The sequence below is a fragment of the Aedes aegypti genome, chromosome 2 (assembly GCF_002204515.2).
Source record: "Aedes aegypti strain LVP_AGWG chromosome 2, AaegL5.0 Primary Assembly, whole genome shotgun sequence".
NCBI lineage: Eukaryota > Metazoa > Arthropoda > Insecta > Diptera > Culicidae > Aedes > Aedes aegypti.
Window position 1 is genome coordinate 471834124 of NC_035108.1, and position 72089 is coordinate 471906212.

At 38.5% G+C, this 72089-nt stretch overlaps 1 protein-coding gene across 1 annotated transcript; it reads right to left on the reverse strand.

The window, feature by feature from the left end:
• Window positions 1-7580: 7580 nt before the first annotated feature.
• Window positions 7581-55051, reverse strand: LOC5567333. The gene is made up of 2 exons (XM_001651707.2): window positions 54343-55051; window positions 7581-13873 (listed from the first exon to the last, which is right to left on the reverse strand). Exon 2 carries the CDS (start codon window positions 13783-13785, stop codon window positions 8794-8796), a length of 4992 nt encoding a protein of 1663 aa, XP_001651757.2. The 5' UTR covers window positions 13786-13873; window positions 54343-55051; the 3' UTR covers window positions 7581-8793.
• Between the last annotated feature and the right edge of the window lie 17038 nt (window positions 55052-72089).

A 72089-nucleotide genomic window follows, 5' to 3' on the forward strand; every position in this document is an offset into this window, starting at 1 on the left:
TTACAACAGTATGCATTTTTTTCGTAATAAATTAATCGACTGAGTAGATAAAATTCAATTTTATTGAACCTTAGTTCATCAAGTCACAACATCTTATTTATTTAAACATGAATATTCTGACTTGATTTGCTCGTATTATTGTTCTTCATCATCTTCTTTACGTTACGTCTCAACTGAGATAGATCATGCTGCTCAGCTGGAAAGTCGAGAAAATTTCCATTACGAAAAGCTCCTGCACGTCAAAAGAAATCGAAATATCCACACTAAATCGAGTAAGCTATGCTTTTCGATGTAAAGCTATAGAGCTTTTCGATGAACAACTTGATGTGCATCTAAACTTTTATCAGCTTGGCTTGCAAGCAAGTTGAAACTTGTTTGTACGAAAACACGCCATGCGAAGCTTACGTGAGAGTATATGAAGTTGGTTTGTAAAAGCAGGGACACCGGCTTGAAAACAGTCGAACGTCGACCATTGGTGAGCATAGTAATGGTCGTATTCGTGTTCAGACTAAGGAAGGATGCAAGATACTCTCCGGCAATTCCGGGTTTCTTGTGGATCCAATTAAGGGTTCTAGCGTACAAAATACTGCGAACCTTTGCGTTTACTTGGCGAAATATCGACCATAGAGTCTGATTTTCTTGGTGTGTTTTCGGTCTTCGGGTTTCTTATCGAAACAATTGGTTTGATTCAATCCAACGTTTTGAGCATCTGCTCATCTTCAGGGAAAACTACAAATCTACAAAGTTATGGCATTGGTAAAGTCAACATGAACAAACATAAAACGAACGGCTACCAACATTACACTGTAGGACAAAACTACATTAAACATAGAATGATAGTGTTCTACTGTCCATTCAAAACGCTCAAACTACTTGTATCGACCACATTGACATTTGAAGAATATGTAACGCATGTAATCGGTTATCTTTATTAAGGATTTTTCTTTTGGACAGATCGAATCGATGATGATTATCAATCGCACGTTCCATTAGATCCGTTATTTTGAATTCGTCAATCCTCTCAATCGCTCTTGCATGATCGGCTTGTCTTAACTCGATCCACCGATCTCATGAAAAACAATCGATTTCTGGACCGATAGAGGTAATTTGAGCGTTGTGTATTCAGGTTTTCTGCTCTCAATCACAAAAGCAATAAACGATATAGGTAATTTCAATTAATAATTGGACTAAACTGTACCGATGTCATAACTTTGTAAAATGGTTTGCCCTGGCGATGAGCAAATTTATGCTCCAAATGTCATCTTAAATTAAATCAATTGTTTACTAAGAAACCCGAGTGCCGAATAAACACCAACAAATATTTACGTGTGCTTGTAATTAATCAAAAGTTCCTAATGGTAGTCTTCTGTTCTTATTTGTGATCCGAATAGCCAATATAGCGAACACAATCTAGGTATGTTACCATAACTTCCACCTAAAAAGCGTAATGGGGCAGATGCCGACATAGCCACCTTGGAAACTTGTTCCTACCGGCAGTGATTTCTTCGGATAAGTCTACTATAGAAATAAAATCCAGATTCTACTTGAATTTCCACTAGGATTTCATGTGAAATCGGAACCTTTAATGATTCCTTTATGAATTTTACGAAGGATTCTTCCGTGTATTTCGTGAATGTTTTTTCACAAGCATTTTTTCAGGGGTTCCTAGGAAAAAGTGTTCAAGTATTTTTTTTCCAGAGACTTCTACAGGAAGTCTCAAATTTCACGTAGGACTCTTTCTCGAATTCCATCAACAATTTGTCTAGAAACATATGTAAGAAAATCCTTCACAGAATGTTTCGAGATTTTTTCATAAATTTCTTTCGTAATTTATACGTGAATTTTCCTAAAAATATCTCTGAGCATACCTCTGAGGATTTGTTAAATTTATTCACAAATTCTTTGAAAGAATGTCACAAGACATCGCAGCAAGCCATGCGCGCAAACAGTCGTGTTTCTAACCAACTGTCACTGTGTTATTTCAATTCGGCTACTGGTGCAAGAACAAATGTTCAATGGATTTTACAATTAGAGGTCGCACTCGATTATCCGGCGACTCGATTATCCGGGATTCAATTATCCGGAATTTTAGACTCGATTATCCGGAAAATATTTTGTGATATTCTTGTTTTTCAGTTATGCATTATTTTGAGATAATTTAATATTGTATGTAGAATACAATACAAATTGTTCAGCAAGTACGTAGGTAAGAAAAGGGGGGATTGAAAAAAGTTTATTTTTGTGTATGCCGGTCAAAAATTTGTTTTTCTTCCCAAAACCCCTAATGTTCCAAGAAACAATTTCACCACTCCATCATATAAATAAAACAACTAAAAAAGATATGATTAATTTATCTTTTATCGCAAATTTCATTTTTTCTTTTAGTGATTTGATTATCCGGAGGATTCGATTATCCGGAGGATTCGATTATCTGGAGTGAAATGAAAATAGATCGGTTATGCACATCGCTGTGCCAGTTTTATAACTGATCGATTAGTGTTTCGTGAAAAAAAAAACTGCGCGTCAAAATATTGTTTCGGCAGGTGGAAGTGAAAATTCAAATTAGCACTTATTTCTATATGAGAAAAAAATATACAGTGCTGCACAGAAAAAGTTCAAATCATAATTTGTTAAAAAATAACATCAGTCAAATAATAATTCTAGAAGAAGCAAAGAAAGGTTATATTATATTTCTATTCCTAATTGTTATTCAAATGGTGCCACTGGTGATGGGAACTGTAAGTCACCCCTTTGGATAGCAAAATCGATTTGGATTATTTGGTGAGTTTTTTCCGATATACACCCGATTCTGTTTTTGCACGGATTTTTTTTTACACGGCCGTGCAAAAAAAGTTTCCATAAATTTTTTCCCGCCAAAACCTTATTTTTGCTTGAAACGTCGAGAAATGGTGTTACTTTTTTGCACGGTTTTTGAAATTTTGAACTGAAAACTTTTTTTGCACGGTACGCATCCCCCGTGCAAAAACAGAATCGGGTGTACTCTTTATGTGTTGTTTTTTAAGGTGAAGATGAATCGAAGCCAAAGTTCTAATTTTCAAGAGCACGGATCTAGAGAACCAAAACCCGTTTGAGTTGGAAACCTAATCGATTGGTCACCACCAGCTAGTGACCAATCGATTAAGTTTTCAGCTAAAACGGCTGTTTGGTTCTCCAGATCCGTGCTCTTGAAAATTTGAACTTTGGCTTCGATTCACCTTGTCCATAATCGAGAGCCGTTAACTTTTTCGTTATATATTTAAAAGTATCGTAATTTCGGGTGAAATTGATCATTTTTCACGGTTGAAGTTGTTGACAATGCCAAACAACTGAATGCAGAAAATCAAGTACAAAGGTGAGCTTTATTGGCTACCGAAATGTTTTAACAAATGTAATTTTAATGCTAAAAAATATCTCTAAAATAAAAAATCGGGCTATCTCATTTGGAAGTGCAAATGATCACCTATCAATGCGATTATTGTTAGTTTTCAAAACCACTCTACAAATCAAACTTGAGCTCCCTGAATCCGAATATGCTTGCAGTACACAGTATTTATACAAATTATGAATAGTTAAATTTCAAGAATAACGCAGAAAACGCCTAAATGTATGCACTTTTTTAAGGAATTTTCCGATATTTAACAAATATTCAATCATTTCAACCAAATTAGCGAATTAATACGAGTTTTAGCTATGAAAACCGGGTTGGGGATAAATCTTATGTATCCTCACAAAATTTCAGGATTAAACCATGCTCAAAACCTTGTATAGAACTTGAAGTTTATTGATGTTTGTCAATTTTTTTTTTTTTTTTTTTTTTTTTGTTGGGTTGGTAGAGCCACTACGTCCATTAGATTGAACTTTGTTGTTTGTCAATACTTCACCGTACATGATTAGGAAGAAATAAAATCGAGTGACACGGTGATCAATTTCATCCGAATTTACGGTATTGCGTTATGCGTTAACGATTCTATCTATCTCCTTGAAATGCAACGGTCGGTACGGTTGTCCCCATTTCTTCAAGTAAAAATTCAAATATTTGCGTTTATCACGTTATTCATACTTGTATAATTTGATAGCCGTATTGTATTTAAATTATCTTCAAACCAAAGTCTGCACAGTCTGTAGGCCTGGCCATTATGTTATTTGTACCATCCCGAGCAACACACATGTTATAATAGAGTATTTTTAAACTATATATGACCATATCTAGTCATATATTAGTTGAAAATGCCAAATTATAACATATGTGCTGCTCGGGATATCACAGATATGCTGAAAATATTAATGCTGACAAGAAAATACTTGGAGAAATTTCGGTATTTCCAGGATGCTTTTCAATATTGGCTGTGCAAGCGTTTAGAATACAATAGAATAGAAATTCTTTGAAAGAATGTCACGAGATTGTTTTCAATAATTTAACTTTGAATGCTTGTAGCAATTCCCCCTTAAGAACCAGCAGGATAGATTTCAGCATTCGTCAAGTATTATTTAAGCAATGCAATCACTTTGTTAATGCATTAAAAAATATCACCTTTGCTAACCCTTGTTGACTTGAAATGACACAACACAACAGTAGGTCCCAGTGGTTAACTCCACATTATTAATTATTGCAAAAATGCTTAAAATAAGTTTTCAGAACAATTTAAAAAGCTTTACCACATATTTCGGCTTTTAGTCACGAATTTAGCGTTGATTAAGAAGATTAAGATAATTAAGAAGTAAGCAGATCCCAACAACTGGATCGAAACGTTGGCAATGATTTAAAATAATCAACGCTTAATTCGTGACTGAAAGCCGAAATCCAATTATCATCATCAAAGTCCAGTCAATCTTTGTTAACTTTACCACATTTTTGTCCAAGGAACGCTTTTCTTCAGAAATCTTCCAATGATCCCTCCTGGATTTTCTCCAGATATTCGTTCAAAACCACTCTGAAGATTTCTTAAGTAATTCTCACAAGTATTTTTCCAGTGATATTTAATACATTTTTTCAGGGATTCTTCTTATTTCATGCTATACGTCTCTATAGGGACACAGCCTGCTTCCCTGCTAAGTGTTCTTATGAGTACTTCCAGAGTTATTTACTTATAGCTGTCTTTGCCAATTGATAATTTTTGCATTCGTACATCGTGTGGCAGGTACGACGTTATTCTATGCCCAGTAGACCTGTTCATATTTTAAAAAATGTCTGAAAATCTACCGGTCAAGCAGTATTCGGAATTCTCATGCTAAGAACAATGTCTGGTCAAATTTTCAGCTCATTTGATAAAGATTTCAGTATGCTTCAAGTTGAAAATGTGTTTTTGGGCTTATTTCAAGGTTTGAAAAATCATAACTAGCATGTGGAAAATCAAAACCACTTGCTATTACCACTATTTGAAAGCTAATTCTATTCTGTTAAAGTTTGTCGAACACGCTAACAAGATTAAAGTGAGTTTTATCATTGTTTGATCCAAATTTGTACTCCGCTGTACCCAGAAATCACAGTTTTCTCAATATACATGGTATATAAAACATGCATTGGTATTATTTTTTCAGGCCCTACTCAACGGGAATCAAACATAATACATTAATGAATTCATTGACCATCAACAGATTACATGTTGCTAAAGGCAATAAATTATAATAAATGCCCAAAGATCGAGCACCGCATCGCAACCTGATGATAGTTAAATCATGCATGACACATGTACCGGAAACGAATGAATTGAACAAGCTAGCATTGCTTTTTCTTTCCGAGTGATGATTGTTTTGATCGCATTTCACTGATCATTTAGAACGATTTGAAAACAATCATCATCATCGACTGAGAAAAGGCAGTGCTAACGTGTTCATTTTTTGTATTCATTGAAGCTCACGGTGGTGCTCTTGGCTCACCCATAGTGGATTTACAAATGTGCTTCATAATTACCTATTTTTAACAATTTATTTTCGTTAGATAAATGGTTACTTTGAACGGGATTGACTTTTAGATATGCATTGTCATCATGTCTGGAAATTAAAAATCCGAAATTTTCATGCAGGCATGCTGTTCAGTGAAAACAATTCCCGAAAAAAGAGATTTTCAAGAACCTTGAGATACAAACCTCAACCAAACTATGTTAAAACTTGCTTCAATCATAAAATTGTGTTCGGCAAAAGTTCGTAAGATTGGATAAACTACTATGTAGAAGTATTTCCGATAAATTTTGATGTTTTGTTCGGTAGTTATGATTTTTTAAAGCTTGAAAATAGCCCAAAAACACATAATTGATTTGAAGCACAACTAAATTTACTCTAAATTGAGTGAAATTTTGGCCAGAAGTTCATTTTGCAATGAAAAATCAAAGTATTGGTTGACTGAGGAGTTTCCAGACATTTTTGAAAATACGAATAGGTCTAATGCCCAGGGAAGCCGAAAAACTTACATTGACGAAAAAATTCTCGACCAGTGAGATTTAAACCCACGACCCTCAACATGGTCATGCTGAATAGCTGCACGTTTACCGCTATGACTATCTGGGCCTCAGGGAGCCTATGGAGATAATTCCAGGGAGTGGCCTATGGAGATAATTCCAAAAATTTCTTCAGCAATCCCGCCAGGAATTTATTAAAGCAGAATTATTTAGCAGAATTTTCAGTAATACTTGCCAGAGTTTTCCACAAATTTCTTTCTAGACTTTTTAAGACTTTCTACAAAGAACATCTTTTAAAGATATTCATATATTCCTGCTAGTTTTTTGTTCAGATTCTTCTCAAATTTCTTCCCATTTGAAAATTTCCCCGAATATTCCTGCAGTGATTTGTCCTGGAAGAATTTCAAAAAAAAATTCAAAGATTTCTCCAGATATTTTCAACGAACGTCTCCAGTGACGTTGGCTTTTTTTTTGTGGAAAATTTATAATTATTTCTTGCTTTTTGTGAAGAAAATAGGGACATTTTTAAATGTATTGCGTATTTCATTCACCACTGGACTATCGCAGAAGTTTTTACAAGTGCGAAAACGCTAATAAAAGTGCGCAATGGCATCAAATTGAGTAGGTGTTTTCGGGGGACTTATTCTTTGTAAATCAAAGAATAAGTGCTCTGAAGACACCAACAGGATTGAATGCAATCCCGCACTTTTATCAAAGACAAATGAAAGACCTCCATGTCCCTTGCAGTTGTCCAAAATTTTATGGCTCATAAGATAATCTAGAATGCCGTGAAAAGTGTACTGCGACCTGTCAAACTTGGGTACCTTTTGCACTTCCGAGGGACCAAATGCAGTACTAGAAGTGGTACCCAATCTGAGCCCGAGTGGGACGGACCTGCTTTTATTCTCACTTTCGCACTTATGAGGCCGCACTTCGCAGTCCAGTAGTGAAAGAAATACACAATCAAATTCTATATTTTTTAGTGCGATGATTGTCGATTCTACTGCACTTTTAAATCTTTTTATTGCTCAAATTTTTTTATTTATGGAAAATTTTGTTTTTTCTATGCACTTCTTTATTTTTTTATGTAAATTTTTAACTTTTCTGTTGATTTTACCCTTGTTTCTTTACTGGCAAATTTTGCATTTTTTATGTAAATTTTATATTTCTAAATAAAACACAGTATAATGCGCAAAAAATACAGTTTATTTGTACCATTAATATGACAAAGTACGTGTGTGTATTGTGGGTTTAAATACGTGTTTTCCATTATCCAATGTATGACTCAATTTTGCGTGACAGACTTCCACCATTTTCGCTACTATTTGGTTTGATTTTTACAAATGATTACGACAGATTTCGGTTCGATTTGTTTGCAATTGCTTCACTAAAGTCAAACACTGCTTTCTTTTTATTCATATGATAAGGTATATGGGCTTACATACAGTGCGGGATGTTGATTCTGTGGATGCTTGATTTTAAAAGTTAATTAAGAAAGGTACATAAGATTTGAACGTAGTAAATCCATTCAGCTTCCACTAACAAACTAAATTATTCTATTAAGTTTTCATTTAGCACACGGTTTGTATCTCGGGTTTGTATGGGACAAAATCTACGGCACAGTTGAATCTAGGTTTGGTACGAAAGAAATCAGAAATGTGTTTAAGAGCTAGGCACCAACACTTAACCGCATAGATGATTAGCTTAAAAACAAAATTGGCACATGTTGCTTCTCCATTGCATTGCTTGTTCTTCGAGGGGTACTTTTGCAAACGATAACGACAAAGATAATGGGTTTACTGTTGTGCCTTGAATCGATTTGCCTTTACACGACGTTTGAATCGATGTTTTGTTTGTGGGAAAGAGTGTTTCTATTTTGAACTGTTTGCTGGAATGTTCAGGACAAATCGATTCTCTTTACATTGTTGGATTTTGTTTTTTATTACGTGGATGCCACAACATCGATACCCCTACCAATATTCATGGCTTATGTATTTACAGTACTTATTTGCCTTAACACGCCTAAGGTGAGTATTGTAATCTCCGTACCAGGGGACTATTTTCTAGATTTTATGCTTATTTTGAAATAAAAGTTTTACCAAATCACAACTAGGCTTCACAGAGTATCTTATTTACTAACAGCGTGCATCATCTAGGATGACATTTCACAAATATCGACGCCATTTTCCTACGCTCCTTTCAGACGGGAAAATATAAAACAAAACAAAAACAAAACCGAATCTCTTACAGATATGGCACATTAAATCGATTTCTTCTCCATTTCCTACAATAAATACTCGGGCTGACACTAAAAGTTGAAAACAAATTCTCTCAAATAAATAGTGCTAATTAATTGTGTTTTACATTATGACAAACTAAAATAAAAACAATTGGCCTACTACTCCTCAGCAACGCGCGTTTCCAGGAAGCTGAAGATCTCCTTGTACTCTTTGACACGGGCAATCATCAGCGGTGTCACTTTCTTGTTGTTCACTGGATTGGTTTTGGCGTGGTATTTGTCAACCAGGAGCTTCACGATGTTGATATGGTTACGTTGCGTGGCAACGTATAGCAGCGAATTTCCATAGGCGTCTTGTTCGTCCGCGTTGAACTGATAGTGCTCGAGCAGATAGTCCAGAATCTCCTCGTAATTTTCCTGCACCAGGTAGAGCAAGACCGGCGGTTCACTGGTTCGTAACCGTTCCACGCTGGCACCGTTGTTGAGCAAGATTTTTACTATTTCTAAATTATTGCACACGACCGATTTGATCAGCGATGTTTCGCCGTGGAAGTTCAGCTCGTCCACGGAGCATTTGTTGTCCAACAGCAGCTGAACGAATCGAACGTTTCCCTTCGATACCGCCAGATGGAGCGGAGTTGTTCCCGAGCGATTCTTCGCGTTGATGTCCGCCCCATAACGGATCAACTCTCGGGCGATTTCATACTCGTCACGATCTGCACACAAATGCAGCGCAGTTTGGCAGAACTCGTCTTTGTGGTTGATGTGTTTGGATCCGGCGCCTACTAGGACCCGGACGGCCTCCTTCGATTGAGCATAGACGGCGTTGATGAAGCACAGTGGAGCGCTGTTGACATCGACGCCATTCTTCAGCAGAAAGTTTAGCATCGCGATATTCCGATTGAGGATCGCCATGTTGATGGGTTGGAAGTCTGAACTGAGCGGGTAGCTGATCTTGGCGCCATGCTCGAACAAAAGTTTCATCAACTTGAAATTGTTTGTGTACATTGCGAACGCCAAGGCGTTGAGTCCGTACTCTCCGCAGGTGTCGGTAGATACGCCATATTTGAGAAGTGTTTTGACGAGCGAAATGTAACCTTCTTTACACGCTATGTTGAGTGGGGTATTTTTAACTAAGTTTGTGTTGTTGATGAGTTTCATCATCCCTGGAAGGGATAGAAGATAATTCAATATCCGTTCTCGGTTGTAGCTTGTCGACGCATGGATAACGTTGTTACAGTTCGAGTATATCCTGTAAGGGTCAATCTTCTGTTCCTCCACCAAATAACGGATAACGGCCAGATTGTCAAATTCGATTGCTTTGTGAAGCAGACACAGCTCGCTTGAGAATGAAGTCAATTCGGTGCTTGAGTCGATCGCCAAACTAACAACTTCTTTCGAATTCTGATACTGGATCAGCCAGAATACTGGAAGCTTCTCGTCTTCGCTCATCACGTTCAAATCTGCGCCGGACTTGGCCAGTACTTTAACGATGTCTATCAGATTCAATCTACATGCCAAGTTGATAGCAGAGTACCGCATGCTGCTTGTTGCGTTCAGATCAACTCTTTCGGTCTGGGTCAAAGTTTCAACTGCTCTCAAGTTGCCACTGTTAACGACTTTGAGAAGAATGGTCATTCCTGTCGAGTCGCTTTTGTTGAAATCGATGTTTCGCAACTGTAGCAGAACATTACTTATGAATTCGTGGTTTTCCGAATTGACGAATAAGTGCAAGTCTTCGTAGGCATCATACCGAATAAGATTTTTAAGGAACACACTCACAACTCCCAATAATACGCTCAAGTAGAGAACCAGTATCTTGCGATCCTCTGCCGTTAGCTTGCAGTATTGTCCAACAATGAAATGTGAGCTGACGGTGCGTCTTAGCAGATATTCCAGTAGTCGCTTCCTAGGCTCTTCAATCTCATCGTAATCTCGATTAAGCATGTCGATCATATCCTTGAAGCTTCCTGCAATGGCACAATCGATCAAACTGTACTGACACAGCTCCTTCTGAATCAATGGCCCAAAGCGCTTCCCTCGCAGATCAGATCCATTCCTCACATTCTCCTTGAGCAGCGTCAGATCACTCTTACGTACCGAGTCGTACAATACCTCCTGCATTTCAAACCACTTCCATCGTTCCCTACACCGATCCTCAAAGCTCGTCACCTCCATAGGAGCCTCCTGTATTTGAAAGCCTCCTCCGTACAATCGAAATCCAAACTCCTTGAAGACCAAAGCATTCAGATACACCGTACCAGTCGAACTAAATACTAAAAGATCCATCACAAGTGAATCCTCAGCCAAATAATTTCTCAAGTTCCTCGCACTCAAAACTGGTGCGCATCCTCGCAACATTCCTCCGTTGCCGACTCCTAAGCCATTGACCGACATCAATATTTCGAGCAACTCCAGCAAACTGTACTCCAAGGCTATCTGCACAGAGGCCGGAAGCTCTCCTACCGCCTCCAATACGCCATCCACGCTGTAGCACTCGAACTTCTCCAACACAGCAATCATATCGTTCACCTTCGAATCGAACAGCTCCTGTAGCATTTCTTCATCCCGCTCTCTATGTTCGGCTATCATCTTAGTGTCCACCTGAACTCCTCGTTGTCGGAGAAACTCCTGCACCACCTTGTATCGGTTCTGCAGCAGGAAGATGTTCTCGTAGTAAGTCTTCCGCAGCCTGTCGTGCAATTGTCCTAGCTCTTCGTCGTTCAGCTGAATTTTCATGTCCTGAACGATCTTCTTCGTGAACTGTAAATACTTTCCACTTGGTTCCGTCGCCTGCTTCCGCCTCCGCACAGGGTTGATGCCAAAGAGCCGGTCAGGATCCATCAGCTCCTGCAGCTGTTCCAGGTATTTGACGACCATCAGAGTTTCTTCCGTCTCACCGCCTATGCTGCTGTAAGGTCGCAGCAGTTCCTTCAGGGCCAGAGTGGAGTCCGAGATGGAAATCGATTTCGAAATGTCGTACTTCTGGTAACTCTGATGCAGATAGGAGTGTAGCAGTTGACGCACGCTGTCGTAACAGGGATTCGCTCGAAGCGCTCGATAGACCACGGCAAAGTTACTCAACGTGACCCGGAGACGTGTCTGGTGGTACTGCATGTGGTAGAACCGGAAGTGGATGTTCTTCTCGATGAATGACAGCAGCTTCAGTTCGTTCGACATGCCGATGTACATCTTCTTCAGCTCGTAGATGATGGTGGCGGTTTCGTCTTCGTTGTAGAACACGTGGTCGAACTTTATATGGCTGAGTGTGTGAAGATTGTGATCGCCGATGTATTTGGCGTAGGATTTGATCTGGGCGAGGTTCTTAAGACAGTAGGCTGTTCCAAGGAACGTTTTGTAAGCCTCAATCAGCTGAATGTTGATGACGTACAGAAAGAATCGATACACCGATCGGAGGCTATCCTGCATTAGCTTGTAGTGGGTCATGTCGATTGATTTGTTGGAAAAGTACTTGGCCAGGGAGTATTTTTGAGAGAAGAATTCTCGGAGATCTTTGTTTTTATCGGAGAGCTTAACCGAAGTGAGCACATGCGTCAGTACATTATCTAACATCCGCACAAAAGCCGGAAGCTGATGGCAATTGCTTATTGATTCACTAATCAGGTGAAGTACTCTCTTGATTGCCAACACACAAAGAGATTCGTTCGCTAAATCATCCATGTCAATGACGATGGCGTTCTCGACGTAGTAGGCGATCTTTTTTACGATGTACATTTGCTTGATTTGATCGAAGGTTGTCCGCAGCCGGCGAAAAACGATTCGATTCCGTCGGCTTACTTGGATTCGACTAAGAGATTGAAATTCGCGCGAGCTCACTTCCTTCTCGACGAGTTTCATTTTATTTTTACTCAGCTCGGCGGTGGTGCGCGATTTGATTTTGCTCAACTCTTTTCGGCTGGTCACAAATTGCACCTGTCGCCTTCGGAGGCGGAGCTTCGGATGCCGTTGGTGCCAAATCTTCGCGATTGTTTCCCGCTCGCATCTCGCAAGACAGTCGACAAATTCTGCCACACACCATTTGCCGTCCTCTAGCACGCCCTCCTTCAAAGTTTGGAATTCTTTCCGACGAATTTCATCCATTACCAACTGTTGATCAATCTGACACAGTTCACTAGCATCCCGTACCGATGCAATTTTCTCCAATGCTCGGTTGCGTCGCTTTCTTCGTGACACATACCGTAGAAGCCGCTCCTCGCGGATGCAAGCAATGAGATCTAGCAACAGCTGCGCCGTCCATTGAAATTGATAGTTTTGCCTCCGTCTGTCCCCTAAAGTTGCCATTCTCAGCTCTTCACACACGGCCTCCAAGTACGACATAATCATATTTTTATTAATAACAAGTTTATAAATCTCGAAACCGACATGCTTCTCCAAGATGGCTAAAAATACTCCAATCAAGTAGGTTATCTCCGAAAGGGGCACGTGCTTGTATAGCTTCCGCTCTCGTCTTCGTTCAATGTCCTCCAGAAAGTAGCAGCACTCACAAATCATTCTCAGCCTCAGAACAAACCTGTCATCGAGATCGTTCAAATCATCTCCGCTGTAATTTTCCTTCAAATATTTGGTATAGCTCAGCATTAATTCCACTCGCTTCTCAGCCTCTTGATCGCCTTCTTTGTCTTTCCCCTTCCTTGCTCCGAATCTGTAACTGTATTCCACCAACTGATACTCCAAGAACACCTTCATCTTTTCCGTGATTGTGACTCCCTTCACTCCTAACTCCTCCACGACCCTTCGGAAAACTTTCACCCTGGTGTGCACATCGAGCATTCGCTTCTCCAGATACATCCGCAGGAGTTCGACATGTCCTCTCCGAACCAGGCCGTAAATCGCTCGCTCATCGGTGACTCCTTCAAATTCCTTCCGCACCATAAACTCCGCCACACTTCGGCATCCCACCTCCAGGGCATACTCCGATGCGGTCAACCCATCGCTATTCTTCAAATCACAATCCACACCGTCTGCTCCGATCAGCAGCTCGATCAGCTTGGTGCGGTTTCGTTTGGCCGTGACAGCTACGTGCAGGGCACTGTTGGCCGTTTTCTCGTCCTGGTAGTCGATGTCCACCTTGGACAGTGCCGCCCGAACCGCCTCGTACTGACCATTCTGAACCGCCTTGAGGAAGTCCATTGTGATTGCGTAGGCGCTACTCAGGGAGCGTCAATTCATCTTGGTAGGCCGGGTTGAAGGTTGCAGTGTTGCTTCGATGGGGATGGAGCTAAAATAGAGATAAAGAAAGAAATTATTAGTTTTAAAATATTTTAATTTTGTTAATAAATTGAACCAGTTATTAGGAGGTAAATAATTAAGGCAATTAAGATTTTCTTCTAAAGGGGTCATTATATATATTATTTCAGGAAGCACGTTAAATCTCTTAAAAAAGTCCTTAGAGATTCATTCTGCTATTTCCATCGGACTGATTTTTCTTCCAAAACATCACTTCATGAATTGTTCCAAGAATTTAAGCAAAAATATCGTCAATAGGGTTGTCGCAAATTAATCGATTATTTCGATTAATCGATTAATCGACTCACTAATCGATTAATTTTTCATCGATACCTGGCTCTCTCAATAAACTTGATAATCGATTAACTGACATCGATTATTTGTCGATTTTTGCCAAAATACGGTGATGTTTCCTTGTAGTACACTGTGCTGTGTACGATTGTTTATCGCACAGCCAATCATAAAACCACGAATATGTTCATACATCCCGCAGTTATTCACTATGACATTCTCTGTGCATTAACCCCAATAGACCATTTCCGTAATTTTTTTTAATTGGCTTATAAGCTTCCTGTCATTTTCCTAAGGAACCAATGTGTTTTGAAGCCTCTAACTACACTGCTGAACACGGTTTTGTCTCAAGAACCAAAATACCGCTATTTACTAAATTAAGGGTTGCTGAGTCAATTGCCGTTTTCAGAAATATCATGGCACGTCTAGTTTTTGAGATATTGACGGTTGAAAATGCTAAATTTGGCTGTTTCAGCCAACTTGCATGCAAGTTTTCCAACTTGTACGGCAATTTGTTTGCTCAATTTGTCACAGAATTCAAACTTTATGCATAGAACAATAATTATCAATGAAGTTCATAATATTTTCGATGGCAAAATGTTATTTTTTGATGATTCAGAAAAGTATTGTATTATGCCATATAAGAGAAACGAAGAATTTTATATGAAGACTGCAAACATGTTGAAAAAAATAGATATAACCTAAATTTTATCGTAAAATTTCAACTGATTTGTATCTAAATTGAAAGTTCAAGTCCTATTTAGCATGTTTGGTAGATTATATCACAAAAAAGTTTGATAAATCATACTTTAAATTTCATGTAAACATCAATAAAACCAGTGTTTTATACAATTTTGGCGACCTGTAGCAAAAAATTGTGACGTGCTGGAACATTTCTGAGAGCGGCATCAGATTCAGCGACCCAAAATCTACTAGAGACACATAATTTGATCCTTGAGACACGCGAAAGTGTCATTTTTGTTACGCTGTGCTATTGGAAAACAATGAAAAACTGGCGGCACGTTAGTTCACCCCTCGGTCCCCTACAATTTGTTTCACCTCGAAAAAATGCGGACCGTAAAACGGGGTAACTTTGATAATGCGGGTAACTTTGATAGTGCGTAACCCACCGCATACTAAACGAAATATCATAATGTCTGTTAATCAGTTAAGCAAAACGAATGCAAAACTAAAGAATATTAGTATGATACTTCATGTAAGAGCGGTTTTCATTTGAATCAAGAACATTTTAGGCTTTTTATACGAATTCAAAACAGTTACACAATTTTAACATTTTCGAAACGCTTACAAACAATCTGTTCTACGATCACTATTTGATGTAGTTTTGAATAGTTGGCCACTTATCTTTGATAGCCTAGTTATCATAGAACTTGAATACGGTCTCAAATCTCTTAGCGAAAAGCATTTTCACAAACTGGGACCATTTTTGTAATCTAAGTCAGAAATTTCCATATAACGTTAAACGCCTAGAGGTATGCAATGCCCTACAAATGTTCGCTTTTCATTCAATTTTGTTCGAATCATACTCCATTATCAAAGTTACCCCAAAACAGAAAACCAACTTTCGATTATATGAAAAATTATACATCCATTCAAAATAAATCTTTTGCCAATTTATCGACTGTAATCGATAGCTAGGATGCCAGTACTTGTTTTAAAAATATAAATTGTAAATCTTTGAAACAGCATGCAAAAATATTCAAGTTTTCTTCGAAAAAACTATCAAAGTTACCCCGTTTTACGGGACCCTTTTTCCCCCATGGGTTTTGTCACCACGTTGTGGTGAATTTATGATCAGCTGGCATGACCAGATGATTTTTGTTTATGTTTTCATTCATCATAATGGGCTCCGCTGGTTTCGCTACATTCACGGTTCCAGAAAACTCCGTTATCACCACGGAAACCACCTTCACCGTTTCGGCCGGTTATGACTGCACCCGCCGAACACTACACGGTTCTGTAACGCAAGGATTGTAGTCAACAGATGCCTTGTTGTCAACAGATGTTTTGTGCCGACGAGGATTGAATAAGCCGGAAGATTCCCGACTTGAAGCAACAACCGTTCAAAATTTCCTTGCGCGGCTGTTGCTCCCTCTAAGAGGGAATTTTCCGGATCAACAGCCAACAGATGATTTAGGCATTTGTCGGCATGAACAGCAAAAATAGTCTCTAATAGTAATACCGGTACTCACCAGTGGGGCAAAAGTTCGTTAAAGACAATCAATTTTTAAACTGTTATAACTAAAAATGGGTAAATATTTTGACACAAGCTTGTTCAGCAAAATTATAGCCAATATGTTGAAGGTTCACTGTATGGCATTTGTTTTGTTTCAAATTCTATTGTTTTCCTGGAAACTTTATACCACTAAGGTCGAACTTTTGCCCCACCTTACTCTATGGATTTTTCCATGGATAAATCCAAAAACCGCTCCAGTAATCACACTGCGAAATTTTTCCCATAGAGATCCCCAGGAATTTTATAGCTGCGTAATCCCTGTAGATGTCTCTAGGTATACAATATGAAGCACACATATGAGATTCCTTCATTTTTGTCAGAAATTCTTTCATGGTACCTTGATACCTTGATGCCTACTGCGTAGCGTCACGCCTTTGCCGGGCGTATTATAGAGCTCCAGCGAAACTTCTTCAGTTGCCCCGAACGTTTAGGGTCGCCAGGTCTTCTTCCTTTGCATACAGCCAGCGTATTCGTGGTCTTCCCCGTAGCCGCCGACCTCTACATTGTTCCCTGCTGAATATTATTTTCGCAATTCATTCTTCCAACATTCGCACTAAGTGACCAGCCCACTGAAGTCTGCCGTATTTGACGCGCTTGCTAATATTCGCATCTTTGTGAAATTGGTACAACTCGTGATTCATGCGTCTGCGCCACACACCACTTTACGCTCGAAAACACCATAAGCTTTCCAGTTTGCCTCTTTTAACATCCATGCCTCGTGCCCGTCAGTAGCGTAGCTAGGGGGGTGCGGTGGGTGCGGTCCGCACCGGGCCCCGAGTTCATAGGGGCCCCCAAATCGTGGTAAGTGTTTCATTTACTATAAAGAATTTGATTTCTAGAAAACTAACAGGTTGCAAGCAGATGAAAACTCAGTTTGACGGTGACCTGGATCGGCAATGTGTAGGGCCCCATAATCAATGGTATTAGTGATTAGAAAAGCTTAAATACCTCAAAATTCATTCTCGATAACTCGGTTTAATTTTGAAATTCATACGGATCTACCTAAATGTGCGGGCCCATAACCGTATCTGAAACTGATTTGGAGGAGGTATGTTACAGACCTCACCGTATTTCATTTCAATTATAATTTATAATAGAAATCAGTAACCATCTTCGGGACATGATATGCAAGGCTGGTAGAAGATCTCTTTTTAGAGGCTTAGCCTCTATTTTAATGCAAGGCTTTAGAGCCTTTACTATTTTTAAAAATTCTTAAAATAGAGCCTTTTTCAAAGAAAATTTTTTCACTGGTTCTTTAGGAATTTCTATACAGATTCCTCGAGAAAAAACTTCATAAATTCTGATAGTGATTTTTTTCCCATAGATTCTATACAAATTTACAATACCTAATTGCCTCAGACGTCTATTCAATGGTTTGTCGATTTGAATTGATGATAAGAAAGGTCATCTAACTACGATTTCCATGAGCTGTCCGGAATTCGAATCAAAGTGTCCGGAATACGAGGCAAAAGCGAAGAGGCGTCCGGAATAAAAATCATGAAAAGGCCACACATTTCCATTTATTTAAAATTATTCCTGTTGCGGAATCAAAATCTTCACCCAACATTCGAAAGTTAAGTGTTTTGAAGGCTCGATAACGCAGAAGAATTATACATAATAATTTATTTTATATGCTTTCTGATGAGTTATACTTCACTGAGGCCTCAAGTGTCCGTAATATGAATCAGAACGGTATAGGAGATCTTCCCTAGCTTCATAAAGGAGCTCTTTAAAAAATACTATACTGTTCATTTGCATTTGAGGATTTTTCAAAGAATTCCTAAGAGAATTCCTATGCCAGTTTCTCCAGTTTGCCATACAGGACTTTTTACAGGAATACTTCGATATAAAGTAATTCGATTTTTATATTCGTTACGTTACATCGAGGTTACGTTATATCGAAGCAAGTTTTTTTGTATCTAAATTTCGTTCAACATGTATACTTTTATTGGAATATGGATCATGAATTGATGTGTTTTTTTTTTTTTTCTTTTAATTTTCTTTTTTTTATTGTTACGTCTCTATTGCTGCAATCTTTGAAGAAATGTATTCCAGAAATATCTTTGGAGGAATCCTTGAACACTCAGAAAAACTCTGAAAGAAATTCATAAACGAGATCTTTCAGAAACCCTCAAAAAGTTAATGTTGAGCCGTCCATTAACAGTTCTAGTAGGGTCGATGTACCAATAACCGCATAGCTAAGAACAAAAATTCGTATAAAATCGAAAAAAAATTAATGGGAAAAATATGAAAACTACGAAAACTCAAATGTTTGTATTTATTATCGCGTGTGCCACTATAGGAATACATGTGCCTATAGTAACACTGTTTCTAATTTCTGTTCCTATAGTAGCTCTAGGATGACGTCGTTGGCAAAATACTTATCAAAACAGTATTTTTACAAAACTTCTATATTGTTCCTACAAAGTGTGGATCAAAAGCTATCGTTTGTAAAAAAAAGTTCTTAATTCATCAATTATTTCGTAAAATAAGAAAATAGTTTCTCTCAGTAGTGCTACTTTAGGAACAATAGGTTTACTATAGGCGCAAGGGAGCTCAAATTTTAAGCAAAACTAATTATTTCGATCATTTTTTGAACAAATTCAATCTGTGTATCAATGGTACTTAGATAAAAAGCTCCTGACCTTCATGTCAAAAAATGTTTTGAAAAGATTTATATGAAAATGGCCGTAAAAGCCACTAGTGCGACTATAGGGGACTGTCCACTAAGGGAACACCGACCCTAGGCAATTATGGAACTTGAAGAATCTTGTTATGAGGAACTCATGAAATAAATCCTTTTGTTATTTCTTGACAGAATTTTAGAATAAATTCCTCAAGAATTCTTTAAAAACGTATCAGTAAATTGATGAAGGAATCACTAGAAAACCCCATTCAAAGAAGAACTAACGTTGAGAGATTTTCCATGGAAAAGTTTCAGAACGAATACGTTGTGAGAGTATTGGCATTATTCCTGGAGAATTCGCTGGGGAATCTGGAGATCTTGATAAGTTTTTGGACATATTCCCGAATATATTTTGTAATACAAAATATCAGTAGGATATTCTATAGACGAAAACTTTAAAGATTACTTGGAGAACCTACTGAAAAAAATCCTAAAGAACTTTCTTAAGAAATTCCTGATGGAATCAAATGGAAGGATTTTGTAATTAATTTACTGACGATATTTCGAGAAGATTGTTTTTTAGGTATTTGGACGAATACCTGTACGAGTTTTTAGAATAATTGCTTGGGCATTTCAAGAATCATTACTGGATAGTTCTTCGAAAGAGTCGCTGGAAGAATTCATGATAAACTGCTGGAATAATTTATGAATTTCTATACCCCGGAAAAATTAAAGTATCGTAGGCAGAATGGTTTGAAGAATTTATAGTTGAATCTTCTTTATATCCTGGAGAAATCACTTGGTGAAATTCTTGATCAAAGGTATAGAATAATTCATATATATAGTTGAAAAAAAAAACTATTGAAGAAATTCAAAATCGTTGAATTTAAAATCCCTAGAATCCGGAATGCTTTGGAAACAGTTCTTGGACATATTCTGGATAAAATCCTGGATGAATTTAATTACAATTTTCTTATGAAATTTCTCAAGAAATCCTTGGGACGGGAATCCGTTAAGTCAATACTGATCAAATATTTCTAGAAACTCTTGGAGCAATCTCTGAAATCGCTTTGAAAAAAAAAATCTGGTGGAATCCCTGGAATTATTTTTGAGGAATATCTCAGAAGTTTTTATGCATGAATATCATGAGGATTAACTAGTGGAATTCCTACAAGATCACTGTCGCAATTAAAAAAATCTCTAAGAACTCTATATTCTTTAATTCCCGAAGTAATCTTAGGGACAATCTCTGGAGTAATTCCTGAAGGAATTCACTGGTTAAAATCTGAACGATAATTTGAAAAAAAATCTAGAAAATCCTTTGAGAAAATACTATTTAAAATCATAAAGATATTGTAAACGGGAATCTTGGCGCAAGTTATGAGAAAACATAAAATCATTGTAAACATTCCTGGAGTACTTATTTTCTTGAACAATTTCAGGAAGGTTTTTTGAAGAAATTTATGCTGGAATCTCTAAGGTAACTTTTATGGTTATCCTAAGGAGAATTCTACATTGGATTTTTTAGGGTTTATTAATTTTTAGGAAGTTCGTGAAAATCACAAAATGAACTCTTGAGAAAATCTTTGGTGTTCATTTTGTAATTAGTTAGCATAATTTAAGGATTTTCTGCCATCAAGAATTTCAAAATCGAACAAAACACAAAATTCGGGTAATGTCAACATTACGCTAGCTAATATATCAACTTACATGGAAATTCACTGGAAGTCCTTTCGATAATTTTAAGTAAACTAATGTATTTTTGAACAAGAATTAAAAAAGAAGAACTGTAGCTTAGCTTAGCTTAGCTTAGACTGACTACACATATCAATGGTTGCTATTCCGTGATTGACAGAAGTCAGTAAAAATGCACAAAGAATCAACTAGAAGTTCGGCTGGGATTGGCCATAATCTTCTTCAGTGTGCATAATTCAGTGCCTCTATTTATACAGGGTCAATAACGGCGCCGGCCACGTCCTTGCAGTCAGGTGGGATTGGGGGAAGGAATGTTAGTGTGTAACCTTTGCTTTTTGGAGACCGTGTTTGCCTCTGCATCTCCACAAAGGTTACTGGGAGGGATGTTTGTTAATGGAGAGGATCGTTGGGTCATAGGATTCACTTTGATAAGCGATTAGACCATGATAAACAATGATTTGTGAGATATATACATGCTTATACGTAAATATAATATTTTCATTTGATATGAACAATTTCTATGTAGAGGAAAATTATGTCGACACTTGAGGTGACGAACCATTCAAAGTTTGTTGAATAAATACCTAAATGTAACATTCCTACAGCTGTCAGGACGAAAGCATGTGTTATTATATTTGAAAAGAAACAAAAAACTCGATTGGTTGGGACATCATAGAACACTCTTATTCTTATGCCGACACTTACAGTGGCGAACCATCCAAAGTTTGTTGAATAAAGTGAACCTTTCGCAAGTCTACACTTGTAGTGTCGAACCATTCAAAGTTTTTTTAATTACAAAAATAAAGGTATATAAGAGGTGTTCTGAAAACAAAAATGTTAAACATAAATAAATCATGAATCAGAGTTTGTGTCGACACTCACAGTGACGAACCATCCATAGTTTGTTGAAAAATCATATTTACATCCCACCATTGTAACGATTGAATGTGCAGTCATACATATTTTATAGATTAGAAATAGTAGCATGAAACGAGCTCACCAATTGATCCGTTATCCTTGACTGAGCAGCCACAATCCACTTTCGACTTCGGCTGCTCGTTTGCTCGGCTATAAAAAAGCACTCAGGAAAAAAAAATAAGCGCGCGACCCAAAAAGAATAATAAAAAACTGTTCGGGCTTTCTTGACGCACTGCCCAGGAGCAAGCGTCAAGGTCGAAGGATCAAACAGAACTAACCGATCGCGGCACTTTTTCAGTTACTCCAACCGAACTCACCGATCACGCCACTTTTTCACTTACGAGACCGACGCGCGACATGTTTGATCCCGCCCTCGTCGCTCGCCCCGGCAAAAGCAAGTGTCAAGGTCGAAAGATCAAACAGAACTCGAATTAAAAAAGAAGAACTGTAGGCTCATTAACTGACATTTGTGTCATTTAACGACTACAGCAACATTATCAACATATCAACATAAGTTCCATCATTTTAGTCATAATTCTATAAAAGCTATTTGGTCATCGTTTATTTCAACAGTTGATTTCACATTAGCGTTCGCATTTGAACGGCGTTCACATTACTTTCTTGAGGCCCCTAAATGGAACACCGCACCGGGCCCTAAAAACCCTAGCTACGCCACTGGTGCCCGTGGAGAGCCACCGGAAGAATCGATGTTTTATACAGGGCGAATTTTGTTTCCATTTGCAAGCTGAGGGACCTAAGCTAGTTACGTAGTCTGTGATTCATTCAGGCATTTTTTCAAAGGATTCTTGGAATTCATCCAGGAAGTTGGTAGAGATTGCCCCGAATTTCATTTCGTGCAATGAATTAGGATTTTTTGTAGAGATTCCTCCAGAAGTTCCTACAGTTATACCCCATTCAATTCTAAGACTCCTGCAGGCAAAATTTTCGAAACGACTTCTCCAGAATTATTTAAAAAAAAAAAACAATACCTTCGAATAAATCTCCAGCGATTCCCAATAAATTTCCAAAATATTTCTCTATCACTTCCTTCTAGGATTCCTATGGATCACTCTACAAGAAACCCCTCATGAAACCATACACGACGTCCTCTATGTGCACCTGCAGTATTTTCCCTAAGAATCATTACAGAAAATCCTCCAAGAATTCTACCAGGAGTCGTCCACAGATTCCTCCTGATTTTTTCTAGGAATTGTTCAAGGGATTCCACCAAAAAATCCTATTAGGATTCCTTCAAGAATGCCTTCTGAAATTCTTCCAGACGTTACTAAGAGATTTCTTCTAAGATTTCAACCAAGGTATCGAGTACAAACTTTGTTCTGGAAGTTCTGTAACAATTTCTAGAATAAGGGGTAAAGGAATCGCTGGATAAATTTACAAAGAAAAATCCTAGGAATTTCTTGGAGGAATTCTTGAAGAATCTCTGAGTGTGCTGAAACACAAATATTATCGAACTTGCATGAACCTCCGATCTTTTTTCACTAAAAGTTAGCCTTGGTAGTCAAAAAAAACTTGCGGCATATTAAAAAATCTTTCATCGGCAAAAATTTGAAAAAAGCCGATATTTGTATTTTTGCCCTTTCTCCATATAAGGGTTCATAGGAGAATATTAGAGTTACACTATTTTTTATGAATTTTTAACGGTTAACGACCAATTTGACGTGTATTGAACACGAATGAATTATCAGATGTTTTAAATTGAGCATCATTTCCTACGCACACTCATACAGTATGACCAGCCCATGGTGGTATGCCGCATTTTATATAATGAAAAATCACTATTTTTTTCTGGATAGCTAGCTATTCATACGAACACTTTGTATTCTTTATTCTGGAAAAACGTTCCAACTTGGACATAGACCGTGAGCTTATGCAAGTTTTTTCCATCAGGTGTCTACATTGTTTCCATACCTAAGGAGTTGATCATAATAGCTGAATCAAATCAGTACTTGTTAATTGACGTATGCGGCAGAGTTTTCCAATCAGAATAGGAAATCCCTGAAATGGATACACATAGGCTACATATTCATGTACGGTAAAAGCACCGGTTCTGGCCAGCCTAAGAGAAAATGTCAATACAAATTATATTGGAAGCCCTATTCCTACTACAAATATGTCAAATGCAGGCTTCCAATTCATATAATGTATGTATAATATTCGACATGAGTTAAAACAATTTATTCGCTTTCAAAATCTCGTTGGTAAATATAGGCCACCCGAACCAGTTTCGTTCAGAAATTTAGTTTTGGTTTCTAAATTGTCCAAATTCATTGATTTCTTATGAAAGTGGCCAAATTAGGACAACCCTGGCCAAATTAGGTGTATGGGAGTTCAAATTATAAGGGAAATGAATTGTGTTTCTTATGTTTTGAATCAATTCTGACGAATAAATGAATCTCTATCATGTAAATGTGATCTACTGAACACAAAAGGTTACATGCTGATTGGCTGTGTAAAACGGTGTATAATCTATTATGGCTACAACTGGCGTTTGACCAAAATCGGCGCTTCTACCCTACACGCAAAAGTCTTGAAGTCTTGGTTCAATTTAACATGATTTACAGTGAATAGCCTACACAGTTTTAATATGGTTTCAAGTCCATCATGAAGTTTTGCGCGTTCAATAATCTGCTCTTATATTTCGCATTGCGCACAGTACAGCGTGATCACGTCGGATCGTTTGTCATAAAATGAAGAATTATGCGGCGTTGATAGCAAATCGATCCAACGTAATCCCGCACTTTGATTTACGACCTCACATTCATGGACGGCACATTTTGAAAAACAGACACAACAATTTCATTAACTATTATAGTCAACTCTCCCTTACTTTATATTTCGTATCTCGAGTTTGAGAACCATAGTGAAATTTAGATTTTATGGCTACCCGGATGGTCCTTACGATTGTATATGTACTGGTTTTGTGTTCTGTAACTCGGTACCTCCCTTAATGGATGACTCTCTTAATATCGAGGTTGGAGAATTGAGTGTAACATGAAGACATAAATTTAAGTATTTAGTTTTAGATAGGTGAATGGAACTAAGGATACGTAATGGTGTGAGGTCCCAGACAACCAAAATGTACGTATAACGAAATCACCTGGAGGCTTTGTATGTGCCTTATTTCACTCATACGATGTCGCGAAAAAGCCTTCTACGTACAAAGGTGGAGGCGATATGCGTGCATATATTATGTGATGAATATTAACATACAATGCGAGTGAATAAATATTCTACCGAACTAACCTGCGATCTTATGCGACTTAACTTATGATAACAAATGTTGATTTGACAGCTGCTACGGATTGATTCGACTTACTTTGTACGAGTGTACGGGACGAAACAAAATGTACAAATGAACTCAGAATAGAAGTGTTTTATACGAGGAAACTCATCAATCTGCCGAGTTTATCAACGGTGTTTTGCGGGTTTGATGTAATTAGTATGAATAATCGAGTTGTAACGTTAACTTTCATGCGATTTCTGGTTGTCTGGGGAGCTATAAACCTTTACAACGAGCGGCTACAAGATTTCAATACAATTCTGAATAAAAACTTTATAAATATCGCATTATATTGTTACACTTACATGAAATGTTAGGCTTTTAGAGATTCTTTGTTTTGACTTAAAAAACTAGAGCCTATACAAATAATGTACAATATTTTTACATACACAGAACATAAAATTAAAATTCTAATTTTGATTTAATGTTCTGTATATGTAAAGATATTTTACATTATTTGTATAAGCTCTAGTTTTTAATGTAGACATACCGTATAGAGCTCTGCGTAAAAATCTTCCTCTATCTTTCACTTTTTCAAAATAATTGTGAACAACAATGTAAGAAGGAGTACAAATGCCGTATAAAATCGTTACAGAGCGTGCCCTATATATTTGTATATCTGTTTATGTTTATGGCTGTATGTAATTGTTTAATATTATTGGCTTGCAACTATCTTAAGAAAGCTTCATGTTTATTAATATTTTCCAATGATTCCAATTATGCAGCAGAATTGGGAACATGGATTAAATCAGGCCTGCCCAAAGTCGCGCACTCGACATTGAAGAAGTCTGTAAGTCGCAGACGAAATAAGCCTATCTGTCTAGATAAGCAACATATAGAGTTTAAAGCTAGTGATTTTTAATATTTTCATTAAAGGTAATAATTTCTCTGGTCAGATTAATATTGCAAACGGATCAACCATTTATGTTAAAATAAACCAGGCCGGCCTGGATTAGATTGATGAGTTGTAGTGTGTTTACTTTAAATTTATAAAAGGTTATGTCAATAAGTGAAGTCGTTATAAACCGGCATACTACCATGGGCTGGTCATATTGTATTCCTACGCACACTCAATGATGCTCAATTAAAAACATCTGATAATTCATTCGTGTTCAATATACGTCAAATTGGTCGTTAACCGTTAAACATTCATAAAAATTAGTGTAACTCTAATATTTTCCCATGAACCCTTATATGGAGAAAGGGCAAGAATACAAAAATCGACTTTTTTCAAATTTTTGCCGATGAAAGATTTTTTAATATGCCGCAAGCTCTTTTTGACTACCAAGGCTAACTTTTAGTGAAAAAAGATCGGAGATTCATGCAAGTTCGATAATATGTGTGTTGCAGCACACCGTGCTCCTGAAAACATAACCACAGAAAAATGTTTTGGAGGACACAAGCGATATTTGTGGAGCGATGGTTGGAGAAACCTCTAAAAAAATTTAACAGAATTCTTGAAGAAATCCCTAGAGGAATTTCAAACAAAAACATGCATTCATCTCTGAAGAAATTTCAGAAGAATGTCCATTAATAATCCTTAAAAGTTCTTGAATGAATTATTTGAATACTTGCAGGATTTTTTAGAGGAATCTCAAAAGAAATTCATAGTAAAATCCGAAGAAGAAAATCTGTAGCATAAAAAAAGAAACGACTCGAATAATTCCAAGCATAATTCTTTAGAAACCTCAATGCCTAGGGGTATATTTGACAGACTTTCTGAAAGAAAATCGCAAAGTAAATAACTGAAAAAATCTCCTGAGGATTTCCGAAGTAAAATCTAGAAAAAAAAACTCTGGAGAAATCCCTGGAATATTTCATTTTTTTTTTTTCAAGAATTCATGAAGGCATGTTTGGCTTCATAAGGACTCCTTGGAAGTTTTACTGGAGAACTCTCATGAGCATTTCTAGCTCTAACTTCCTGAAGAAACCCTTGTGAGAATTGTTTCTAGGGAATTCCGTAAGGAATTTTGAGATAAATTTCTGTAAAAAATCCTGTAGGAGTCTGGGAGAAAATTCCTAAATAATTCCAACATTGACGAATTACTATGAAGAAAACATAATTTCCTTAGGAAATTGCCTACCGATAGGCGTATACCGCGGTTCAAGGTGTTTTATTTTTTAAATAACTTGAAAAGCAAATTACTTGTAAAAGTTTGGCCCTCATATTGGGTTTTTGGGCCATGATTTTAGTAAGTGACATCATTTTCAATAATGCCGATCATTGTTTGCTTGGGTGATTTGTAAGCCACGCAACGCTGTTAGCAGTTCTATTTTTAGAGATTTAGCCCCTATGTCAATTCAATTCCCTATGTCAATTCAATTCAATTTTTTTTTTTCTAATGGGAGGTCATAAAGCCCTTATTTTAATCAAAAATGATATTTTTGTCCCTTTTATGTTTATTTTGCTTGCAGTGAATCTGTGAAAAAAAATCGAAAGACTTCAAAAAATCATACAGACGATTTTCTTCTCACATTCCATTAGGAAATTCTTCTTGTGATATCTCCAAATATTTGTACTGGAACAATACACAAGAGAATAATCTACCAATTCTCCCCGGAATTCTTTCAGCGATTTATTAAAAATGCTTAGATGAATTTCTCGTAAAATTGCTCCAAGAAATCATGGAGCAATCCATCAATGACTCCAATGCAAGTACCTCCATAAATTTCCATGAATATGGATCTGCAAATTTTCTCAGAAACTATTTCACTAATTCGTCCACTGGATTTTCCAGTAGTTACTTTCTAAATTTCAACTCTTGTAGAAACTCTTCTTAGAACACTTCAAAGAAAATCCCCAAAGGTTTATACCTATGTTACAAAAGAAAAAATGGGCTTCGTGGCCATGCGGTTAGCGTCATCAATCGTTTAGGCATATCGTGAATGCTATGCAGTGAGGGTTTGATTCCCGCTCCAGTCGGTGAAAACTTTTCGTACAACGAAAACAATCATCATGTTGTTCTTTTCCTCATGTTAGCGATCGTTCAGTTTGTGCAGCCTGCTTTAGCTAGGGACGATATAAACTGTCAAACATCCCGTTAAGTAAAAAAATTTCAAGATTTTTTACGACTATAATTTTTGTCATTTTTCCAGACACTTTGATCTGGATTTCAATAATGAAAATTTTTACTACAGAAATATTGTGCTTACAAATGAAACAAACTTTAAGGAACGAAAAACCTGCTAAAACTTATTTTCATTATGTTCAAAACTTAGTATTTCATCTGCCCCACCCGTTTTAGCTTATTCCGTTATACCTTATAGCAGTAAAAACTCATATTTTCAAGAAAAATGTCGATTAATTCGATTAATCGAAAAATACTGGTCGATTAATCGTTATCGATAATTGGCATTCTTGGACTGTAATCGATTATCAACTAATCGATTAATTGAGATTTTGCGACAACCCTAATCGTCAAAACATTCTTGGAATGTTTTAACGATTCATCCATGCATTTGTCAAGGAATTTCTCCCTAAAAATTTTGATTCTTTTGAGAATTTAATTCGGATTCTTCCTGAAAGCTTTCAAAGCATTAATACCATTGATCTCTTCAACGATTCACGCAGGATATTTTCTTAAGAACTCTCAATGGTTTCACTAGAGATATTTGCAAGAATTCCATTTAAGAATTCTTACTGAAGTTTTTCTTATGATTTTTTTGGAAATTTCCCAAATCTTGAAAAATTTAATTCATGAACTTCTGATTTTTTTCCAGGTTGCTTTTGCAAGTCGTTTTTGCAATAATCCAGGAATTTGAACATTTCTAGAAATTAAGATTTTTATCCAGAATTTTTTTTGAGATCCTCAAATGAATGCTTCCAAAACTCAAAATTTTTTATCGTCTATTCTAATCTTATCGATATAAAGCATTTTTAAATAAATTAAATGTTTAATTTTATGAAAATAAACTCATGTATTATCAAATAATTTACCCATCACTACAATGTAATTTTCATTCGCCGCCACAGGAAACCATGCGTCTCCAGCGGTCAAAAATAGAAGCATCTGTAGACATTGCACCCGAAACGCATCCATCAATTTGTCTCACCACGCACATTCCCACAAAAAAATGCACTTCACCAACTGCACATTAGCTCAATTTAGCCCTCCGCTGCGTAACTGTTAAGCTCCTTAATTTTCATTCATAAGTCCCCATCAGACGACGAACATTTCATTCAGCAGTCGTTTGCTAAATTTAACCACTTTCCCTCGTTTTGCGCTGCGGAAAACGATTCGTCTCCGTACACACAGCAATTACACAAAACTCAAAATAAGCGAAAAAGGATCAAAACAAAATATTTCATAACACGCACACCGGCAAAGCCGCTACGCACAGCCAACTGTAACTACAAGCACCCAACCAGCCAGCAGCAGCATATTTTGCAACGGGACGAATAACTGTACCGGTTGTAGTAGGCCGCTCAGAGCGAGAAGCAGAAAATGCAACGGCGAGGGATAAATTGCACTTTGCGGGCAGGGATTTTATGTGAGCTGCGGCAAAAATAGCCGCCTCAACTGGTGAATGAAAACTGAATGAACTCGCACCGTTTCGTAGAGCAGGGATTATGCTGGCTGCATTTCTCTCTTTCTCCGACTCTCCCGATTATGTTGGCCATCATCGGGCGCGCGATCGCTTTGTTTCTCTATCATAATGGGAGAGTGCGTCGTCAATGGGAAGGGGGGCTGTTTTTCTCGGCCTACTGAGCTGTGCTCCCGCGCTATGCTTTGCCAGTCAACGAACGCACCTCGCTGGACGCCGAAGCAAGGCGACGAGCAGTGCCCTCTGGGGAGCAAATTGCATGAAATCCGGTCGCTGCTTCTGGTTTCCAGTTCCATGATGTTTTGTCATGGGGGTAGTCAGAAGGGGGGATGTGACAAACTACATTCGTAAAATTTTAACACACTCAACTTCACAACTTCACGAAAAGTCTTCAGAAAATTTTAATTTTTTCAACTTGAAATGGGCTGTTGCTGTCAACCTTCATTTTATTACTAGCATAGTCCTAATTCTCAAATTTATGGAATTCTTTATCCCCTCAGAGAGTATTTGAAGCTTTTCATGAAAATTTAGAGTAAGGTAGGTAAACTTGCATAGGAAACTGAAGCAGATCACATCGAGTTAGGGGCAGCTGGATCATCAGACTGAAGTACGTTTGGTCAAAGTATGTTGGACAGAAGCTCGTTAGGCCGACGCGTTCGGCCTTTAGACCGAATTAGACCGAATTCTTTAAAAAATAAAGAATGAATTGCCTATAATAGTTTAAGTTTCCGCCTAATGACCTATTCGATCTAATGATCTTCAGCCTAAAAACCCATAAGACTTCGATTTCAACCAATTTCGACCAAAAAACCTATTAGGCCTAACAAACTTCAGCCTAACCTGAGAGAGAGGAGACAGCTCACTGACAACTGGCTTGTTTTCTTGGCTTCTTTTATTTCTTCTTCTCATGTTTGGGTTGTGCACAACGGTTCAGAGAGCACAAACTGGGACAAAACCACTTACACATTCTATTTGTTATCAAAGAGATCATAAAATTACAAAATTTCAATAGCAATTTGAGTCCAATCGACAATACTTAAATATTCAACGATTTTATATGCGATAGCACAGGAAAACAACCTGATTTTTCAATCACATCCAGTTTTAGTTTGGTCAAAATTTGACGGTTTTTCACGCTCTGCCCTTCGAATGTGCGGTTTTCCAGTGACAGTTGATGACAGGTTCCCTTGACTTTTGCAAGCTCGCAATCTAAGCTAGCTGTCTCCTCTCTCTCAGAGCCTAACCATACTTCGGCTTAATAACCTGACAACGAGTTAGAGAGATATCGACTTACAGAAAAATATCGAGTAAGGGGAAGTTTTGCTGTACATGAAATTACGTTCTGATAGCTAGATTATTTTTGTTATTGGGGGAATCTTTTGGGGATCTTATCAAACATGAAACACCACGGTCTGGGATGTAATTAAGAGTTGTAATCTATGTATTTCATTAGTTTAGTTCATTTAAATCATTTCATACAAAGCTTGCATTGGTCACCCTAGATTTAATGCTGTGCCCAACAATCCAGATAGTTGGTGGCAAATCAATAAAGTTAAATGCGCAAACCCAATGTAGTCTACCTATAACACAAAGAATAACTACTATGTACTTACTATTGCAATCCAATTCAACACTAATGGCCTAGTTTGCGGCCTAACAGGTATGCTGCTGTTAATCCAATTATCAAAGCAATTTGAAAATAATCAAAACTTCTTAGTTTTTGCCTAATTACTTACAATTATTATCATCAATCTCCCACAGTTAACACTTCAGTCGTCGCGCTGTTGTTTTTTGTACAACACTGCTGAAAAAACCTTGCTTTATGTTCACAACAGCAGCGCGGTGCTTCTGACGGTGGCAAACCGCGCAACGACTGGAAGGTTAATAACTGTGGTGTCCTGCCATAGTTTTATTGACAAACGGCCTACAAATGGACACGATGAACTAGCGGACAGGATAAGCAGAACTTCAACGACGAACGGCAACTGCGACGGATCTTGACGAACGGACAGGCAAAACGTATGACTGGACTACGGTGAGATTTACCAAACTTCAGATGCTAGACAGCAACTTGGACGGAACTTGATGAACGGTTGAACAACAGGACTGATCAAACTTCAGACGACAGGTAGCGACAGGAACGAACTTCAGATGACAAACAAGAACTGGAATGGATCTTGACGACGGGGCAAACGGACAATTTCGTGAAATGAGAACAACGAGTTTTTTAAACGTGCTTCCTCTCCAAGATCTCTGTCAAGACTGATTTATTAAATATTCGTTTCGTGCCGTTTTGATTCATATTACGGACAGCTTCAAATTCCGGACACTCTACTTTGTATAGGAAATATTTCACACGAAATGTTTCAACTTTTGTCGTTCAAAAGTTCTTACTTTCCAGGCTTGTTTAAATAAGCATTTTTCATAGATATCTACAAAAATTTCTAATGTCCTATTGCCTTAGACGTCTGTTAAGTGGTTTGTCGATTTGAATTGAAGCCTTGGCTTTTCTATGTATAATTTACTTGAGCTGTGCGGATTTCAAATCAAAGTGTCCGGAATATGAGGCAAAAGCAAGGGAGCGTCCGGAATAATAATCATGCAAAGCCCACACATTTCACTTTATTTAAAATTATTCATATTGTGGAATCAAAATCTTCACCCACCATTCGAAGGTTAGGTGTTTTGAAGGATCAATAACGTGGTGGAATCATACAGAGTTATTTATTTTATATGATTTTTTTATGAGCTTTACGTCATTGAGGCCTTAAGTGTCCGTAATATGAATCAAAACGGTACTCTCGACTCCTGAGATCATCTTTCTTTTCCGCGATTGCTGTGATCAATTAGAAATTGTTCAATAATCATAAATTCTCTTCCCTACAATAACAATCTAACTTTTTTGCATCTAGATGCATCAGTATTTCTCCTAATCATCCCAATTAAAGTTAAGAACTTAACTGTCAGGCTCTCTGTTATTCGCAGACTTCGTCCGAGGGGTATGGAACGATGCTATTGGTCGCAAGGGGTTTGTGCGAATTACCGTAACAGTTCACTGACCTGTAATGTTGGTCAGAGATTTCTGATCTACCTCTACCTTGTCACGTCCTACGAGAACCTTGGCGACTCGTCCCCGTATCTTCTCCTCTATGATGATGACCAAATCTCCAACCTCGATTGGTTTCATTGATTCGGATTCAGCAACGTCTTCTGAGTCTGTGTTGTGCTGCTAGATCTGAGATTCAGCGTTAGCGCTTCCTGCTGTGCCGTCTCCAAGGAAATATACATTAAGATCTCGAATTCACGACATTCCCAGCTTCCACTAAGATTGTCACCAGTGTTTCTACGTTCAGTATACGCTAGGTGTATATCGCCGCAAGTGCCGTTTTCACCGAACGCACAAGGCGTTCCCAGACATCTCCCATGTGGGGCGCTCCCGGAGGGTTGAACAACCACTTCGTATTAGCGTTGGTAAACGTTTCAAATCCTTGATTGATCCCGCGAAGTTCGTGCCCCTATCACTCCGTTTCTCTACAGGCGCTCCCCTGCGTCCGATGAAACGCCCGATCGTCATCTTACATGACTCAGCGGAGAATATGTGGACGATCTCAAGATGTATTGCTCGAGTAGTCATGCCCGTCAACAGTGTGGTCCAACGTTTGACAGTGGTACGGTGTTCACTCACAGCGATCGATCTAAAGCAGTGATTCCCAAAGTGGGCCCCCGGGGGGCGATTATCAGGCTTAAGGGGGCGAAATTTGTGAAAGAGAATTTGGGGGGCGAAAAATCCAGAAAGGGGGCGAAAAGGCCAACACGGGAGCATTTGAAAAAAAATACTCATAATCATTTTAGCACTGGTCTAAAGTAATCTACCCGTTTATACGTATAGCGGTGCCAATCGGAGTTCAACTGCACATTGATTGTAATCTTTTGCTACTCCTTTGGAAGAATGGTAGGAAATTCAGTGTCGTATGCGACAAATGTTACAGCAGCTATCCTACTGTCAGAGCGAATGATCCCATACTCGTCCAAAAATGGCGACAACTTGCGGCTAGTACTGCTTTTCTCTAGCCGCAGTTGCTCGCTTTACTGCTTACCAATGTTGAGCGAAAGAGTCTTCAATTCGTCTGCATAGTTCTTTCTCTCTGGATCCTCAGCCTTGCTCAGCTCTTCTTGTAAAAGTGGTCCTGTCAAATAAGATTGATCAACCTTCGTTGCAAGTTCAGCGAGTATCGATGAACAAATCCTACTGTTCGCACCAAACGCGTTTAGCTAGAAAAACGCTCATATTTCATGAGATGTGGGATTACCGCTTTGTGATGCACCATGCACGGCCGTAGTTCTTCTCCGTTCCTCTCGTGGGACAAGTGTTTCCACTTGGTTTCCCCACCTTAACTTTAAATTTTTCTCATATGTGTGGTGTAACGCACATTCTATACACCACAATATGTTCTTTAAATAACAGTCCTTTCCCTGCAAATATATTGCGATATCGTTTTGTGTCCGGCTAGAGAAACACTGGCTCACAAACCCGGACAGCGTCTTGATTTAGTTGATTTTCACACCAAATCACTGTTTTCTCACAACAAATTTTATAATTTATCATAACATTCACTTTTCTGAACCAAACAAGCAGTAAAAGTAATATCTATTCATAAATTCGCGAATGATTCAATTCCGACAAGTCAATTGGAAAGTTCACAGTATGAATTCAAACGACGCAGAAAAAAGGCAAAACTGAAGTTGCGAATTTGTTTTCATTTCTAATATTTTTATGGCAAAGCTTACTAGATGGAAAATTATTGTAAAATGATATAAAAAAGTTTAAATCTTAAGATACAAGGCAATATTACAAGATTATTGTTAAATGTCATCGATAAATCAATAAATATTAGTTGAGTGTCCGGATATTGGTCCCGTCCGGATTTTGATTCATCACGGTATTGCACTCACGTAGCTGAAGAAGTATCAGCATACTTTCTGCATGTAGGCGCATATGTTGATACTTTTCCAGACTAATTTTAGCTCTGCGGACTGAGTTATATTACTTTCAAATTGTGAGCTGAAATGTCATGGCTGTCGAAACGAATGACAGGCTGCTTAGTCTTCATGCCAAGAAGATAGAAGATATCCAAAGAATGTCCGTGTCAGTCAGCCTCCTGACACCGCCCATACAACCCCATTGAAAAATAACGAGCAAACATCTCTGGTTCCCACTGGGAAGTGGTTCCCACTGACAGCTCAAAGTTTGTAAACAAATAACCGTTCGAGGGCTAACAATCGATGATGACGAAATAATTTTCTCCGAAAAAAATATTTTCCCGCATAACAATAGTTATTCGAACAAACAAACGGTTGCAAACTATTGGATTGCAGTACAGCAAGTCAATTTGGGTTGATATGATTAGCTAGAAACACATTTTAGTATTGAAGGAAAATTTCCCTAATATGATTAGGCCAATGTAAGTTGTTGCTCTCTAATTTGATGCTGACCACGAAAACATGGCTGCCTAGCACCGGGTTGGTGTCAGTAGTTCCAGTCGTGGTATCGACCGTGTCTTGAGCGGAGCAACTTTTGATTTTCCTCTTACCAACGCTACTCATATTCCGTCAGGAAACATCGCTCGCAGGTATGCAACGCCGGCGTATACTGTTTCACTTGCGTCAACGTCAGTGGACATACAGTTGCAGTGTTGTTAATCGAATGGTAAGGGAAGTAACAGCGCGAAATTTGAACTTGCTCCATGCCGTTAAACAATTCAATCCACCTTAATAATTTTCCACCACGCTTTTCCGGAATCCGTTGATCTCAATCTGTCTTGGGTCGCCACAAATCTTGTATTAATATTTTGCCATGGATGAGAAAAAAAACGAAAAAAAAGCTGCGGGATCGAAAGGGCTCATGACTACACGAAGCGCCTGTCGTTTGGTCGGTAGCTTAATATCCATTCCCGATATAGTAGAGAATGTGAAAATATCTTCGTCTGGCTTCCAACACATCCCGAGCGATTCTACCCATTACCTTTTTCCCGAATGCCATCACCCCGAATGCTTTTTCCCTGAATTTACAATTATCTTGACATGGTGCTATTGATGACATTTCCCTATGATTGTGGAATTCGGGGTAATGTAATTCGGGGTGATGGGTCGTTCGAGGATTTGGAATTCGGGGTAATGGCGTTCGGGTTGATGGCATGCGGAGTAATGGGATTAGGGGAAATGGGGTAGAACGATCCCGAGCATACATTCAGTAGAACTCGTTTTGTCTAGCTGAAGACACTTTTTAGCTGCTAGGTCATTCTCCCCGTGTCAAAACTGCCTTGGAGTTTGAAAGTCAATTCCGTAGATGAAACCCAACGAAGGAATGGACATGCTTAACTTCCTTTGCCAGCTTTACAGCGTCCTCCACGTTATCAACACTGTCCAAATAATCGTCCACGTAATGTTTCCTGATTATGGCGTCAGGTGCGGCACTTGGCAAAACTTGGACGAATCTCCTCCGCGTTCCAATTCTTAACGAATTGTGCCGAGCAAGGCGAACACTTTGCGCCAAAGGTTGGGACGTCCATCAAATATACTTCGGGCTACTGAGTTGGACCCTCGCGCCAGGGCAGCCGTTGCGCATGGCGGTCTTCTTTTCTATCTGGTGGAACATCTCTTTTAAATCCGCGCACAGAGCAATTCGCTTTTCCCGAAATCCAAAGAGAACGTCCAGCAATGTCCTGAGAAAATCCAGTCCTTTCAACAACATACTGTTGAGACAGGTGCCTTCGCCGTTGCATCACAGAAAACGCAAATCTTCGACGGTTTCTTCGGGTTTATGACAACACCTAAAGGCAGATACCACGTACGTCTTGGGTCTGAATCGTCGAGCTCCTTCTGCGTCGCTTTGTGTGTGTACCCTTTCATCTGATATTCGGACATCTGTCTCTTCACACTCTCTCGAATTACCATGTCATCCTGCATCCGCCTCTTCAGACATTGCAACTGACGTACGGCCACTTTATAGCTGTCCGGAAATTCGAAACAGTCGTACTTCCATCTATTCTATAGAAGTCCCGTGTCGAATCGCTGTTCGATGCGCTTGGTGGTTTCCAACAATATCCGTTTAGCTAGTTGGATTTCCGCTGACTCCAGACACGTGACTTCCATAATTCCCAGGCTGTCAACAGAGTCTGATCGTTGTTCCGATACTCGTAAATATGAAAACTGTGGACTTTACCTACAGCCTGCAGTCTCTTGAATAGAGCCGTAAATCATCCAGCTCAATCGCGATTTCGCTGAAAACGGGCCTCCTGGCTGCTCATCTCTAAACTTGAGAGTTGAAGTTACGTGAGTGTTATCATGCGATGCTACGCGTTATCGTAATGTTCAACAGGTAGCTATTTCAGAACTCAGAATACCGCATTGATTGCTTTGGCAAGTCCAACTTACTTACTGTACGCACGGCCGATAGGGTATATCATTTTGAGTCCGTGCGCCCTGAGAACTCCAAAGTGACTCGTTGTGTATTAGCTTCTGTTCTTTTCGCGCTCGAGGTCCACTGGAGACACAATGGTTGGCTTTCTCCGGGTACGCTAAATTTTTTCACAATTTCCTCGTCAATCAATGATTTCTCCGTCCCGTCTTCCAGAAAGGCATGCACGGATATAGAACGATTGTTTTCGTGTAACGTTACAGAAATTAAACGTTATTAATCGAGATTTTTCTTTGCCGATTGATTGTGTATTAGACTGATGCAAATTTTGAAGATTTTGCTGCCCTATGCCTTAATCGGTGTCAATTATTATGAAAATCATTCTCCCAAAATTTCACGTGAGAAGAGATTGTTCACTTTTCGTAAAATATCATGACAAAGAGATAGAGGGCTGAATACAAAAGGATGGCGTATCTCATAGTAATCTGCATGTAAAGAAAATTTCAGTGACAGTATCTCTGAATCCATCCTTAGGGGAATTCTGAGTGTAATTCTTGAAGGAATATAAAAGGATATAGTCGAAGGCATATGTTGAGAGTTTGTATTATCAATAGTAAAACTCTAAGAAAAACATTTATTAGAATCAAAGAAAAGTTAAAAAAAATATTGGAACAGTTAACGGAAGAATCTGTAACTTATGTTAGTAAAATAAACTCATGAATTCATGTCTTGTGTCTTTAAAGCAATCAATTTGATAGAATATATTTAGGAGCTTGTGAAAGACCTGAAGATGGCAAATTATCCGGATAGGAGACAAGTTCCCCCTAATGGAAATCCTAGCTACTTCCATGCGTTTTGCTCTTGTGGCGGTTGACGTTTGTTGCTCGCATTTTTCTTGACACTGTCCCAACAGAGAAAATCGAACAATGTGAAAAGCGGATGTCGTAGATCACGACGCATCTGGCGCACAAAAAGTGATTCATTACCGCGGGTTTGGGATTTTTCTCCGGAAGGATTTTAACCCACAAAACAACTGTGAAACAATACCCAGAGAAAGGTCATTACCCGCAAAAAGTAACACGATCCCAGTAGGCGACAAAATTCCATTAGGCATTTGTCACTTCAACCTAAAGCAGTCACACCGCAAACATTGACATGGCCAACTTCTAGTCGCAAACTTAACTGTCACATGAAGCATTGCAGACATCGCAGTGCAAAAGATGCCAAACATACAAGATTCGAACAACAAACATCTGTTTTATTTTAACGTTGCTTTTTTGTCAAAAACTGCTGTTTTTCCCTACATCCACCCATACGCTTTTGCACTCATTGCATTCTTTTGTCTTATTTCTGCTGTCATCTCAGACAACAACAAGCGACGGTATGACAGAGGAAAGTTATCCGACCGCCGCGCCACCACCGCCTACTTTGCAACCCCACGCACATCCAACGGGCCGCCACACGTTCCCTGATGGTTATTGTTGGTCCCATCGCGCGGTTGCACATCCAGCGACCAGTAATAAGTTGGTAGAGTAAAGTGATTCATATTGTAACTCTAAGGATTTGTGTCGTTTCCTCATAGTAAGATCTACATTTTAAGACCAGCGCGTATTTTTTGTTCTTAATTGCCTATAAACCTATGCCAATGTTGTCGTGGGTGTCCATAATTTATTTATTTTTTCTTTTCACCGACGGTAAATCCTCACAATGTTATAAAAATAAATAAAAAAATAAATATATCGATATCGATTCTTGAAACCATACAAAAAACAAAATTTCAAGGTTACAACGAAGGCCCTTCGAAACAGTTTTCCAAAGGATTTCTGTTCCTTGACTTGATATTCCAAAGAGTCGATGGTCCCTTCAATATTCACTCATAAAAGTTTTATTGTAATAAGATCAACAATATCTCAAATTTTAACCAAAAAAGTTTCAAGGAATCCAAAAACATAATTTCCTGAAAAAAGCCCGCAAGCTTGTGGCTACTTTGCTTCCATTTTTGTTAATTCGGCCCTGCTAGTGAATATTATTAATTTATTGATTCCATTAATATGTAAGCTGAACCATTTTACCCCTTGAGTGCATTTTCAACCACTTTACCCTGAGTTGTACAGCGAGCCATGGTAGCGCGGGAAGCCGACGGCAAATTTGCGAAGCGCAACTCAAACTTGTTGTTATTAGTGCTGTTGATATTGTTGCTACTGGCTGGCGTTTGATGCCGCTCGCTTGCTTTGCTGCTTGGGTCCCAAGTGTTTGTTTGACATTTTAAATATGTTCTTGCGGGAGGACAGCAGAGTGGAAAACAATGAACAAAACACTGATCTTGTTTGTCTTGGGGACAACAATTGCGGGGGAATCATCGCCATGTGAAAAAATAACATTGTTTTAATAATATATATCTTTGAGATGTTAAGTAGAACATCAGTGAGTAAATGAAAACCGAATTTTGTACAATACCATTTAATTCCACTAGAGTCTGTAAGTCCAGTAAACTAGAGTCAAGCAAGTCGAGTCTAGTACACGACACTGAAGACGGCCTTGCAGTTGAGGTCGAAATACGCGTATCTGTCAAAGGATACAAACTCTAGTGAAATTAAATTATATAGTATTAAATTTGAGTTTTCATTTATTTAAAAGAATACCATTGCAAGGCGGTTTCATAACCTTTAACGGTACCACTGGTACCGTCCGAGAAAAACGGCTGCCGATAGCCAGCTCTGCCGAGAAACACCGGACAGACCAGCCCGAAGTCCATGGCGAAACAAGTGTGGCCGTAAGTGAAGTATGCAAAACGGTCGCGCAGCGGAATCAAAAATAAAACAATAATCGGTACATTGTTTGACGCCGCCTGCACTTTACTCCGCGATCGGGAATGAGGGATTTGCTTTGTAGTCTTGACTTGCAAAAGCATCATTTCTTCAGAGTAAATCCATGCCTGCCTGCCACATGTGATGGGCCCATAACCACTCGGTGGTAGGTAAGCAAAGTAGGCGACGACGGACGACGGAGAAGTCGCTGGCTGCTTGGCGCAAAATATATGATTGTTTGAAAGGCGGACGACTGCTCGAATTGTGTGCGCGAGAATAATGGAAACGGATTGCTTTGATCCGTGGTGAATGGTTTGAATGGCGCGCCTGCTGCTCGCACACCGGATGAGTTCATAAATCAGAGGAAGCCGGTCGAAGTGCGGATGGGATACACTGATCCACATAAAAGCAAGCTGTTCTTTGTTCTTTAAGATTGACTGGACGTATTAGTGACGATTTTGTACTACATAAATTTAGTTTGTTGTATATTTACCAAGAACAGGAAGCTATTTCCAGAAAGCTTTTTGAAGTGAATTTTCAAAAATCTCCCATTTTCGAAAATTTTTATTTATTTATTTTTTTTTTTTGATGTAGTCACTTCTCCATAACTCGATATTGAAGAGACGATCGGGTTAGGAAGATATCAAGTTATAAAACACAAAACCAGTGCAAATGCGATCGGAGGGACCATCGAGGTAGCCACGAACACTAACTTTTACTATGATTCTGTAACTCGCTATCGAGATACAGTATATCGAGTAAGAAAGGGTTGACTATATAAATCTCACTTGTCCATATCCATCCCCTAATCATTGTCGAAAATGTTCTCTCATTCGAGATTGTTTTCAAACCGCTGAGATTATTTTTTTATTTCGTCGAATGCTGAGTAGCTTGATTTCAATGGGACTAATTTTTAAATAATCTATTTTTTATTGTCAAGTATATAGTATGCAATTTTAAATTCACTTATCAAGCTTTTCAATTGTTGATCAACTGACAAAATTTTGATCATTAGTCATCTAGATCAGAAGATATTCCGAAGAATATCCCTTGGGGGACCGACGCGTAGTTATAATCCAGGGTGAATATCTCAAGCTGTAGAATTTTTCTCTTGCTCGGTTATTCGCTTTTCAAAACAATATTTTGATGAGTCTGTTACGAAAAAATGAAACACATTGGCGTGACCGGTTATGAGTAATGAGCAAGGATGGAAATCTAGTGATCATGGCAAAATAAATGATTAATCGCGGTTGTTCTTTATCCTGCGATCTTAGCAACAACGATTAACCTTTTGTCGTTAAGTTATCGCAACAAAAACGCTCGGCGAATAATGCATCGTTCTGCATGTGCGCTAGCGATTAATTGTTCGCTAGTCAAAATTTCATTATTTTGAGGATTCTTTCGTTTTTATTAGTGATTTGAATTAGGATATGCTGTTTATTGATCTTAAATCATTTTCATTCCATACATTATTTTTGCATGGAACGTCGAGAAATGGTGTTACTTTTTTTGCACGGTGTTTGAAATTTTGAACTGAAAACCTTTTTGCACGGTACGCATCCCCCGTGCAAAAACAGAATCGGGTGTAATGCTGAATCCAAGGACGTTTTCAAAAATATCCTTGTATGTCTTTTTTAAAAAAACATAGACTGTTTAAAATGCGCCATTTAACGATTTCAGTCAACTTGCATGCAAGTTTTCCAGCTGGTATGGCGACTTGTTTGCCACAGAATACAATCTTTATGTGTTGAAGATTAATTATCTACAAAGTTCATAATACTTTCAATGCACAAAAGTTAAAAGTTATTGTTTTATGATTTAAAAAAAAAATTCTCTCAAGCCATATAAAAAAAAAAAAAAAAACAAAAACAAAAAATTACATAAAGACTGAAGGCATGTTGAAAAAAATCGATTTTATTGAAATTCAATCGTGCAATTTAATCCAAAGTATATCCTACATGATAGTTTTAGCCAAGGCCGCATCCGGCCCGTAGTATTGTTTTGTGCGGAGTTCGAAGATTCGAATACTTTTCTCATATCTGGTTCGTTAATTGTTCTACCAACTTTGAGTAAGAACATATTAAGTCAAATCATTTCCCTTTTATTTATTGACAAGCCACACATATACTTTAAAAATTTTGAAAATAAGTTGATTCTAAGTATTTTTTAAAGAAAAATCTTAAGCAGGATTCTCACAAAATCATTGACATGAATTAATTGGAAAGTTTGGAGAAGAAACTTACAGATTCTTCAGCAGTATCGGTGACATGATAAACACAGCATTTGGAACAAAACATTCACACAATCCTGGGCAGGGTGCTCTCTTCTTCTTCTTTCTGGCATTACGTCCCCACTGGGACAGAGCCTGCTTCTCGGCTTAGTGTTCTAATGAGCACTTCCACAGTTATTAACTGAGAGCGTACTATGCCAAGGACCATTTTTGCATGTGTATAACGTGTGGCAGGTACGAAGATACTCTATGCCCTGGGAAGTCAAGGAAATTTCCAACCCGAAAAGATCCTTGACCGGTGGGATTCGAACCCACGACCCTCAGCTTGGTCTTGCTGAAAATTTGCACAAAATTCCATGTAGATTTTTATAGAACTCTAAGTAGGTTTCTTATAAAATTTTGGACTACATTCTCATGAAAATCAAGGCAAGATTCTTGGAAAAAATGGGTAAGATGACATAATGCTAAGTATAGTTCTTCACAATTTTCGATGAAATGCTGAGCTGCAAGTATCTATAAGCAGCTTTTATATTGTCTGACTTTTTTTAGATTCCACGAAAATGGATTTGTTTTTGGACTAAGGAAAATTTGGCTTTCCACCAAGTACTGTTACTGGGATTTGGCCAGCTGTTCAAAAAGGTTGTGCAGGCTTGGTGTAGGCCCTATTCTGCATGCTTGATAGGTTAGATAACTAAACAAGTGTGATAAGTCATAGTCGAAATTTATTGTGATCATTATTTAAACCAGTATTCTATACAACTTTGGCAATCTGTAGCACAAGAATGTGACATGCTGGAACATTTCTGAGAGCGGCAACAGTCAAACCACCGCTGTGTTATCTGCACTTTTATGAAAATAATGTTTATTGCAATAATTAACACAATATGAACAATAACATTTTTCATTAATGCTGCTTAATCCTGTTGTGCTACTCTTCCCCAAATTTCGTTTCCCCGAATGTCATTCCTCCGAAAGCCATTCCCCCGAATCACCCGTTTCCCGGAAAAGTGAAGCTGATCAAAAAAGTTCAAGAATAGTCTTTAGTGTTAGAGTGCTGAACAAGAAAGAAGGAGATAATTGATCATCCTTGACTAAACACGAATTGCCAAAAATGCTGAGGACGTTAAAACTCGAAAGAAGCGCTAATCAAATAAAGAAGATTTCATATCAGATAACCGGTTCGTTCAACGCCTTAAAATGCAAACAAAAATATGAAAATTATTTTTTTCTGAGGACTTGGCTATTTGGTGTATTTGGGGAACTTAACCCTGTGAGTTAAGCACGTGTTAAGTGACATTGGTAGGAGATGTATTTTAGAGAATCAAATAAGTAGATTGGAATGCCTAACTTTGACAGATACGCGTACATCGACTACCACTTGTAGCTTTCTTCAGTGTCTATTGAGATGCTACATTAAAAGGAGATAGATTGTAGAGTAAAGTGGGGCAAAAGTTCGAGTGGGGTAAGAGTTTCTTTTTAAGATTTCCAGCTCAATTCAAAACAAATCTTATAAATATCATGGTGGTTCGAATGCTATTGAAGTAAGAAACTTTCAATCCAAATATCATAAAAATCGATTGGGATTTGGAAAAGTTATGGCTGTTTGTTGTTTTTCGACGTGAATATTGTAATTTTTGGTCGAATTTTCGTTGCATTGAACCAATTGAAGATAAAATCTTTTTCAATATTTTATGTAAGGGCGTTTCTAGGCATATCATAAGGTTGCTTTGAGGTGTATTAGTTTTTGCATAAATGCTTGAAAACAATTTTTGGCCCATAGGGGGGCAAAAGTTCGAATCAGCGGGGCTAAAGTTCGACCCATGTTTAAAATCACGGAAAAATTTGCAAATTGCCTAAAATCCACATATTATCTTCTAATTTAGTTAAATTTGTCTGATCGTGTGAAAATTGTCACCAAAATTTTACATTTCCACATAGTTTTGTGAAAAACTGCTATTTTTGAGTATATTACAATTAACCCGGTTTTGGGCAATTTTTTGATGAAAATTTGGTGTGTATTTTTCGTCAAACTTAAGTTTACGGCTGGTGTAAAGTATGCCTATTATAAAAGGATCGATATTTTGTGTTTTAGCCAGCGAACTTTTGCCCCACACTAGATTCGAACTCTTCCCCCACCGGTGGGGCAAAAGTTCGAAGAAGACAATTAATTTTGAAACTGTTTTAACTAAAAATGGGTAAATATTTTGACACAAGTTTGTTCAGAAAAATTATAGCCAATATGTTGACGGTTAACTGTATGGTATTTGTTTTGTTTTAACTGCTATTGTTTTCCTGGAAACTTTGATTATACCATTAAGGTCGAACTTTTGCCCCACCTTACTCTATATCATTGTGATGTACTCCCGTGCTCGTAACGACGGAGAAGATGGACGTGGCCGGTAATGGAAGTCGTCGTGCTTTTTTATCACTGATCTCTGACTTGATGACTGATCTTTCGAAAATAATGTTTCATGAGCAATTGAAACACATGCCGGTGCTAAAGTTTAGGTCACCCAAAAACACATAAACTTATCATGTGTCAAAATGTAAGTTTTATGGCTTATTCCAGAGGCAATAAGTTAATAAATTTTAACTTTGTGATGAACAGAAGAAAGTAGAGAAAAATATTACGATACTAGTGGACTTTTCGATGAATTTCTAGTAGTTTGTGGAGATAAATCACAGGAAATTTCACGCAGAATTTTCGGTAGAATACTACAAGATAATATAGTATTCTTTGGATTTTTACTAATAAACTCACAGAGGTAGATACTTCGAGAGATACTTCTGGAGGAACTTTTGAGATTCTTTAGTGGAATGCAAAAACATTTCAAGAAAAAATCCTTAACAGCATAACGGAAAAATAAAATAGAAGCAAAAGTTTGTGTACTGCAAAAAAAAATCTGTAGAGTAAGGTGGGGCAAAAGTTCGACCTTAGTGGTATAATTAAAGTTTCCAGGAAAATAATAGCAGTTGAAACAAAACAAATACCATTCATTGAATCTTCAACGTATTGGCTATAATTTTGCTGAACAAACTTGTGTCAAAATATTTACCCATTTTTAGTTAAAACAGTTTCCAAATTAATTGTCTTATTCGAACTTTTGCCCCACCGGTGGGGCAAGAGTTCGAATCTAGTGTGGGGCAAAAGTTTGCTGGCTAAAACACAAAATGTCGATCCTTTTATGACAGGCATACTTTACACCAGCCGTAAACTTAAGTTTGACGAAAAATACACCCTAAATTTTCTTCAAAAAAATGCCCAAAACCGGGTTAATTGTAATATACTCAAAAATAGCAGTTTTTCACAAAACTCTGTGGAAATGCAAAATTTTGGTTACAATTTTCACACGATCAGACAAATTTAACTGAATTTGAAGATAATATGTGGATTTAGGCAATTTGCAAATTTTTCCGTGATTTTATACATGGGTCGAACTTTTGCCCCGCTGATTTGAACTTTTGCCCCCCTATGGGCCAAAAATTGTTTTCAAACATCTATGCAAAAACTAATACACCTCAAAGCAACCTTATGATAGGCCTAGAAACGCCCTTACATAAAATATTGATAAAGATTTTATCTTCAATTTATTCCATGCAACTAAAGTTTGACCAAACATTACAATATTCACGTCGAAAAACAACAAATATCCATAACTTTTCCAAATCTCAATCGATTGATATGATATTTGGATTGAAAGTTTCTTGCTTGAATAGCATTCGAACCACCATGACGTTTATAAGATTTGTTTTGAATTGAGCTGGAAATCTTAAAAAGAAACTCTTACCCCACTCGAACTTTTGCCCCACTTTACTCTAGAAATATTTCTGTATCAAATTCTTAGAAAAAATAGTTCAGTAGATTTTTTGAAGCTCTGGAAAAACGAAGCGGGAAAACAAATTGTAGAAAAATGCACGGAATATTAAAATATTACAAAATGGATAAAACGAGGACGGACCTGATGTAGTAGTTAGAACACACGTCTCGTACGCCGAAGACCTGGGATGGAATTCCATCTCCGCAATAGTCACTTATGGCGGAAGGGAAATGAAACCGTTAGTCTCGGTTAAAAATGAAGTTTGAAACCAAACAATCTAGGTAGGGTCCGTAACGCGGGTAGATCACCTTTTCGAGGAGCGTTACGGGGTAAGATCTACCATATTGTACTCTTGTTGTATCTGTTCTTGTGAATACTTATAAGTAGGGTCGGAAGAGCATAAGAGAGTAACAAGGCACTAAGACCCACATATTTGTCCTAGATAATGAGGAGGTCGAAATGAAAAAATGGCTCAATCAGCATCTGAGGTTGGTTTCAACTCATGAGACAATTTCTTTCCGAGTTCAAGAGTTTATCTTTCGATATCTAGGAGGGAAACGATTCCGAATCAGTGGAGTAGCAGACCTCTTAACTTCTAAAATAAGCTTTTTGTTTCAAGGAATCTTAATGTTTCATGGGATGAAACCTGTTCACAGTTTCAAAAAACGACTTTGAACCTTATAAGTAGAAGCAATAATTTGATACGCTAGAGTACCGATGCATGGTCAAAATCAGTATCATTCAACCAGCTTAGTGGCCCAACCTGATTAGGGGCGCGCTTTTGAGAGTTTAATGGTGGCAAACTGTTTTCTCCAAAAGGTATAAATAGCGGTATCTTTTTCTAAAGAGGCTCTATGCAAAATGGTAAAGAATGATATTTGTATAAAAAACGACTACTTCATTATTTCTCAATAGTAATGGAGTAGAACGACATGCACTAAACAAAGGACACGGGTATACCACAAAAGATCGAAGAAAACTGGTCGCAGTGGTTCATCCCGAACAGAAACAGAAAAAAAAAATCTAGGTAGTTTTTGTGTTTTGAACAACAAATATGGAAATCCTTATTGTCAATCCGTTGCACTTTGAGATTTGTTATTATAAGTATGCTGTGTCTGGTACAGGCATTGTAAATGTGAGCGAGCACTGTGAGCGGATTGTACCCCGTTTGGCATAAAGTCGTTTGGCATAAGGTCGTTTGGCATAAAGCCGTTTGGCATAAAGTCGTTTGGCATAATGGTCGTTTGGCATAATGGCCGTTTGGCATAATGGTCATTTGGCATAATGGCCGTTTGGCATAATGATTGACTTAAAATGAATATCGGCATTTTTGAAGCCTTTACTGAGATCAATCCCACCGAGCCCATAGCAAACATTTTTGGTAGGTTCTCAACAAGTGTGGTGTTCATTCATAGGCAAAAATTGTTGTGACTGAAGAGCATAACTAAATAAACTCGTGACCGGTCTGGTGGAAGATCTTTTCGGAATAATAATTTTCTCTACATCCCAGAACATATAGTATCTTGGAGCTTGTTGCGATGTACATATTTGAAAACAATAAGTTGGCAAAGAAAGTGCGCAATTATTAATAAAGGGAACGCTCATAGAATATTTCGCTGCAGATCGAGCTCTGTCCCAGATTGCACGTAACACTTGATGAAAATTACTCGATAATAGAAGGAAAAAATATTTGCAAAATATTAAAAGCTCTAATCCAAAGATCTTATATTGCAACATAATGCCACAATAGCCTATATACGAGTGCAGATTTTTTTTCATTTGAAATGTTTAGAGCTCTAACGCAAAAAAAATCTTCCCACAACATAACTTAAATGAACAACACATTTTAAAAAAAATATGTGTGGCAAAACTTTTCGACGATTCACTATAAATTTTAGTTTTGGAATTGTACGTCAAAAACACCTCTATTGTTGAAAGAGGCAAACATTTGTTATAGAAATACTTTTTTCCATCATATCTCGAACATTGGCAGGTTCTATATTAATTATCAGTGCAAATTGCAAAAATTGATAAAACAGAAATATATAAAAATGGTTAACATTTTGTTTTACTAAATAATAAAATGTAAAGCAGTATAAATATAAGGAACAGCCTGTTTTTTAAAGAAGGCAAAATTTATGATTAAACCATTAGAAGTATGGACGGCAAAAACTATCGCGGCTTAATAAAACGTAAAGACATAAAAATTTGCTTTCAGAATCATTGAAGTCATTGTGCTATTATAAAAAAATCTTCGAGTTGTTTAGTGGAATACCTTGTTTTGTACTACACCATTTATTTCCACTAGATTTTGTATCCTTTGACAAATACACGAAGGCCTTGAGTTGAGGTCGAAATACGCGAATCTGTCAAAGGACACAAACTCTAGTGGAATTAAATTATATGATACTTTTCCCTGAATTTTGTTTCTCCGATTGTCGGTTCCCCGACCTCAGTGGCTGTATAATGAACAAGAAAGAACGACAGCAATCAAAAGAAGGAGTTATTCTGTCATTCAACATGTTTTCAAAAATGCTGAGGATGGTAAAACTCGAAAGAACCGCCAATTAAATAAAGAAGGGTGCATATTAGATGGCCAGTTCGTTCACTACCCTAAAATGTGTAAAGTTACGACAATTATGAGTGCCAAAAACTTTTCGGGGAAGTGGGATAATCGGGAAACAGGATATTCAGGGAGCTGGCATTCGGAGAACTAGCGTTCGGGGAAACGACATTCAGGAAAAAGTACCACAGCCCATCGAAGTAACTGCAATAGTCGCTTTCTCTTTTCGCCAATAACTTGAGGAGATCAATGTTATCGATTGCCCCGCCTTTTTGTCACTTGGAAACAGAAAAATATCTCAAAAATATAGCTCTAAAGAACAGCCTATGTATAAAAAAAGATGAAATTTATTTAAATTTTAAATAAACAGTCTTTATACCTATAATTCTGATTACATATTTAGAAAAAAATAGTATGTTTGAAAGAAGGGTAAATTTGTGATTAATATAGCAAAATCTTCAGCGCAAAAAAAAATTCCAATAGCGAAGCTCAAAAGAAAAAATAATATTTGAAAGAAGGGTAATTTCTGGATAAATAATAAAATACTATTGGCAATAACTTTCTTAATATGCTTTAGTTTATGCAAAAACAAAGGATTTTTGAATAAAGTATCATTTTGTATCAATTGACTCCAAAACAAGTCTGATATCATCACAAAGATTCAAAAGAAATGTAAAAACGAATGTCATCTTAAGAAATTCTTGGTTTCAGACTCATTATGCCAAACGACTATTATGCCAAACGGCCATTATGCCAAACGACTATTATGCAAAACGACTTTATGCCAAATGACCATTATGCCAAACGACCTTATGCCAAACGGCTTTATGCCAAACGACTTTATGCCAAATGACCTACCACCCTGTGAGCGTGTCCTACAATGATCATAGTACCCACCTTCTGTGAGCGAACTGTGCTGTGGTCACACTACAGTGATCACGAGAAATCGTTGCTATGATAAACAATGAGCTGGAGTTTTCGCATAACCAAATCAAAGTAAGCATCTTCAAAAGTTTAACTGATGCATAAAAAACAACGTACGTTCACAATATCACACAAATCCATGCGTTGTTCAACGGAACCTATGCTGAAGGCTAAGTAGCCCGTCATTCGATTTGGCAACAATGATGACTTTTCAGCATGCATTTCTAAGTGATAAAACTCAGTCTTGATAGTTTATATTGACTTGAAAAAGTATCACTGTGCGCGCTAACATGCGTGAAGTATGCTGATACTTTTTCTACTGTGTCAGTGTAAAACTTACCGATTTTCTTTGATTCGAAATCGTATGATGAATTAGCAACAATCATTACCACGCGTACAAATTTCAATGACGGCCTACTTCGCCTGAAAGCTGCGACTGAAGATGTTCTAAGTAAGTTTTATTCTCATAGTCCTAAACGGCTTGTGTGTAAAAAAATTTCTAGGCCATTCTATCCTATGAAGCTTGATGATCTTGTTGCAGAGGAACAAACACTGGAAAAAGCGAAGCGATTCGATGCATAGGATTCATGTCTACGTTAATGTTCAATAAAAAGATGAGCTAAACTATGAATACCGGAATGGCCCTAAATTTTATTCCCTTTGTATTTTTTTCATTTTTCATCATCAAGAAGAAGATAATATATAACATAGGGAATTTGCGACGTCCTATCTCGCCGTAGATTTTCAGGATCGTTCCGCTAACATGGTGCATTGACTGTTCAACTGCAGCCACAGATCAAATTTAAAAACGTTTCTAATGATTAGGCTCAATCCGGGCAATTAAATCGTGTATACTTCGCTACTTATCCTTATAGTTTTTGGGACATTCCACATTACTAGTTTTTTCCGACCAGCAAAAAATAGGGGTGATACAAAATTACTTAGAATTAGGTACTGCATTATTTTATTCTACAATACAAATACCTTTTGATGCTTTTAAGTTAGCAAATTAGATATACTCGTTTACTAGTCAGATCAGTGGAATTTTATTGATGAGCAAAGACGATCACATGCAGTTGGGAAGATGAACGTCAAAGTTCACCGAGTTGTGTTGCTAACGGCCTACCTCTCTAATGAGCATCAAGTTAGCATAAAATCGGCTGATTTCTGATCATGAGCTGAACTTTTTCAATGCCTGGTCTGGTAGAGTAAGGTGGGGCAAAAGTTCGAGTGGGGCAAGAGTTTCTTTTCAAGATTTCAAACTCTAATCAAAACAAAACCTATGAATGTATGGTGGTTCGAATGCTATTCAAGTGAGAGGCTTTCACTCCAAATATTATTGGAATCGATTGAGATTTGGAAAAGTTATGGCTATTTGTTGTTTTTCGACGTGAATATTGTAATTTTTGGTCAAACTTTCGTTGCATGGAACCAAATAAAGATAAAATCTTTTTCAATATTTTATGTAAGAGCGTTTCTAGGCCTACACTCTTTAAAAAATCTAAATTTGCACAGGACATAATTGAATACATATAATTGAGGACCTAAAATAAATATCACTTATATTTACATTTCATTTGATGCACACAGAAATCAACACTTGTTTTCATTACACTTTCTTAAAAATAGATCATGTTTTTAGTTTCAGATGAGCAAACTCTTAAAAAATAGGCACTGTGTTTAGTTCTCAATATTAAAAGGCGTATATGCTGTTTGATTTTTTTGATAGCGTCAGGCAGGCCATTTAGTCAAACATCAAAATGGACGGTTTCGCACATCGCGATTTTAGGCTTCTCTATCTTGTGCTGGTAAAGTTCGTTCAAAGAATAGAACAAAATGATCGTAACATATAAAATGTGTTTACAACAAGTGTTGTCATTTGTGCACAATACCGTAAGTGTTGCATAATTTACAGGTTGAAATCCGTGCGAAGTTTGCCTCCCAGTTCAACAGCAGCCATCTCAATGTCAGCCTGTGTGGGGGAGGCTGTTTGGTGTTTTCGCATATCTTAATATGCTTGCCGATCAAAGAAGTATTCATCGAAGCTTCATCATAATGGAATTAGTGGATTAAAGATTGTTATCATTTTATTTGCTCGATAGTAAAGTGTAATCGACGTTAAACGTAATAATGTGACAGTGTCCGATATAATATGTACCAATATATTCGGTTTTCGCAAATTTAGCCATTTTGCTAGATGAATTGCCGAATTCATTGAATTGAGTATATGTTGTGGTGAAATCTAGGTAAACTTCAAATTCCACTGATTGGTTTGCCGTGACAAATTCAAATTAAAACAATAATTGCACTGGTGATAAAATATATAACCATTCTTGTAACTACCTATGAACGAGTTGTTTGGAACCGGATCTTGGTGCTTTTTCTACCGCCCGGATCGAGATACTCAAAACGGTAAATATTTTATATTTATTTTTGTGGAGAATCATTGAACACCTAAAACGCAAAATGAATTACACGTAAAATGCAAAAGTAAGTGAAATAACTTACTTTTACATCTTGACGTGTAATTTTGTTTAGTTTTTCATCATCATGTAAATTTAAGAAGACACGTAAATTTAGGAACAACTGATTGCTTTTTTCATGAGTATCTATGATGACTTAGAATTACATGATTTTTTCGAAGAGTGTGGTTATTTCAATAATAATTTTTTTCTTCCTTCAAAGGAACAGCCTTTTTTTACACTTCAAAAATTATAATTCGCCAAAAATGTTATCTTTCAAAGACATATTTTTCGTCCAAGTTATGCTGTTCGAAGAATTTTTAGCATTAAAACTTCGTTTTCAACAATAAAAGTGCATTATCAGTAAATTTGTTTGTTATATTTTGATCATACATAAACCTGCTTTCTATCAAATTGGGTTTCATCAAAATGAAATGTTTCAAAAGTTCTTGAAAAGCACTGTTAATAATTTAATCAAAAATCTATTCAGAATTATATTTTTTGAATTGGCTGAAATGAGATTTTTTTTTTTTTCAGTTTGGTCAGGTTGCAACACTAAGATGAACACACAACCTATATTGCGCTCGGCACTACCTTGTGCTCTGAAAAAATACCGCGCTTTCTGAGGACCAGTCAGAAACTTTGCGCTCGACGGCGCTAATCTCGGTAGAAAACTTTGAAAAAAAATGGTTATTCAAAAATAAATTATGCAGAAGAAATCGTTCATTATGCATGGAATATATAATGTTTGAATCTGCTAAATTTAAATAACTTATTATGCCAAACGGGCATTATGACAAACAACTTTATGCCAAACGGGGTACAATCGTATAAATAAGCTCTACTCAACAGATCACTCAATATGCAATAAGCACCTAAAACGATAAAAAAAAATCATTTCAAGTTGATTCGACCAACCTAGTTTTGTCTTCCCCCAATATGTAGACTTTTCCCGTAGACTTAGACCCAATATGTTCGACTTTTTGTGTACACAAACATGTCGTGATACTTTAAAAACCCCAACTTTGAAAGAATCAGTTGAAAGAATTCATTGGCCTGTTTTCATGCCAATTCGTGACATACTAACACTATTCCACTTATATTTAAAGAGATATCAACCTACCGTCCACAAATTACGTAACGCTCTAGGGGGAGGGGGAGAGTAGGCTCAAGCGTTACGGCTCATACAAAAAAAAAATTTTTTCATACAAAAAGCGTTACGGAGGGGGGAGGGGGTCAAAAATTTTCAATTTTAGCGTTACGTAATAAATGGATGCCACCTCAGGCCTTTTTATGTGCGAACAGTTCACAAAAAAATATTTTTTTGCAACTCGAATTTTTATTACACATGCACGATAATAGTGCATCAAACTTCTTTGCTAAGTGTACAGCAAAATATCGGTAGCGGTAATCATTGGACACATGGAAAAAATATCTCTTTTATATAAAATAAAATAAAATATAAAAAAAAAACAAAAAAGGAGTCACTTGAATTTTTTGCTGACTGTTCGGGCAACACAGCACTTAGAAGGAAATGACAAAGAATTGAGTTTAGTGCTTAGTGCATTACTATGAATAAAATAAAATATTCTTTTGTGGAATAATGTATTTTTCAAACCGTATAGATCCAGATATTAAAGAAGTTTTTTGATCTAACAAAGTTCTTATAGTTTTGTAGATCATATTCTTCCATAAAAATCAAGACGCAGCCATGTTAGCTACTCTGTTTTGTGCGTTTTATTTCATAAGTCCTTGTTTTCAGTGCTTTCTAATGCGCTGATTTCGGATAAATTGGCCTACGACAGAAATACCCAATAGGTAAAAAGTCAATCGATCGATCAATTTTTATTGCTGAAACTTTAAAAAGAGAACTTATCAGATGCTTTTTTTTCACGATTCCAATTTAAAGTTATTTTTGTGGAACTAGCAATATATCAAGTATTTGAAAGGGGCACTTGTACATCCCACGCTATGGCTGAAGCAGTCGATTATAAAAATCGAATGTACATCGGATTTCTTCTCGCTGGGGATCAGTATTTTGGTCTATATTTTCATAATTGTCAGGTTTTAAAATATTCCACCGGTGAAATTTTGACATACATTTTCACAATGTTGTTGGAGTTTGTTAAAGACCATTTTTTGCCGTTTCCACTTAATAATAATCACAATATATGTCAGATCTAGTCCAGATCATAATTTCAGTTTTTTTTTAGGTGTTTTGATCAATAGACACAAAAACAAATTCCTGCTGGATTATCATTCATAACTGGAGATTGAATTGTGATAAATATAATTTAACACGGAAAATAAATGTAAAACCTCTCAAACTCAAAAACATCATTATTCACCATCATCGCGCAAGTGTCTAATTCTTAAAACAATTAATTTATCATTTCTTAACATTCCTTTCATCTTCAATCAAGCTGCACTGCATTCCTTTTTGCCATATCCACCCCCCTTCAGAAGCAACGTCTGAAAACTAGAAACGACCGAAGCCATCCGTCCACCATAAATATCCATCTGACGTCGTCGTCTTCATCTCATCGGAAAAGCAACATGCATCACACTTAAGCACCATTTAATCAAACAAGATTGGCATAAAATTACCGTCGGCAAAAATCAATTTCCTCTCCGGATGCACCGAACCATTCTCAGCATATCATCGCCTCATTTTCGTCTGCAGTCTACGACACGATGGGATGGGTGGATGCTGTCCGCTTTAATCCATTTACCGGGACTTTTGAATCCGATGAACTGGCCCTCTTCTCCAAAAATTTTCTTCACTCCAGCACTAACCAAGGTTGCAATCCGATTTCTGCACTTGCTCGATGATGGTCACAATCGCATCATCACCATCAGACACCACACTTTATCATCACTCACTCCTTCTCCCTTTGGGAGTATCATCAGGTGTTGATCACGAACGATTTGATTATCACTCAATCACAACTGATGTCGCCGCAGCAAATATTCCGACAAAAGCGGAAGTTCCAAATTGAAATCGATACACGAAATGGACACTTCCTGGAACTGGCAGATTTTCTGGATCTTTAACACGTACTGATGCACTGTCACTTCATTAGAATAGGGATCATTTGTTGCTAATGAACTAGTTGGGCCACTGAAAAATGTTATTGCAAACTCCGCCGGAGCTTCGCACTTCTGGAAATTGTCACACACTTAGTAGGCCGTTGAAGCGCGAGCGACAGCATCCAACTCAATCGCAGCAACCGAGAAACGATAGACGGAAGACGAAACGAAAAGACCCAGCCGCCTTTGATATCTATACGCGAGCACTTCAGCGAGTCGAATGAGCGCAGTATCACAATGCGAGCGCCACAAGAGTCCCCCTCAAACGCCAACCACACACATCGCCACTGCAAGATGCTCGCATCTCCTAAGACCCTCGTGAGAGCATTCACAACGGAAAGAAAAGCAGATCTTCTCAAACGGTGAACCCTTTCCCCCATTTCCCTACCAGTGGGGCTCGATGACACCGCGCGAAGACGAAGAAGGCCGAACAAGAGCCAGCGCTCCTTCGCGTCTAGCGATCTCAAACAATGTGCTCCATTGTGCTCCGCGTGCGTTGTCTCGCGAGTCTCAATTCGCTCCCTCGCTCGACCGATCGTTAGGAAGGATCGCGCAAACTCTCCCGCTCTCACATGCGCGGCGCGACTCTGACTCTGACTGTCACCACGCCGCTGAATAATATCGAAAATTATCACCGCATTCTGTTGCATTAAGCAAATATGCATTGGGGGGATTAAGCGCAAGAAAGAGACACCACCAACGGGCGGTCAATTGGCTAATCTCCCAGCTCCGGCATTGGCATCGTAAGTGCGCAGAAGAGCAGAAGAGCGCTTCACCTTACCGTCGTCCGATCCCGGGAGGCAGAGGGGTGGTCGATCTGCACATAATAGTATGTGAGAGTAGAATCTTGGACTCGGGACGGTGAAGGGACGCTGCCAGTTTGAGAGAGGATCAAACTGTGGGTACTTGAGCGCAATTGCACATGCGATTGTTATAGCTGTAACAACGATTCGGTTGGATCGGATGGCGATCAATAGGCGGTTAACATCGTGATACAGTTATAAAATTGCCAGATGCGGAAGAAATGGGTTCAAGTATGTATTGTTCTAGTTTGTCCATTTAAACGACGATAGTTCCATCTAACTTAAAATTCTTAATGAGCGAAAAAACTATTCACAATGATATAAAATCTTCGAGCTATTTAGTGGAATACATATACTGCCTGTGCTCGCATAACAGCCCCATTTTTAAAGGAAATCCCTGGGAGGGAGGCACCGATACTACACACGAAATATAAAACAACGTTTGTTTGAACTGCAAGATAACTCCAGCTTGTCAACAACAATCAAGGCAGGCTTGGGGAAAACCGCTAGTTTTCTTTTGTTGTGTACTTTCGATCTTTCCTGACAAACATGGAAAAAGGGCCACAGTTTTCTATGCAATAAATATTTATTTTCATTGAAAAAAGTAAAACGATGCTTCTTTCAATGCTTTATATTCAATCAGTTGAAAGGTGCTCACGTGACATTACTTGCATTATGTGCATGAATTGATTTTCATTCAATTTTTGTCACTTTTGATGAAATGCGAAAATGTGTTTCTATCAGTTACGCGCTTTTTCCATGTTAGTCCAATGTTTGAGATCTGGGCTCACAGTGACAGTTCGTGACAGCGGAATCTCGGCTCACTATGACGTACAGAAATTTTGTATTGGTTTCTCCCTCCCAAGGAAATCCCATATCATATGGGACTGTTATTCGAGTAGGGGTAGTATAAGTAAATAAAAACCGAAGAAGTCGAGTCTAGTACACGACACGGAAGGCGGCCTTACAGTTGATGTCTAAATACGCGTATCTGTCAAAGGATACAAACTCTAGTGGAATTAAATGGTATCCAGCTTTTTACGCTCGCTATAAGACAACGAGGGGTAATTCATATTTGACATTTATTGTCTTCCGATTTTATAGCAGTATCTTAGTAGGCTGCTATCTGAGATTATTTATTTATTTTCATTTTTTTCATCAATCTTGTATTCATGACCCAGAGTATTTTCAAGATTTCATATTTATCTTCATTTAATGAGATTTTTTGTTTTAGGAACATTAATGCAAAACAATTATGAAATACAAGTAACCGAAACACTAGGAAAGACTCATGAAAGAAGAAATTAAAACAATTAAGACAGCTTTCCTTTGAAGTGCCGCTGCATGCCTACCATACGAAATCAGTTATGTAGGAAGAGTAAATTTGGTTTAAAAAATAGAAGTTGTAAGAAAACTATTATAATACATTAATTTATTCCTTGACCACTGGCCTATGGAATTTGGCATAGTGCTCTCAATACAGCATATTTTACTAGTCAGACGTTTTGATCAGCCTAACTGCCAATCTCAAAAACTTTCATATTTGTAACAAGCAGCACGCCAGTTTTTCCTATTTTATATCTTATGTCAAATTTCTGAGGATTGTGTTTTGAATAATTAGTGATTACTTGGCTCCCAACCAGGTCACCATTTTATTTAATGAGATAAAGGTTGGCAATGTAGAAACGGCGGCTTTGAACTTGTGAGTCCGAGACAGATATATTTTTTGTAGATCTTATGCATAATACGATTACAACGACAACATCCACACGAGTAAAATAATTGAATATTTGAACCTAGTTCTTGATAAATTAAAGAATCTTATTACAGCTGTTTCATGAAGAAATGGCAGGCTACAACATTCAGTTGGCGAGATGTGAAAAAAATTTTCAAGCTTAACAGTCAAATTCACGTATTGGCCATGAATCAATACATGATGGACCTCACAATCTATGATAAATAGCTCTTCCATTGCTGAAAATAAAGTATTAGTTTCAAAAATAATAAATTAATTAATTGTGAGTGACACATTTGCCCCATAGTACTGAAAAATATGATATTTTGGATGATATTGAGAAGTTCCAAAACTAATACTTTTTTAAGTTATTTTCTTTTAAAGTGGCACAGTGCTTATGAAGAGATGAGAAATAACCATCATGAGGCAAAATTGGTGGATTTGATAAGCATCGGACAAAGTTAGAGAACAATTTTCTCCAAATTCCACAAATAGGACATGTAGAGCAGTGGTCCATAGTCCAATTGATCAAGCAGGACACCTAAATGTGTGAAAAATGACGTGGGCTACAAAATATGCGAGGATTTATTTGAAAGGCTTCTTATGGGTTGGCAAGGTTGGTAAATGGCTGGGCATGGCGTACCATTGGTACCTCGCGTACCTGAAGGAATAAAATAGACCCCTTTGTGCGGTCCTTAGCCTCTTGCCCAGCAACTCCTATCCCTACCTCCTCGGGTAACCAACCCCCGATGGGGACTTTGGTCGTATGCTGACAGGGAAGGGGGGGTTTGCTTTTGCTCTTGCTTCAGCAAACCTGGAGCGTCTGTACTCCATGTTAGGAGCGGCTCACAACAGCGTCTGTTCCCCATGTCAGGGGCGGCTGATCATCGTCCGAGTGCCAGAGAAGGACTCTAAGCTAAACTGCGCACTATGGTCCTCCGAACATTTAGGGGGAATGGTCCTCCGGAAATCTAGGGGGTTGGTGTCAGGCCCTGCAAGCCAGCCGTAAAAAAATGAAGCAACGAATAATCAACGAGAGAATACGAACCGGGACAATCGGCGAAGACCACAGCGACGTAAAGAGACTAGCGATTGGAAGCTCGGTACGTGGAACTGTAAATCTCTCAACTTCATCGGGAGCACACGCATACTCGCCGACGTGCTGAAGGACCGTGGATTCGGCATCGTAGCGTTGCAGGAAGTGTGTTGGAAGGGATCAATGGTGCGAACGTTTAGAGGTAACCATACCATCTACCAGAGCTGCGGCAATACACATGAGCTGGGAACAGCTTTTATAGTGATGGGTGATATGCAGAGGCGCGTGATCGGGTGGTGGCTGATCAACGAGAGAATGTGCAAGTTGAGGATCAAAGGCCGGTTCTTCAACTTCAGCATAATAAACGTGCACAGCCCTCACTCCGGAAGCACTGATGATGATAAAGACGCTTTTTACGCGCAGCTTGAACGCGAGTACGACAGTTGCCCAAGCCACGACGTCAAAATCATCATAGGAGATCTAAACGCTCAGGTTGGCCAGGAGGAGGAATTCAGACCGACGATTGGAAAGTTCAGCGCCCACCGGCTGACGAACGAAAACGGCCTACGACTAATTGATTTTGCCGCCTCCAAGAATATGGCCATTCGTAGCACCTACTTCCAGCACAGCCTTCCGTACCGATACACCTGGAGATCACCACAGCAGACAGAATCGCAAATCGACCACGTTCTGATTGATGGTCGGCACTTCTCCGACATTATCGACGTCAGGACCTATCGTGGCGCTAACATCGACTCTGACCACTATCTGGTGATGGTCAAACTGCGCCCAAAACTCTCCGTCGTTAACAACGTACGGTACCGACGGCCGCCCCGGTATGACCTAGAGCGGCTCAAGCAACCGAATGTCGCAGCGGCATATGCGCAGCAACTCGAGGCTGCATTACCGGAAGAGGGTGAGCTGGACGAAGCCCCTCTTGAGGACTGCTGGAGAACAGTAAAAGCAGCCATCAACGATGCAGCTGAGAGCAACGTCGGGTACGTGGGACGGAGTCGACGGAACGATTGGTTCGACAAGGAGTGCCAGGAGGTTTTGAAGGAGAAGAATGCAGCGCGGGCGGTCATGCTGCAGCAAGGGACCCGGCAGAACGTGGAACGCTATAAACGGAAACGGCAACAGCAGACCCGCCTCTTTCGGGAGAAAAAACGCCGCCTGGAGGAGACGGAGTGCGAGGAGATGGAACAGCTGTGCCGGTCTCAGGAAACGCGTAGGTTCTATCAGAAGCTCAACGCATCCCGCAACGGCGTCGTGCCGCGAGCCGAGATGTGCAGGGATAAGGATGGGAGCATTCTGACGGACGAGCGTGAGGTGATCGAAAGGTGGAAGCAGCACTTCTACGAGCACCTGAATGGTGCTGAGAGCACAGGCAATGAAGGACGGGACAACGGAGGAAATGCCTTCGTCAGTACTGCGGAAGATGGAAACCAACCAGCCCCCACTTTGAGGGAGGTTAAGGATGCCATTCACCAGCTCAAGAACAATAAAGCTGCTGGTAAGGATGGTATCGGAGCTGAACTCATAAAGATGGGTCCGGAAAGGCTGGCCATTTGTCTGCACCGGCTGATAGGCACAATCTGGGAAACAGAACAGCTACCGGAGGAGTGGAAGGAAGGGGTAATCTGCCCCATCTACAAGAAAGGCGACAAGTTAGACTGTGAGAACTTTCGTGCGATCACCATTCTAAATGCGGCCTACAAAGTATTATCCCAGATCATCTTCCGTCGTTTGTCACCCGTAGTAAACGAGTTCGTGGGAAGTTATCAAGCCGGCTTCATTGACAGCCGATCGACAACGGACCAGATCTTTACTGTACGGCAAATCCTCCAAAAATGTCGTGAATACCAGGTCCCAACGCATCACCTTTTCATCGATTTCAAGGCAGCATACGACAGTATCGACCGCGTAGAGCTATGGAAAATCATGGACGAGAACAGCTTTCCCGGGAAGCTCACGAGACTGATAAGAGCGACGATGGAAGGTGTGCAAAATTGTGTGAAGGTTTCAGGCGAACACTCCAGTTCGTTTGGATCCCACCGGGGACTACGACAAGGTGATGGACTTTCGTGCCTGTTGTTCAATATTGCGCTAGAAGGTGTTATGCGGAGAGCCGGGCTTAACAGCCGGGGTACGATTTTTACGAGATCAAGTCAATTTGTTTGCTTCGCGGATGATGTGGACATCGTCGGCCGAACATTTGAAAAGGTGGCAGACCTGTACACCCGCCTGTAACGCGATGCAGCAAAAGTTGGACTGGTGGTGAATGCGGCCAAGACAAAGTACATGCTAGCTGGTGGGGCCGAGCGCGACAGGGCTCGCCTAGGTAGCAGTGTTACGATAGACGGGGATACGTTCGAGGTGGTTGACGAGTTCGTCTACCTTGGATCCTTGCTGACGGCTGACAATAACGTTAGCCGTGAAATACGGAGGCGCATCATCATTGGAAGTCGGGCCTACTATGGCCTCCAGAAGAAGTTGCGGTCAAAAAAGATTCACGCCCGCACCAAATGTACCATGTACAAAACGCTCATAAGGCCGGTAGTCCTCTACGGGCATGAAACGTGGACGATGCTCGAGGAGGACCTGCAAGCACTTGGAGTCTTCGAACGTCGGGTGCTTAGGACGATCTTCGGCGGTGTGCAGGAGAACGGTGTGTGGCGGCGAAGGATGAACCACGAGCTCGCCCAACTCTACGGCGAACCCAGTATCCAGGAGGTGGCCAAAGCTGGAAGGATACGATGGGCAGGGCATGTTGCAAGAATGCCGGACAGCAACCCTGCAAAGATGGTGTTCGCTTCGGATCCGGTTGGTACAAGATGGCGTGGAGCGCAGCGAGCTAGGTGGGCGGATCAAGTGCGTATCGATTTGGCGAGCGTGGGGCAGAACCGAGGATGGAGAGATGCGGCCACGAACCGAGTATTGTGGCGTGAAATTGTTGATTCAGTGTTATCTGTGTAGATGTGAACTAAATAAATGAAATGAATGGGTTTGCAAATTTGAAAAAATCGTTTGGCAAAACGAGATTTAATCGTTTTGTAAAACCATGAAGCATTTATAAAGTCATATGTCGGAATATTCATAAACTTCATAGATTCCTTGAACTCTTAATTTCATCAACCGAGTTAAAACATATAAAAATAAAAAGCTGATGTCTGCCTACATATCTTTAAGACTTTCAACAACTGTTAAACTTTAGAAATGCTGCTCCAATTAAACATTTATTCATAAAGTTCTGTTCTAGTTAGCGTGAAGCGACCATTTTTTTGTTATTTGAGGAAATTTGAACGCATATCAGTTTACCTAAGCTTCCTTTTTGGTTCAGAATAGCTACTAGATTTAAAGAAACTAAAGCAATGTTGAGGTTTTCATGAACTTATTACAAATTACAGTAAATCTCTTGATAATAACGATTAGCTAACATGGAGAAACACAGACAAATTGACCAAGATTTTAATTATCGATTAAAAAATCGAAGAGATCTGAACATGAACAGGTCACATGACCATTGGCGTAGCAAGGATTTTTTTCTGGAGGGGGCCTAGCAAATTTATGGTTTACCGAAGTAATGTCGCTCAAAATAATAATGATTTTCACTAATTTCGTACTTAAATTGCATAAATTTGCGATTGGTAAATGGTTTTATCTCATATCTCTGCGTATCAGTGATATTTATAAATTTCAATTTTCATTACGGAAAAATATGCATACTTTTTTTAATCCAGTAAAAAAATCCTTCAACAATTCTTCCAAAGAACTCAAGAGTAATATCCCTTTGTAGTTCTTGCACGAACTTTTCAGGTATCGAGGATTTCTTCATGAACTATTTCTGTACTTTTCCAGTGCATTCTCGAAGAACGTCTTTACCAGTTTTCACAGAGTTACTGTTGAAACTCCAACGGAAAATCATTCCCGGGTTTAGTAGTTATTATTTCGCTGAGTTTTTCCTGGAGTTTCTTTAGGCTTACTAATCTGACCATATATATATATTTTTTGAAAAGGCTGGTCGAAGAATTACATTTTCTTTCAACAAACACTTCAGAAAATCCTTTGAAAATTCTTAAAGGATTGCTTGAAAAATTCACAGCAAAAATTCTTTCATGATTCCTACTAATATTCCACAAGATTTTCGTAAATCATTAAACAAGATTCAATTAGGAAAATGTTTTTAGTGATTTCTCAGAGAATTTTTCCACAAATATATCTGCATTATGTCCCAGAAAATTCTCTAAGTGTTTCTTTAGAATTATCCTATAATCAATTTGATATTGATCGCCAAATTCCTTAAAAACTCTCTCTTGCATACAATATTTTAAAATTTCTTCAAAAACGCTCACTTTTTTAAAACTAAATCATTCCAAAGCTTTTAGTGGAATACGATCGGCTTTTTTTCATGAACTCTTCCGTGAAAATACTCAAACATTTCCCGAGAAATTTGTCCAGACATTTCTTTAGATAATTATATTATTGTTTCACCTGAGATGTCGTCCTAGGATCATTCCAAAAATTCACCAGAGATTCACCCAACCATTTTCCAGAGATGTTCTAATTTAAACAGCTTTATCAATCCTTCCGGATTTTTTTTATTTTTGTATGCTTGGTGAAATTGGCAGTGAATGTGGCAAGGTACAATTCTTTTCTAACTCTTTCAAAAATAATGTTTGAGCATCGAAAGTATTATGAATCTCGTTCATAAAAGAATGCTTCACACAGAAGTTTAAATATTGCGGCAAATTTAGCAAATTAATCGCCAAACAAGCTGTTAAACTTGCATGCAAGTTGAATGAGATAGTTAAATACATAATGCATTTTCAACCAACAATATCTCAAAAACTATACGTGCTATATTTTCGAATACGGTTATGTGAAGCAGCCCTAAATTAAGTAATTACAGCGAAACCTCAATGAGTCGACTTATGAAACCATACTAAAAATTATATTTCATGGTTACTGTGATAGTCACAATTATTTAAAGCATTTATATGAGCCGATTGTCCCTTTAAATATCGGTTTATCTGTAGTGGTGTTTTGGTGTTTGAGAAAAAAATATGTTCAACAATTATATACAATTATATAAGTGCATGGAGTTTCACAGCCCAAAATACCTGAAATATTCACTGTATCCATTCGTAAGTATGATGTTACGGAAATTATGAGCGACATTAGTTTCAGTGTAGCAAGAAAACTTTCATCGGTCGCCTTGGGGTCCTAATGAAACAGGTGCTGCTCTTGTTGCTACCATGCAGCCTACTGCAGTGCTACCTAAGTAAGCCAGTCACTCACTACCAGGCTTCAACGGCTGAAGGAAAACTCGAATCCATGTACGCGTATAACCACCCAGCCGCTCCAAGGCATATCTTGGCTTCTGTCTTCCCTCACCTTTGATATTTCTTTCCAACCAGTGCACCACAGTAGTGCAAATAAAGTCTGCAATAATACGCCTCATTTCGCGTTAAATGCATTTCTTGAGCTTTTAATAATTTTCTGTTCGCAGCGAGGAGGCACCCATTCCATTGCCGCTTGATAGTGGTAATTTTTATTAGTGCAGAGCCTGCTGCAAGGAGCAAAAACCTCGGGTATTAAAATCTGGGCTCAGCCCAAGACTTCGAGACGATGCGCGCCCAAAGACGAAGACTACGACGACGACGATGGATGGCCAAAGTCAGTTGCGTTTGTTGTTCGCATCGGTTTTAATTTTTGCTTTATTTTATTTGTTGTACAGTTTGCGAAATCGCACCAAGCTCGAAGCATTGCGCAGCATCCAGTTCTGGCGGTCAGGTATCTTGGGCCATTTGCTTGCTCACTTCTCCATAGAAAGGGGGTGGAAAAGTGAGCCACATTACAAGTTGATTTCAAACGCACGCACGGCGGCGCGATTCGACAAGTTGCTCGCCGCGTCGCTTCGCGTTTCACCCCGCTGTCACACACAGCACGCTACGATGAGATGCGATGGTTTGGTTGCAGGCTTCTCAGTCGGGGCATCGTCGTCATAGCATGCCATGCCATGTCTCTTTTCTTCGATACGTGTATTCTTTGGAGTTTTGCATCGAGCGTTTCACTTCTGACAGGGCTTTAAATTTATGTAAGAAGAACTTGTTTCTATTCACCTAATTCATTTATCTTGCAACCGAGGCGCTGAGAAAGGTGGTTTTGTATTATCTCTGTCATGGAATATGTTATTTGCAATCGTGAAGTTGTTTGAACTTTTTCCATACATGTGGACATACAAACTAATAACTGAGCCAACATAACCTCAAAATGTTTGAGCTAATAAAAAAAGCTTGTCTGGCAATTTTCAGAGCATTAACTTGCTCGTGAAAGGCATATGGGGACCTAACGCAGCATCAAAGTTATGCTCCTGCTAATTTTTATGGGTTCTGCGCTAGCCATCAAGGTGCAACATAAATTCACAGTTGGATCCCTTCATGTGTTCCTCTTCGAAGCAGGAACTCCAAACCAGCTGAGATACCAAGCCTGGAAATGATTTTTCCATAACTTTTCATATTATTATTATTGCACTTGCTTGGACCATTCAGCGGCCCCACGGGTCCTCGAAATGATTCGTCGTTATGATGATTGCCGTTGTTGTTGCTTTGCCATCTTGCTGTATGGAATGGAAGGCTTATCTCTAGTTGGCGAAACCACCACGTCGCCTCGCTTCGTCTTGGCAACCCACCGTAAACGACAAGACACAACACTGCTGCTGTTTGTTAAGTTACAGCATCCACGCCAGGACGGCCTACTATGCGCAAAAGCAAAGCCATCTACGCATGACAACGGCTTCTTCGATCGCGGGGGGCAGAGGAAGGCCGGGGACGAGACGAAAATATTACAAACGCACATTTTCTTCGCGAACATATACCGTCCATAACATGTATATGTTGGCGAGCGGGAACATAATACAAATCTAGATCTTATCTGGCCGCGCTGCTGATGATGGAATAACGCTGCTGGGATGGACGCTGGGTAGCAAGCAAGCAGTTATACCTACATGGGACCGTACGGTGGAAACAAGTGACCCGTCGAGTGTTTGCGTTGGAAATCCAATTAATGAGTATGCTGCTAAGGATTTTGTCGCAATAGATGCCGAGTCCAAAAATGATTTGCTGCTCCAACTAGCAGGTAAAAGTGCTGTATCGTCAACAAGTTTGTACTTAAAGTATGTCTCATATCATATCTTTTGGAGATCGGACCAGATTGCTATCAGTAGTGTAGTGCTACATAAAAGATAGATGTTTTTCAATACAATAGGTTCTAGAAACTCCAATTACAAAATGAATTAAAAGTTGGAGGAATCAATAAACATGCCTACATTTATTCAAAAGACAAGTAGGCACTTAAGGCTAAGTAGCCCGTCATTCGACATTGCAGTTCACAAGCTCAAATTGATAAAAATTAGTCCTCATAGTTCATATTGATCTGGAAAAGTATCGCTATATAAGCTGACATGCAGATACTGCTAACGGCCTACTTCGCCTTAAAAAATAACATTTATTTGGAAGTAAATGCCATGCATGTGGCCTAAATGCTACCAAAATGCAGATTTAAGCCTTAAGCGCTTCTTACATGTTGGGCCTTTAAAACTTCGTATCCACCTGTCAAAAAATGTTGACGTCTTAAGGCTCCCCCAAACAAAGCGATTTTTACGATGACAGAGAAAAACAATCGCCGTGTTTTCGATGTTGTTTCGCTGCATGCACAGTTTGACGAGCGTGTTTCAGAGGAAAAAAACCATCATCATTTAACGGATTTTCAAAGTCAATTTTTCGCTCTAAATTGAAGCAGCTCTGTATTGCACTTGCTATCTGATAGATTTATAAAAGGATTTATTGACATTTGAACGAAAAAACTGGATTTAATTACTTAAAAATTGCCACGGCTACGCGATTTCACAGAGATTTTCGTCGCGTCAATCAAGATTCCATGATTACTTGCAGCAACACAACTACGAAAACGCGTTGATTTTTAAGGCTGATTTGCTGCTGGAAAGGAATCGCTCAAGGACTCTCGTTGATTTCTTGCAGAAATTTTCTACAGCAATTCCCGTTTGAACGGACATTTGTTTTAAACTGCGTACTTCAATCAGATAAAAGATGATTTGTAGGGCGATTCCTTGCCGGAATTTCCCATGCATCCATACAGGCCACGCAACTACTTGTCAGCAGCGAACAAGCAACATCACACCTGAAGCTAATACATATACAATTTTATTCAACCATTTCTATTTCATGTTTCGTCTTTCTTTTACTGCTGTCGTCTTTTCTCACAACATATCACATATCGATAACATATTCTAACAAGTTTTATTGATATGTAGGTTCACGCCTTTTTTTAATCCACTGGGATTTGATCACACGACCCTACGCTCTTCGAGTACACCACGCAGCAGAAATTTTCTAGAGATGACGATATTTAATTTGCTAATTCAATATTAATAAATTGCCCATAAAGATTGGACTCGGAAAAAATACGACACTTTGTTTTGGGTGTAACTTTTTATCGCGTGGGTAAAAATTAATGAAATTTTGGGTAATTCTAGTTTAGAGTGTCATGTTTATGTGTTAATCTGTCAAGTAGTTTTCAAGATGCATTCGAAACAAGAACAGGTGATCGTTAATCCTGGTCAGTCGCACAGATGGAATGCTAAAGGCTTGGAATCCACCATTTCACCATGTCCCGCGTTGTGAAGATATTCCAGGAGACGAAGACCATCGAGCGGCACGCTGGAAACGGAAGAAGGCAGTACTCTAAGAATAACCAGAACCATTCCACCCGATACGTGGCCGAATAGATCAATTCGTCGAAGTGGTTTGACCAACAGACCATGAAGCGGGCTAGGCTACATATTTTTAATGTCAGGAAGGCGCCAAATCGGACTGACAAGCAAAACACAGTGGCCAAATTGCGTGCGCGGAAGCTATACCATGGACGACAAGACATATATCAGGCGGACACCAAACAAATCCCCGGCCTCGAGTATTTTGTCGGTACGTCCCGCATGGAGGTTCCGGAAAAGTTCCGGAAGAGAAAGATGGACAAATTCGCGAAGAAGTTCCTGTTGTGGCAGGTGAACTGTGAGTGTGGACGGTACAACAAGCCGTTCTTTACAACCAGCACCGTAAACGGTCAGATTTATCGAGAGGAATACATGCAGAAGCGCTTACTGCTCTTCCTCCGCTCACACCTTGGTCCCAAGCTGTTCTGGCCGGATCTCGCTTCGTGCCATTACGCCAAGCCTGTAATGGATTGGTACGAAACGAGGGGCGGTAATGTGGTCGTAGGAGGCGAACCCGCCAAATGCATCAGGAGTTTGTCCGATCGAAAAGCTTTGGGCGATAATAGAGAAGTAGCTGCAAAAAAGCGGAAAACATTCAAAACCAATGAAGCTTTGAAGAAAACCTGGAAGAAATTGTCTAACAAAGATGGACAAAGCCTCGTCCAAGATCTCATGAGAAGTGTACGAGCGTTCAGCATGGGGAGGAAATTAAATAAATAAATTATGCCAAGACATAATTAATATATAGTTATTTAATTGTTGAAAATTTGAGAAGTATCCAATTTAAAATACATTTTGGTGATATATTTTTTTGTGGCTCATGTTTTTTGAGTCCAGTCTTTATGTACTAAAATTATGTTTTCACAATCCCTTATGGATGGCAGAAAAGGTGCCCTGCTAACCACAAGGAAATATTACAAATTTATAGCTTGAAAATTTTGTAATCCTTTTTAAAATTTAACTTTAGTCCATATTTTATAACTTTTGAACTTTCTATCCAATATAAGTATAATTTGGTAAAAATCAAAAATTCTTAGAAATCATGTTATTTTGAAAGTGGCAGCTTTCAGTAATTTCTTCTGAAACATATAAAAAATAAACAAATGAACAGTACATTCTATCAGACAATATTAACAACAGAATAATAATATTTAGACCACTTTCAACTTATCTAGATATTTTTTTTTTTTTTTGAAATTTTACTTCTACAACAATTAAAGAAATGTGACTAATAGAAAAATTGCATAGTAACATACCAGGGCTGGAGCGACTAATGTTAAGTAAGTATTTTAGGAATTTTAGAGATCTCTTGCCTTAAAAAAGAGGCAAAGCAAGACTCGAAAAGAGGCAAAATAGGTATCAAGAGAACAAAAAAATAACAACAGGAGATAAGAATGCTTATTCCTCAGAGAGTTTAACTAGACATTTCTCTAAGAATATGTTTAGGATATTTTGAGTGTTCCTCATGCTATTATGACAAGTCTTATTGTATGCAGTTTTTTTTATATTTTTCTCCAGGAAGGAAAAATCTGTCCAAGTGTTCCGTTTTAGATATCTTCAGAATATTTTCTTTGGATAATCATAGATGTAGGTTCAGAGATTCCATCAGGAATTCATGTAAAGATTCTATCAGTTTAAAAAAAGTCCCAAGTCCAAAGTTATAAATAAATAACAGTTTATTTTATCCAAACCTTCGTATTCTCTAGGACTTGCTCCTAAATTCTCGAAAAGAACGTCATCTAGAATTAAATTAATATTTTCTAGGGATCTTCTAAGTTTTGACGTAGAATTACGTCTTTCTTCTCTATACTGGAGTGAAATTGGAATTCCAAAATCAAGAGCGTTACGTTGGCATGAAATATTTTGAACGTTAATAACTTTTTGCTGGCTTAACGAAATTTCGTGGTTAGCACCTCAATCGAAAGACAAGACATCAAAGCTTCATGTTGTTTATTTACTGAATCTCACATACCTGTCCAAATAGTTTAATAACTGTTTTAAAAGAGAACGTTAATTTCAAGCATATCTATAAATAGGGATGCTAGAGAAAAGTTGACGTCATTTGCTTTTCACTCTCCGATTGGATCGCATCTCAGCAGGCAACACATCGGCTTGCTCTGACTGGGCGTACTTCTCAGGCACAGACATCAATAACAAAGGACCCCTCTCGTTTGTCTTGCTTCGCTCAAATCAAACTAGATTTCGACATAAGCCCGGTGATCCACTACCCGTTGCTGTTGTGCGCCATCCACGCCACGAAACATTCAGCTGGTTCGTCGTATAAGCAAATAACTTGCTCAAATGTATACATTTGAGTTGAGGATTTCCCGTTTGACCATGACAATCACTGATAACATCCCACAGTGTTATTTATCTGTAAGAGAATCGAAGCTAACAAAGCCATCGGCCCTTTTCAAGGCCATCAAATTAGTGAAAAGAGTTAAAAGAGAAATATTTACGACTTTATTTATGACTTCTTATATTCCTAAGTCAATTTCACAGCTTCATACAAAACTTCATTTGTCATGAATAATTTATGACTCAACAATTTGTGACTGTATTCGCGGGCGCTGCTGCAGTGCCGTCGGGGTGAGTGCTCAACATTTCACAACGATTGTAAAAAAGAGTGGCATTTCCAACAGCGTCTTTGATGTCAGCGTCATATTTTATAGGAATTATCACATGTAACAAAATTGCGACATATTTAGAATGCTTTTGAAAAGAAATTCTCATTGAACAAGTGTAGTAATTTTGGCACCAATGGATCAGAAATTTACCTTCATAATGAAGAAATCTATTGATTATCAATAACTCGTATTGAATATTTAGTTAATTTCATTTTCGACCAATTTCATACGCATTAGAATTCTCCGCAATTTTCAAGTATTTCTAAGCCCAGCACATTATTGGCACATACCCATTTCCCAGATTGGTCGATCAGAAAGCGAAGAGCACAAAAGGGAGGAGCATCAGCTGCTATTCCAAGGTTATAAAACATGCTGCCTTCGTCGAATTCAGTTTCATTTCATTTCCGCTTTCAAGCTGGTAAGAGCTCCTCCGAACTTGCTTAGCGAGAAGTACCTCGCTGCTAGAAACCTGCTGAGCTGTCAACCTTCAAGCTGTCAATACAGCATCTGATTTGTGAAATTCAAGATTAAAAGATTGAGCTACGTTTCCAGATTTCAACTTAATCCCTGTGATCCGCTACCCTGTTGCTGTTTTGCACCCATGAAATATTCAGCTGGTTTGTCGTATAAACAAAGAACTTATTCACATATACACTTTCGTTGGGGTTTCCCTGTTTAACCATGGCAATCAACTGATAACATCCCGTAGTGCTATTCATCTGTGACAGCATCCATTCTCAATCGGCTTTTCAGGGCCAACAAACGTTGTTAAAAGGGTTTATTGAATAATATTTCCTAATTTATCTATCATGATCTAAATCTAGCGGTGTTGTACAAAACTTGATTTGGTTCACATAATTTATCCCACATAATCTCATGAAATTTGAGAATTTACTCGTGGACGCCGCTGCAGCGCGGTCGGACCGTAATAACATCATAGTACTCAGCATTGTATGGCATGTCTAAATTCTTGAGTACGGAAATTGGGAAAGGTATTAAAATTGCAACAGATTTTTAATACCGTTCACTAAACTGATTCTTGACCAGTTGTAATAAGTATCTATTGATCTGAAATTTTTCTACATGTTAGTTTCAATGAAGAAATGCATTGCAAATGTTAAATTATATTAAGCAGAGCATTCATATTAAGGCTTGTATTGGGTTTCGAATATATGTGAATCCCTAACCAAGACATCAACTTTGTATACATTATGTCCCAGATTCGTCGATCAGAAGAAGGCGAAGAATAAGGAAGGGAGGAACATCGTCTGCTATTCAAATTGTGTAAAACATAGTCTTTCGACTGATTCGATTAAATTCATTTAAACTTTCGAGCTAGTAAGAGCTCCTCGTGAAAGTTGCAGCATCGGTACAGTTAAGATACAATCCCGTTAGGCACCACTACAAGAAGCATCATGATCGGCTGATCTAAAAAGCTGCCAATCTTCGGGTATGTGCAATTGCTCAAGACTGAGCTACGTTTCCAGATTTTGACTCAATCCCTGTGATTGTCATATAGTCTATTTCCCAGATCAGAAAGCGAAGAAATAGGTTAAGGGCCGTCCACAAATTACGTAACGCTCTTGAGGGAGGGGGAGTAGGCTCAAGCGTTACGGCTCATATAAAAATTTAAAAATTTCAATTTTAGCGTTACGTAATAAATGGATGCCGCCTAAATAGGAAATAAGCTATATGAAATTCATGTCTTGGCAAGGGATCTACAAGATAGCATCATGCTGTTATTGCATCCCGACGGCACTGCAGCAGCGTCCTCGGAAACATCCTCAAATTATCGTTTTGTCGATTATTCGAAATAAATCAGATATTGTGCTACGATGATGATGCTTCTTCTTCTTTCTGGCGTTAGGTTCCCACTGGGACAAAGCCTGCTTCTCAGCCTAGTGTTCTTATGAGCACTTCCACAGTTATTAAATGAGAGCTTACTATGCCAATGACCATTTTTGCATACGTATATCGTGTGGCAGGTACGAAGATACTCTATGCCCAGGGAAGTCGAGAAAATTTCTAACCCGAAAAGATCCTCGACAGGTGGGATTCGAACCCACGACCCTCAGCTTAGTCTTGCTGAATAGCTGCGCGTTTACCGCTACGGCTATCTGGGCCCCATAACGATGATGATGCTACGAGATGAATTAAGAGATTATAGCAAGCATTTGGTAAATATATTAGGAAATATTGCACAAATAACTCTTTAGAACACATTTGTTGGCTCTGAAAAGGGCCGATTGAATTGTTGAATTCGAGTCACACG

What these genes read in the sequence shown, in the direction of transcription:
- LOC5567333 (XM_001651707.2), bottom strand. Translation starts at nt 13,785, where the DNA reads ATGGACTTCCTCAAGGCGGTTCAGAATGGTCAGTACGAGGCGGTTCGG.